This window comes from Boleophthalmus pectinirostris, unplaced genomic scaffold, assembly GCF_026225935.1.
Source record: "Boleophthalmus pectinirostris isolate CB_2022bp ecotype Guang Dong unplaced genomic scaffold, ASM2622593v1 HiC_scaffold_23, whole genome shotgun sequence".
Lineage (NCBI taxonomy): Eukaryota > Metazoa > Chordata > Actinopteri > Gobiiformes > Gobiidae > Boleophthalmus > Boleophthalmus pectinirostris.
Genome location: NW_026571207.1, coordinates 36,605,884 through 36,677,972, shown reverse-complemented (window position 1 = coordinate 36,677,972; position 72,089 = coordinate 36,605,884). Strand labels below are relative to the sequence as shown.

At 43.4% G+C, this 72,089-nt stretch overlaps 1 protein-coding gene across 2 annotated transcripts; it reads left to right on the top strand.

Annotated features, from left to right (window-relative positions):
• The first annotated feature begins 41,083 nt into the window (after window positions 1–41,083).
• Window positions 41,084–57,274, top strand: pcdh18b (protocadherin 18b). Of its 2 annotated transcripts, none has more exons than XM_055159652.1 (4): window positions 41,084–43,787; window positions 45,609–45,664; window positions 49,015–49,184; window positions 55,395–57,274. In XM_055159652.1, the coding sequence occupies exons 1-4, from the start codon at window positions 41,292–41,294 to the stop codon at window positions 56,297–56,299; spliced, it is 3,627 nt and encodes a 1,208-aa protein (XP_055015627.1). In that variant the 5' UTR covers window positions 41,084–41,291; the 3' UTR covers window positions 56,300–57,274. The 2 variants fall into 2 exon arrangements, with proteins under 2 accessions (XP_055015627.1, XP_055015626.1); XM_055159651.1 differs by having other exon boundaries at window positions 45,576–45,664.
• The last annotated feature ends 14,815 nt before the right edge of the window (window positions 57,275–72,089 follow it).

The window sequence follows — 72,089 nt, the reverse complement described above, 5'->3', positions numbered from 1 at the left end:
ATTGGTAACTCTGTCCCGTTTTTAAGCTCCAAAACAAATAACAAATGTATAAGAGAATTTATCACAAGAGAATCTATCAGTAAACCACTTCTGTTTTTGTCTGGAATAATACATTTACGGACATTAACTGGACTCGATTTTCAGGCAGACTCGTGAGGTCTGCCTGAAAATCCTGCAGAGATATTTCCCTGTTAATGCCGTTATCTCTAAATTTCGCTTAAACATAAATCATCTTTTCTCATTCTGTCACAGCGTTGAAGAAACGGTCACCCATATGTTTTGGGAATGCTCATACACTCAAATCTTTTGGAACGACATATTTTTATTAGTGAATAGAAAGCTGATACAAACCTACAATTTAATATAAAACATGTTCTCTTTGGTGTCTTTGAGAAAGATATTCCTGCCAAAAAAACATATGTGTTGAACTTAATCCTAATCCTATCAAAGTTTCATATTCATCGCTGTAAATTCTCTAGTCAGAAACCCACATTTTTTTGTGTTTCAGTCCCTCTTGTGCAGAAGCCAAGAGGAGTCACAACAAACGCAAACGCCGCAATAAATACAAATGCAACAACACAAACGCAAATGCCACAACACATTAAAAAGCCACAACACATTAAAAAGCCACAGGGACTCTATTTTCCGACGGACCGATCAAGCGGCAAGTGAAGAAGAAGAACTACAATGTGAAACGAATAATGATAAAACAATAAATTACTTTTACTTACGTTTCCAACTTCTCCGTTCCTTTACTTTTCAAGTTGCAGTTCTTCTTCTTCACTTGCCGCGGACAAAAAGTCCTGCAGTCACTTCCCTTGTGGCTTTTTGATGGGTTGTGTTTTTTTGATGTGTTGTGGCTTTTTAATGTGTTGTGACTTTTTGATGTGTTGTGGCATCTGCATTTGTGTTGTGACTTTTTGATGTGTTGTGGCATCTGCATTTGTGTTGTGGCGTTTGTATTTGTTGCGGCGTTTGCATTAAAATAGAGTCCCGTGGTCACTTTGGTTGTGGCTTTTTGGTGTGTTGTGGCTTTTTGATGTGTTGTGGCTTTTTGTTGTGTTGTCACATTTGTATTTGTATCCTCTTATATATATTCTCTAAATTATTGCACAAATATCAAAGCCTTGAAGAAAAAAACACTTTGTACAGAATTTGAAATATGAAATATGAATGTATTTATTTGCTTTCCTACATTTGTACATGTATATCTATATATTTTCACTGTGATGCATATATGTGTTATTAATGAAAATGTTGCGTGTATGGAGCCCCTTGAGCAAATGAACTCTTAAGCCTCCAGCAGTGTTTTTGTTTATACCATTGTATATTACATTGTATATTTGAAATAATAATAATTAAAAAAAAAAAAAGGTTCCTCACGTATCCATTCTGTGCATTCTAATTATTCACCACGATGAGTTTATAAGTACTTCTCACAGCTTTCAGAGATCAGACATAACAACTAGCATGCTAACACCCACTTCCTGATTATCAGACAATGCAGTCCTTTAGAATTAGGCTACGTTCAGACTGCAGGGCTTAATGCTCAATTCGGATTTTTTTGTGTGAAATCGGATGTTTTTGCGAGGTCGTTCACATTTCCAATTAAATGTGACTTGTATGTGTCTCCAGTGTGAACATTAAACGGCCCAAAAGTGTCCCACATGTGCACTGGAGACACGACGACGTCAACCACAGCGAGCGTCTCTGTGTTTATGGAAGTTTGAGCACCTGGAGATTTTAAAGTTCCTCTCGTACCGGAGCCAGAACATGAACAACTTACTTGTTTTAAGGAGGAGATGGAGAAGGAGAAGGACGAGGTATTTTGGCCGTGGAGTTTTGTGGAGCAGTGGCAGCAACGTTCATTGAAAAGAACGTGTGGATGCTTTGCTTCAGTGACATGGAGTTCATTAACAATGTTCGTATGACAAGAAGAACGTTTGTGTACATTAGTGTCTTGTTGATAACGTGTAGGTGGATGAATGCACTTTGGCCGTTCAGACTGAAGTCGCATGTCAAAGGATCAGATATGTATCTGTTTCAGGAGCACATATCCAAGTGTCCTGGGTCACATTTGAAAAAAAATTTGATCTGTGTCGTTCAGACTGTCATTAAAAGATCAGATACAGGAACATAGGGGCCAAAAAATTAGATTTTTGTCACTTCAGGCTGCAGTGTGAACGTAGCCTTAGATGCAGCCAGCAGATTTATTTTGACCTCAAGAACTACTTATATAATATGTCTGTACTGCAATTCTGCACAAATTCATTGGTAAAATGACTTTTTAAATGACTTTTAAGTTTAAATCCCAGGACAATTTGACTATCAGACAAGGAATTACAACTGCTCACTTTAGGTTGCCAGATCCTATGACTAAAACCAGCCTGTAGTACCTCTTTTTTTAGTATGTATATTACAAAATCCACCTTTAAAAGTCATCAACACTAACGGGCATTATTATCTGAACGCTTCAGCACTACGTCCTGTATTTTGTATGTTTATTCTCAACTTTTTTCCCACAAACTGGCACTTAACTGGTGTAAAATATGATAAATATTGACCCCAGGTTCTATCCACCAGACCAAGTTAGAATAGGAAAACATGAAAATGAAATCAGATGCACTTAACAATAATTATTCTGCTCCGTCCTGTTTACCGGCGATGCCTGCATCTCCGGAGCATGTGCATTGTGGAGCACCGAGGGTCAAAGGTCATCCGCAGCAGTTGTCTGGTGTGATCATCTGTCCGTGTGCCCCTCCCTCTCCTCACGGTCTAAAAGGTTTCATTAATTATTCACTTTATAATATTCTGAATGTGTTCGATCATAGAGGTTTGACTTATTGAATAATCACATCAGGCAAACGAGGACCAGCTCCGTGGACTAAAACCAGGTCTAAAAGGAGAACCTCGGTCTAAACCAGAACTAAACCAGGTTCGTCGGATTCTGAAACGGTTAGACATGGACACGGTCAGTCCCATCTGTTATGGTCTGGTCTGCCACAGGACAAACCAGAACCAAACCAAAGACTAAGACTCATCCATGCAACTTTAAAGTAGGACTTCCACACAACTGAACCAGGTCAAGACTAAACATGGGCCAAATCATGACAAAACCACAACTAACAAGTCTTAAACCAGGATCACGCCACATTTAAAACAGGTCCAAACGATGACTCGGTGTGGTCTACATGAGGACTACGGTTACAGGTCAAAAACCCAGATGTAAACCAGGTCTGAACCAGGACTATTTGACTCCTGGGTGCCCGTACAGTTTGAAGGTGCACATGAACTTGTTCTGGTTTGGTCCTGATTTGGTCCTGGTTTGGGTCTTGGTTTGGTCCTGACTTGGCTCTGGTTTGGTCCTGGTTTGATCCTGGTTTGGTCCTGGTTGGTCTGGGTTTTGTCGTGATTTGGTCCTGGTTTGGTGGCTTGGTCCTGGCTTGGTTCTGGTTTGGTCTGGTTTGGTCCTGGCTTGGTTCTGGCTTGGTTCTGGTTTGGTCCTGGTTTGGTCCTGGATTGGTTGGGTTTGGCCTTGGTTTGGTTCTGGTTTGGTCCTGGTTTGGTCCTGGCTTGGTTCTGGTTTGGTCCTGGTTTGGTTCTGACTTGGTTCTGATTTGTTCCTGGTTTGGTCCTGGTTTGATCCTGGGTCCTGGCTTGGGTCTGGTTTGGTCCTGTTTTGGTCTTGATTTGGTCCTGGTTGGGTCTGGTTTGGTTGGTTTGGTTTCCTGGTTGTCCTGGTTTTGGTCCTGGTTGGATCCTGGTTTGGTCCTGGTTGGTCCTGGTTGTTGGTCCTGGTTTGGCTTATTTGGTCCTGGTTTTTGGTCCTGGTTGGTCTGGTTTGGTCTGTTTGGTCTTGATTTGGTCCTTGGTCCTGGTTTGGTCCTGGTTGGTCCTGGTTGGTCCTTTGGTTGGTCCGGCTTAGTCCTGGTTTGGTCCTGGTTTGATCCTGGTTGGTTCCTGGTTTGACCTTGATTTGGTCCTGGTTTGGTCCTAGTTTGGTCCTGGTTGGGTCCTGGTTTAGTCCTGGTTTGGTCCTGGTTAGGTCCTAGTTTGGTCCTGGTTGGGTCCTGGTTTAGTCCTGGTTTGGTCCTGGTTGGGTCCTGGTTTGGTCCTGGTTTGGTCCTGGTTTGGTCCTGGTTGGGTCCTGGCTTGGACCTGGTTTCCTGGTTTGGTCCTGGCTTGGTCCTGGTTTGGGCTTTATTTGGTCCTGGTTTAGTCTTAATTTGGTCCTGGTTCGGTCTGTGTTTGGTACGTGTTTGGTCGTGATTTGGTCCTGGTTTGGTCTGGGTTTGGTTCTGATTTGGTCCTGGCTTGGTTCTGGTTTGATCCTGGTCTGAATTTTGACTTGTAGTTTGAGTCCTTGAGAAAAGCAGAAACTCACCAACTGTGTCAAAACGAGTTAAAAAAAACAAAAAAAACAAAAGTGTTGGTTGGTTCTGGAGGAGGGGGTGTGTTCTGTGGTTCTGTGGAGACGGGGGGAGCGGGTCCACCTGGGGGCAGTTCTCTGGTGGGACTAAAGAAAGAGATGTTGTGACTGATGACTGCTCCTTTCTCCGGCCCTGACACTTTGAGGAGGGGGCAGGGGCCTGTGCAGGCTTTGTTTGGGGCACACTCGGGGCTGTGACGGGCAGGGCCGCTCCTCTTCTGTCCCTCTCGGTGGTTTTGTTTGGGACACACTCTCCCAGATTAAAGTGAAAGGAGGAGGAGGTGGGAGGAGCACAGGCGCTGGCTCGTTTGCAGAGGTGGGGGACATTTGTTACTTAGTTAATTACTGGAGTAGCCTCATTTTTTTTCTCCAAGAGACCTTTTTCACATCAGCTGGAAGTGCCCCGCTGTAGGATTGAGGAAACTCTGGTTAATGTTTTTTTCTGTGGCAAAATATCTGTGGAAATGTATTTTCAACCAGCTTCATGAATCTGCCCCATCACCAAAACTTCAACCAACAAAAGCTCCACAAAGGATAAACATTCTTCTATTCTTCCATGAACAATTTATCCACAACTACCAAGGGACAACAACCCATGTATCATTCATTCATTCTTCATTATTTGTCTCCAAAACCAAATTTTTAATTTTATTATTATTATTATTTATTTTATTTTTTTTTTTTTTTGTTTTCGATTTTGTGTTTAAATGAATAATGGGAAAAACAGAATGGATAACAGTCTTCCATGACAAAACTACGATGCCAGACTGAACCGGGACTGAACCAGGTCTAAACCAGGTCTAAACTTGGTCTAAACCAGGTCTAAACTAGGACTCAACCAGGACTAAATCAGGACTAAACCAGTCTCAGTCCTGGTCTGGTCCAGGTCTGGTCCCAGTTTCAATCCCGCTCTGGTCCTGGTTTGGTCCCTACACTCAGTCCTGGTTCAGTCCTGGTCCAGTATCACAGTTTAAGTCACAGAAACCGGAAACGTCCATTATGTTGTTTTTTTTTGTTTTTTGTTTTTTCCATTATCCATTTAAACACAAAAAAACTGGAAAAAAGAATCATTATCTGTGTTTTCATGTGGCCTTTGGAGACATAATGACAAAAAAGTTGTTTTGTCGTTTTCTTAATTTTGGTTTTATTTTGAAAAACGAATGAATGAATGATGCATGAACAACAACAACGCACTAGTGAACTACAGAGCAAAACTAAGATTGAATAAAACATAACTTGTTTACTCAGATTGATTGTAGAATTAAAATTAAAAAATCTAAATCAGTCTAGTTAATGAATTACTTATTACTCACGTTATACGTGACCATAATGTTAGTTTTGCTCTGTAGTTCACTAATGCAGGTTGTGTGCCTTTAAAGCTTTCGTCTTTCTTACTGTAGCAGAGAGGGATTTGGTACCACCTCACCCAGCCTGGTACCACCTCACCCATCCTGGTACCACCTCACCCAGCCCCTGGTACCACCTCACCCAGCCTGGTACCACCTCACCCAGCCTGATACCACCTCACCCAGCCTGATACTCACCCAGCCTGGTACCACCTCACCCAGCCTGGTACCACCTCACCCAGCCTGATACTCACCCAGCCTGGTACCCGCCAGTCTAATGTCCCATTTCAAAAACAGATATTGCACCATATGTATTGCACTAATTGAATTTAAAATGTAATTGGCTCATTGTCTCCTTTCCCTCCAGAGACCAGCAGCTTTCGATTAAAGTGCCACTGTTCCTCAGGATTAAAAAGTGGTAAAAGGAAGGACAATATATATATATTTTTTTTTTAACCAACTGTGTGCAGTTTCTTTTGTCATATGTGCAAATCTGTTGAAAGTGCTGTGTGCGATCAAAGTGCAGTGTTTTAAAGTGTCCTAGTGAAGAGTGAAAGTGCTGAGTGTACTTATTGGTAACAAACCACCAGCTTGTTTGTTACAACCGCCCAGCGCCGAGAAAACAGACGCCCCACGATGCACCCACACTCTCCACAATTACTGGGCTTGACACTTTACAACAGTCATCTTTCTTAAACGTGGTCCACTCAGGGCCATGACAGCTTGGGTCGACAGTTTTTTGATTGGTGTTATTTAAATAAACTTCAAATAAATACTGGAAATAGAGGTTGAATTTTTTTTTTTTGTTTGACACTAAAATGAAATAATGACCAGCTTGTCAGGGGACTGAGATGAAGTTTGGGATGTACTCTGGACCAGCAGCTTTAGAGAAACATAAGTATGTATCTGATGGAAGTGTTCATATTGCTGTTATTGTGTGCCAGAGCCGGAGCCTGGCGTGTGGTGATGTGCAGAGGAGGAAACCTGAGCCCTGTGCCCTCACCACAGAGAGGAGCTTTAAATGCACTCGCCGTGTTCTTCATCAAACATTCAGGAGCCTGTGTTTCTGAGTGTTCTGTGGCTCTGCTGCTTTTAACGTCTGTGCTCATCTCTGCTCACATGCCCACCAGCCTGGTACCGCCTCACCCAGCCTGGTACCGCCTCACCCAGCCTGGTACCGCCTCACCCAGCCTGGTACCGCCTCACCCAGCCTGGTACCGCCTCACCCAGCCTGGTACCGCCTCACCCAGCCTGGTACCACCTCACCCAATCTGGTACTGCCTCACCCAGCCTGGTACCACCTCACTCAGCCTGGTACTACCTCACTCAGTCTGGTACCACCTCACCCAGCCTGGTACCACCTCACCCAGCCTGGTACCACCTCACCCAGCCTGGTACCACCTCACCCAATCTGGTACCACCTCATCCAGCCCCTGGTACCACCTCACCCAACCTGGTACCACCTCAACCAGCCCCTTGTACCACCTCAAACACCCTGGTACCACCTCACCCAGCCTGATACCACCTCACATAGCCCCTGGTACCACCTCACCCAGACTAAAACCACCTCACCCAGCCTGGTACCCAACCTGGTACTACCTCACCCAGTCTGGTACCACCTCATTCAGCCTGGTATCACCTCACCCAGTCTGGTACCCAACCTGGTACCACCTCACCCAGCCTGGTACCCAACCTGGTACTACCTCACCCAGTCTGGTACCACCTCACCCAGACTAAAACCACCTCACCCAGTCTGGTACCAGTCAGCCTGGCACTCCCCCAGGCTGGTACCACGTCACCTTAGCCTGGTACCGGTCAGTCTAATGTCCCTGTCAGTTATGCAATTATCATCTGAAAACAGAGAGACTGACGTGTCTCGTGTGAGTCTGATGTGACAGACTCACATCTTCATAAATTCTGAACAAGTGTTTTCTGGGTTCTACATCGTTATATCATTCTAGATTTGCCTAGGCACATTTTTCCGTGCAATCCAAATGAGTTTTTGGAGTAAAAAATCACTGTCATGGGCTCCAGAGCCTCCTGATGCCTCCCTGGAGTCCACACGGGCGTGCTGTGGGTCATGTGCTGTGGGTCACGTGCTGTGAGTCGTGTGCTGGAGTCTTAGCCTCCACTCGGGGTTTGCTTGGACAGATTTGGGTGGAGATCTTCGTCTGAGCTCTGGTTTGCTTGGACAGCCTTAGGTGGAGATAGAGCCGAGTCTCAGGAGGATCAGGGTGGATGAAAGAGTGGATGAGAGGGCTTAGACCCAGAGGAGGAGGAGGAGGTCGCAGCTTCCGGAGCAGAGCTGGAATGTGTTTGGACAGGCTGCAGCGGTCCACAGATGAGCCGTGAAATAGGAGCAGTCTGCAGCTCGGAGCAGAGGGAGCGCGAGAGGAGACACGCTAACATCTGTGAGCCTCTCACAGCCGCACACTTTACACACCTACACTGGAAACAGCAGGATGTGGACTTAGGCTCCAAAAAGAGCTCGTCAGCACTTACTGTTGTGCTCTCAGCCCTCACACTTTCTCATAATCACACTGTCAGAGGCAGAGACTTACATTTTACACACAGTTACACTTGCATACACTGAGTACATTTCAGAGTACTTCCAGCAGTACACATACTCCTACTTGAGTAAAACTTGCTTTTTCCCACTAAAAAGTCTAAAGTGACAAAAGCTCTATGTTGACAGTGTTGGGAAGGTGACTTTTAAAATGTATTCCCCTACAGATTACAGATTACATACCCCAAAATGTAGTTTGTAACAGAATCCATTAAATTACTTAAAGTGAGTAACGTAATCTGAATACTTTGGATTACTTGATTTGCTGTAGAGAAGCAAAGATGAGGAAATCTTCACTTAAGATGTTTTGTCTGTTAAAAGAAAATAAAAAGTCCAGACTTTACTGAACCAAATTAAAAATATTATTGATAGAAGACGAGGAGACACGTCCACACAGCAGGATTAAATCCTGCTTTAGTCCTGGTTTAGACCTGGTTTTAGTCCTGGTTTAGTCCTGGTTTAGTCCTAGTTTAGACCTGGTTTAGACCTGATTTTAGACCTGGTTTTATTGTCCGGCAATGAGTGGAATTACTAAAAAAAAAAAGGGATTATAGCCCAAAATGTGAAAACAGGAAAATATCGCTGTGTAATCCATTTATTTCAACCAAGTAACTGTAATCTAATTACCACTCACTGAAACAGTAACTGTAACTGAATACAGTTACTCATAATTTGTACTCTGATTACGTAACTCTGGTACATGTAATCTGTTACTCCCCAACACTGAACGTTTACAATATAAAATGATTTGAACATTTGTCTTGTAGCGTTCATTCAGATATGATTGAGTTTATCTCATTTTTGTGTTTATCCTTTGAAAATAACAGATTTTGTGCTTTATTTCATGTTTTGTCCATATATCAATCAGATGTTATGTCCGGATAGTTCCTCTTTAAGTTATATTACGTTCACACTGCAGCCTGAAGTGACCCAAATCTGATTTTATCGCCTCTGTGCTCCTGTAGCTGATCTTTTAATGACAGTCTGAACAAAATCAAATGTGACAAAATGGCCGCCCATTCAAGTCAATGGGTCGAGCTCAATGGCGCATGATCCCAGATTAGCCTTTAGCCCGGCGAGGTACTTCCGCTGGCTGTGGGCCGACTGAGCATGTGCAGTAGAGTCTTTTCTCCCGCGGGCACATGCGAATTCACGGAGCACAGGCTTGTGTATCACGTGATCGCTTTGACCAATCAGAGCGAGAGGAGCTAGAGTGGAGCAGAGCGTCGTCAAAACAAATGATTATAAAGTGTTTTTTAAGACAACTGAAGGATTTTGAGCTGAGAAAAAGTGTATGATCGAAAAATAGGTAAAAATCGCCACAAAATCCGACATTTTTGAAAGTTGTAGGTCTCTGTCAGACCAACACGAGCAGTTTGTGATCACATTGCCTCTATGAGAAAAATCTTGTCTCGGCCCATGGGATTTCTTCAGCTGAAGTTCCAGTCAGTGTCACTAAGTCCACTGGAGGCAGCTACAAGCAGCAACACACTATCCACTTATTTTACTAGATCCATGGACTCCACCCACACGTTCCTTTCTATGGATGTTGCTGCCACTGCCCCATAAAATGCCATGGCCAAAAACCTCATCATTCTCAATCTCCACCTTAAAACAAATAAACTGTACTGTATTTTTCAGACTATAAGGCACACGTACTTTTAATTTGCTCAAAAATGAACAGTGCCCCTTAAAATCCAATGCGCCTTATGTATTAATTCTGGTTGTGCTTACTGACTTCAAACCAATTTTATGTGGTACACAGCGTTCAAAATCTGTCAAAATGTTTTAGCACAACTTTGTCGAAGTATGGCGGCCGCCGTAATCAGGAGCCTTGCGGAGTAATTCATATTCACCAAGCCAGAGAGGCAACATCGGGCGAGTTACGCCAGGATCTGCCGATGGATCGTGGGCACCTGGGTTAAGGGATCAGTCTCAAGTGTCGTCCGAACTTTCACGAAGGCCCGAATCATCACTGAACAGCGAAGTAACAGCAACAAGACTGACTCAGATCATGACGAGAAGATCCAGACTTGAAGCTGAAATCGCCAAACTTTTAAACTCAGAGATTTAAGATGAAGAGTTTGATGGATTTGTGGAAGACGAATGAACTGAAAAAGTGAGTGTATTGTTGTGTAATTTATGTGTTACAACTGAACAATGTTGAGAGTTATTGTGAATGAGTTGAACGAATGAATAAAGTTTGACATTTTTGACTGTTTTGTTTCGCTTAATGCACCTTATAATCCGGTGCACCTTATGTATGAAAACAGAAGAGAGAAATAAACATTATTGATATTGGGCCTTATAATCCGGAAAATACGGCACATGTTTTGACTCCGCAGCTTTAAAATCTCCAGGTGCTCAATGCTGCGTCCATGTTCAGGCAGCTTCCATAAACACTGAGCACTCTCGCTGTGTGTGACGTCATCGTGTCCTCCAATGCTCATGCAGGACACTTTTGGTTCACACTGGAGTCACATACAAGTCACATTTAATAGGAAATGTGAACAACCTCGCAAAAACATCAGATTTCACCAAAAAATCTGAATTGAGCGTTAAACCCTGCAGTCTGAACGTAGCCTTCGTCTTACTTGAGTAATTTGTTTTCCCACTACTTTGTATACTTTCTGCTTGAGTCATATCATGTTGAAGTAACGTTACTGTTACTTTGGGCTACTCTGCCGCCTCTGCATTGTTCGTTCTCTCTCTGGTTGAAGTAAGTTACTGGTAGTACTGTGCTAGTACTGCCACGATACGATCATTTCAAACTTGATTTCAACATTAAGGAACAGAACCCAGACTCAAAACCGATTCTGACAGCACAATGATAATAAAAACATTATTATCATATTACCATGCTGTCTTATATCTGTATGTTTGAGTAATTTAGTGATCTTTATTGGGCCCTATTTGAACCCTCCTTAGCGGGATGCATGTTGATGAGAGCGCTCAGAAGGGGTAGTAACTCAGTGAACTTTAGGAAACATATAACATACATTGTGATAGATATTTTTCGTGCTTTTGGAGGAAAAATGAGCCAAAAGGCAAAGCTCTCGATTCACCTGTGGTCATGAGGTTTGGGTAATGACCGAAAAGATGAGATCACGGACACAGGCGGCCAAAATGAGGTTCCTCCGCAGAGTGGATCAGTCACAGGAGCTCTGAGTAGAGAGGAGCTGAGTTGGCTCGGGCATCTGTTCTGATGCTTCCTCGGCGCCTCCCTCAGGAGGTGTTCCTGGCATGTCCCAAATTGAGGAGGCACAGGGGAAGACTCAGGACATGCTGGAGAGACTGTTTCTCTGGGCTGGCCTGGGAACGCCTCGGGGTCCCCCTGGAAGAGCAGGAGGAAGTGTGCGTGGAGAGGGAAGTCTGGGCCTCCCTGCTTAAAGGTTGTCTGGAGGATTTTTATTTATTTTTTGTTTCAAATTGTCAATGAAAGTTTAAAATACCATTACAGGGATGCAGAAGCCTTGTAATTATGATGACAAAAAAAAAAAAAAAAAAAAAAAAAAAAAGAAAATCTATCAACTGTGGACGTAGTGAGGCCAGATAAACATCAGCCAATAGAAAACAAGGTTCCCTCATTTTCTATTGGCTGTTAGGTTGTCAGTCAAACTCCCTACGTTTCTAGTGTAACTGACTCATCGACATACTGGGATTATGTGGTTTATGCAGCGGTTCTTAGAGGCTTTTTTAAACCGTAGCTTCCTCGCATTTCACACAAAGTTTGTCGCGATGGCGGACGAGAATCCACGACCAGTTCACCGCAAAAGAAAGTCGGTTTATGAGGTCGCTGAAAGAAGAAGAGAAGGGGAAAAGGAGCGAAGCCAAACTGAGGTGATTCCTGGAGATTCCTTACAGCAATGGCGCGACTGAAACAGACGAAGGGTCTAAAAAATGAAGGGTCACTTCAACAGTATTTCTGGCTGTAAACAAGCGTGATTTCTAGAGTAAAGAGGCGGGAGGAGATGTTTCTACTGAGGGGCTGTGGAGGAGGAAGGTGGTGTCGCGCATGCACAACATTTGAAAAAGGACTGTCGCTGTATTTCTCTTCCTTTAAAAAATCCTCTATACAAACTTCAAACTGTTGCCTCCTGCTAAAGTGGAAGAAAATGGATGGATGGGTTACAGATATGACACTGCACACACACTGTTAACATTCTCAACACAATAAAGGAAACGTGCTGATCTCCACACATGATGTTTTAGCAGTGAATACACATGAAAGTCAAACCCCTCTTTAATGTTGGTCATGGTGTTGTTAAAAGCAACTGTAATAGTATAAATGCAACAGACACACACTGTGGAACATTCCCTGCAAATTCCCTGCAAAGTAATAACAGATCTCCATGGAGACGAGCCAATGATGGAGACAATTACCAGAAAAGTGAGAGTACAGCGAGTTCTTCGTCTATTACACAGATGAGATTTTTGGTGGAACTGGAGCAGTGCAGATATAATACCTTGCCCGAAGACACAACACCAGTTCAGAGTTACTCACTAACACCCACCCCAAAAGAAAAACAAGGATAAGTGAACTTCAGTAATGACTTGTATGACACCTGATACTTTTGTTTCCATTCAAACCTATTTAGAGTGTAATGCCCTCCCAGCCTCCTCTCACCTTCTTTCTCCTCTTCACATTCCCTCCTCTTCCTCCTCCTCTCCTCTTCTCCTCCTTCCTCCCCGTGTCCCTCTATCTCCTACTCCTCTACCCCTCTCCCTCCTCCTCCTCTTCCTCAGTCCAAATATGAGCTCGAGTTTCCACACAAACAGAACAAATGAACACCACGTGCAACGGGCTGAAGAATGCCCCCCTCCTCCTCTGCGTCCCTCTCCATCGGACCCTCAGTCCAGCTGCATACGATCAACTGCAGTCATGAAAACACTCCACTCTCACAGTTTTTGGGACACACAACTTTGTGTACCTTATAAAAGACTGTATACAGGCTACAACAGTACAACGCGACAGCAGTATGCACGCTTTATTTCCTCATGATTTCTTTTATTCAGTGGTGATAGAAGTCAGAGGTGAGAACAAGTCATTGTTCTCAAGTAAATCTACATCCACACAACAACGCTCCTGGATTTTTGTTTTTGCAGGTTGAGAAAAAAATTGCATCCACACATGTGTCAGATGGATAAGTATTCATGTCCACACGACAACGGAGCACTGAGTGAAAACAATGTAATACATCGGCCACACCTGCATGTGGCGCTCTCACCACAAACCTTCTTTGATGGCCATTCTACTTCTACACGGTAGTGGGTTGAATAGAATCTAATGTATGTATTTGTGTATGCATCTCTGTATGCGTGTGTCATCAGTGTTGGGAAGGTGACTTTTAAAATGTATCCCCTTACAGATTACAGATTACATACTCCAAAATGTAGTTTGTAATGTAATCCATTAAATTACTTAAAGTGACTAATGTAATCTGAATACTTTGGATTACTTGATTTGCTGTAGAGAAGCAAAGACGAGGAAATCTTCACATAAGATGTTTTGTCTGTTAAAAGAAAATAAAAAGTCCAGACTTTACTCAACTAAATTAAAAAATATTATTGATAGAAGAGGAGACACATCTGCGCAGCATGGTTTAGTCCTGGTTTAGTCATGTTAAATCCTGTTTTAATCCTGTTTAGTCCAGTTTAGTCCTGGTTTAAACCTGTTTTAGTCCTGTTTTAATCCTAGTTTAGTCCTGGATTTAGTCCTGGTTTTAATCCTGGTTTTAGACCTAGTTTAGACCTAGTTTAGTTTCCGGCAATGAGTGGAATTACCAAAAAAAAAGTTACTCATAATTTGTACTCTGATTACGTAACTCCAGTACATGTAATCTGTTACTCCAACACTGTGTATCATGTATGTGTGTTGTACTACATAGAAGATTAAGAGGTTTTGATGCAACAGTGCAAATAAACTTAAGACACGTCTGCAGTATAACCTCAGCTCCACTGTCCACCATGGTTGTTGTTGGTTGTTACTGGTTGTTGTGCGGAGTTCTCTTCTCATCATTTTCCAAACGCTGCAGTTTATTGTCCACACAACAACACAACACAGGCATTCTCAGTTTTCACCACTCTGAAACCACTTTTCAAAAAACACACTTTTCACCCAGAACACCGGCTCCGTGTGGACGAAAGGCCAAAACAAATAAAACCTTCACAGTTTCGACCAAAAGCCATTGTCGTGAGGACACCACATAAGTCTCAAGTCTTTGACCTCAAGTCTGAGTCAAGTCCCAAGTCAAATACAGGCAAGTCTAAGTCAAGTCTCAAGTCACTGGCCCATAAGTCCAAGTCAAGTCCAAGTCTTCTGCTTTGAGCTGAGTCATTGAATCACCAAAAAAATACCAAATATAGCTCAGATTTTTGCTATTTATATGACTTTAAGACTAAATTGTACTTAAAAATGCATGGTATATTAATATGAGTATTTATATAAGAGTTGTAGAAATGCAAGTTGTTTTTTTTTTCCTTTTCAAATGTCTTGACAAGATCTTAATGTGAATCATCACAGTCAGAATGTTCTGTTGTTTATGTTATAGTTTATCTGAAGAACTGTTCATAGTCTGTTGTTCTCTCTTCTATTGTTTTTACTAGAACTTGACTTTTAACAGGAAATGTCGGTTCCTGGTCTCTTATATATGTTTTTTTCTTCTTCATTACACATTTTTTGGCTGGTGCAACTTATACTCCGGAGCAACTTATAGTCCCAAAAATATGGTAATAATAAAGTGTTACTCAAACGTGTGAATGAAACAACTCAGCACAACTTCAGGTCTGTTTTTGATGAGAGATCTTCAAAACAGTAAAAGGTAACACGGTGATCTAAGTATGTTAAGTGTTAGTAGTTAATACTCCATAAAAGTGTAATACCCCGTGTGATTATGAAGAAAAATATTCATACTTGATAGTACTTTATACTATTGGCTTATATCTGGTGTAAAAGTGAAAAAAATGCATAGCACACTCAGATGGCCAATGTCCAAAAGCAAAAAGGCCTTCATCAGATTATTTCTGTAGCTTTGGACCACAGTATACAGGCCTAAAACAAAGCAAAAAAACGTAAAATCAGTCTGGAACACTGGCCCCAAATTCCCTTAGGTGCAGCAGGTCTAAAAGTGGAGGGAAGAGTGGAGGGAAGAGGCCCACATCTGCCCACAGCAGCAGGTCGGGGGGAGGACGGGGCTTTAAATCTCCAGCCTAATGAAAGACCCTCCCTCAAAGCTGTCACCCACCGAGAGTGCACGTGCTCCAGCCACACAGGAGGCCTTTGTCCCCCCCTCTGGAGCTTTTGTCCTGGGGCTTTTGGAGAGTGGAGGGAGCGGGGTGAGGACCGGTCAGGCTCTCAGGTCTGTGGGACACTGGGGATGCGTCATGGAGCTAACCTGGTTAACTGCACCGACTTTTATGGCTCTCCTGAAGACAATGAGGTTAACAAGAGCGCGGTAGCTCACTGTGCCGACTGCGTGGGCCGTTAAAGACACATTCTCTGTTGTAAATGTTTTAATAGCTTACGAAAGGACTGGGAAAGGTCAAAATCTGGTCCTTCTACACAGTAGCGGTAGCTGGAGAGGTCCATTTACAGTCTTTAAGGTGCTGGACCTGATTTTCACTCAAAAACATGAAAAACTGTTTGTATTTTTCCAAAGTTATTCCTCACTCACCTTATGCATTCTGAACATGCTAATTATTCACCATTTGTAAGTGCTTTTCACAACTGTCAGAGGCCAGAGCAGAGTTTTACCACAACAATAACACTAACAACAACTAGCATGCTAATACACACTTAATTTGATGCAGACAGACAGAACACAGCAGACTTATTTTGACCACAAGAGCTTCTTCTACAGTCCATCTGTACTGAGGCAAGGCAGGTTTTATATTCTCATCTGTGATTCTCTTTTATGTTCCAGCCTGTTGCATGACATGGAAACAATCAATAATATTGAACCTTATTACTGATTTACTGATCATTTGTATTGATTACATCTTAACCTAATTTCTGCAATAGAATCTGACAAGATCAGAAAGATAAATGACAGTGTTCCAGAGGGAAATGTATCTTAGAGGCTGCAGAGCTACAGTATGTGCTGCTGCTGTAAGGTTTGTGCTTTCAAACTCTGGAGAATCCATCTTCTCCAGACCTGACTGATCTGCTCAGGTCGACACTACTGTAAATGTCCAAATCCACTGAGAGTCCCTCCTCCTGAAGGATATTCATGGAAGTCCATCCATCTTCTGCTTTATCTGGGTCTGGGGCGCAGAGGCACCAGTTTGATTAGGGACTTAGCGAGCGGAGAGACATACTCCCTCCAGCATGTCCCGGGTCTTCAACAGGGGGTCCTCCAGGTGGGACTCCCCACTAACCTGAAGAGGGCACCAGCTTTTTCTGGTGGAGAACTATGGCCCCAGATTACGAGGTGCTGCCTTTCAACAGAACCATGGGCTCCAGTGGAATGCCTTCTCCATATCTACAAAGCTCCTGTGGACTTTGGCAAACTCCCATAAGCACTTGAGCTCCTGATGGACAGTATAGAACTGGTCCAGTGTTCTGTGACCAGGACCAAAACCACACTGGTCCTCCTCAATCTGAGGAGGATCAGTCGGAGTGTCTCTAGTCCTGGGAATAGACGTCACCAGGGAGGATGAGCAGTGTGATGCCTGATGGAGCTCAGCCTCCACACATTCAGTGGGAGTCAGTCTACACTTAGAGAAGTCAACAATTATCACTTGTAATGCTCTTTACAGCCCTGTCAAAGCCCCTCAAAAACAAACAAACAAACAAACAAACAAACAAAAAAACCAAAACACTGTAGTCAATATTAATTTACATTGTACTGGGTGGTGGAAAGTTACCAATGTAGCCACAGCTGCCCTGGGGCAGACTGACAGAACCAAGGTTGTCAATCTGTGCCATCGTCTCTCTAACCACCACCAATCATTCACACACACCATTTTCATACAAGGTAATGTGGGTGAAATGTCTTGCCTAAAACACAAGGACAGAACTCAGTCTGACTGGGAATGGATCTTCCAACCTTTGGGTTGAGGGACACTGAGCCTCTGTCGCTGCTATAACTCAGAGTTCATGAATGACGTGTTGTTGTCCAGGTGAACAGAGCTGCTCACTGCAGTATAAAGTGTGTGATACAAAGTACCTGCACTGAACAGTCTGTGGGCCTGTGTCTATTGTTGAAGTTGGTTCAGTCCTGGAGGAGCAGATCACAGACTGCCTTTGAACTGGCCCTCAGCGCTCTCTGAAAGCACTCTGAATGCTCTCTGAAAGCTCGGAGAATAGACTCTGAATGGTGCCTGAAAAGACTGAGAATGGAGGGTGTGTCTGGGCTAACACACCAGCAGGTAGAGTTACACTGAGGCGCGCTGTGTCAAACCTGGGCGTAGAACCCGCAGCCTTTGTGCAGGTGAAAAACAAGGATCGGGTGTCAGCACAGCATATGCCAGACGTGTGTCCATCAGAGAGACCTGTTCTGGCCTTCTTCCGGGGCTGTTTGGGGCTGTCTCTGGGCCTCTTTCTAGGGCTGTTTCAGGGGCTGTTTGGGGTTGTTCTGGGGCAGTTTGGGGCCGTTTCACAGGCTGTTTTGGGGCTGTTTCACGAGCTGTTTCAGAGGCTGTTTCAGAAGCTGTTTCAGAGGCTGTTTCTGAAGCTGTTTGGGGCTGTTTCTGGGGCAGTTTGGGGCTGTTTCAGGGGCTGTTTCTGGGGCAGTTTGAGGCTGTTCTGGGGCTGTTTGGGGCTGTTTCTGGGGCTGTTGCTGGGGCAGTTTGAGGCTGTTTCACGAGCTGTTTCAGCAGCTGTTTCTGAGGCTGTTCTGGGGCTGTTTCAGGGGCTGTTTCTGGGGCAGTTTGAGGCTGTTTCTGGGGCAGTTTGGGGCTGTTTCATGAGCTGTTTCAGGGGCTGTTTCTGGGGCTGTTTGGGGCTGTTTCTGAAGCTGTTTGGGGCAGTTTTGGGGGCAGTTTCAACGGCTGTTTCTGGGGCAGTTTGAGTCTGTTCTGGGGCTATTTCTGGGGCTCTTTGGGGCTGTTTCACGGGCTGTTTCTGAGGCAGTTTGGGGCTGTTTCTGAGGCTGTTCTGCGGCTGTTTCTGGGTCTGTTTCTGGGACTGTTTGGGGCTGTTTCTGGGGCAGTTTGTGGGTGTTTGTGGGGCTGTTTGGGGCGGTTTCTCAGGCTCTTCTGGGACTGTTTCTAGGGTTATTTGGGGCTGTGGGCTCCTCCTCCACAGCTCCACACTCTATAGTCCAGTCTGTACACACACCTGCATCTCTATGGGCTTTGACTGTGACAATACACAGTCAACAACAGCATGTCCACATCAATGACTTGAGTTCAGAGTTTAAAAATAACACTCGGATTTTTATAGCGCTGCTCACATTGTTTTATTCATTCAGTCCAAACTCACTGCTTCTGCTGATGCACTGAGACTAAGGAAATGTTTTAAGAAAGTGGAAAATGTGTCTTGCCCATGGAAACAATGTCAGCATTCACTAGTCAGTAGGGTTGGCAGGTAAATGTTCACACTACTGAGCCTGACCCTTTATGCTGATATGATATGATTATGATTGGCTAAGTTCTTGGTCATTTCTCAAGCAAAAATATGTAAATGAAGTAAAACAAAATAAATCACCATGATCTACTACTACTACTACTACTACTACTACTTATCTATTAGTCGTAGTAGTAGTATGGAAATTAGAATTTGTTCCCAGACTTTCCACCCTCAAGGGAAAATCCTCTAAGAATGTGAGTTAAGTGCTTTGCTGGCAAGAGCAGGGCTTGACCTACACAAATATATCTCCTCCAAAAAACAAAAACAAAAAAAAAGCTAGACCTGCCAACTAAATAAAAGATCCAATTCACTTTTTTATATATAGCTCATTTTATAAACATGACAGTTTCCAAAGTGCTGCAAAAACAAGTTCATACAATAAAAGACAGTAAATCATAAATAAAAGCAATAAATAAAAACTGCTAAAAATTTTATAAAATTACAAATAAATAAATAAACAGAAGACACAGAGAAGCACACAACTCACGTGGTGTTAAAAGCCAGAGAGTAAAAGTTGGTATGTGAAGCGACTTTTCTGATGAAGGGGTCAGCTGCCTACTTGTCTCCATGGAGATATAATGCCTTTGACTGGAATATTCCACAGTATCAAACTAAGTGTATCCATGTTGCATTTGCTTTATCATGGGTGTTTTTATTTGTCAAAAAAAAAAACCTTGATAAACGTACATTTTTACAGTGAAAGGGATCGCCTCTCCATAGACCTGACTTGTAACTTGGCCTTGACCTGCCTATCTCCATGGGAAAAGATGTTTAAGGAGTTTTAGGCTACATTTACATGTAGCTGGGTATTTTGAGAAACGAATATTTCCCTCCCTCCTTTTTCCAAAATAACATCGTGCACACAGCATCGTTTTCAAAAAAGTTTCCGTTTACATCAACCCGGATAAATACGCCATCGAGCCCCGTCAGAACTACGCAGATATCATTTTTCACGGTCATCTCACCCTCGATGTGAGGACGCAGCAAGTCGGAAAGTAACAGCAGTGATGACCGTGACATTCTAAAATTCTCTCGCCACTCTTCCGGGACAACCACTTCGTTTTCAAAATTATCCCACCAGACAGCAATTCGCCCAGGTCGGACCCAAAACCGGCAACGCTTGGCAGCGACGGCAACTGGGTCCTCGAGTAGGAGGGAAAAGTGACAAAATCGCTGATCTCCTAGCTCTGATTCGTCTCTGCTCATCGATATGATCCATCAGCTGTGTATGTAAACACAAACACACGCAAAGTGTCTGAATAAGAAGAAATGCGACTGCTGCTCTGAATGCTTCCGTCATCATTGTCATAACAACAGGTAAACGTCGGTTGCACTTTCAGCGCGTCAGCTCCTAATGCCTAAAACTCTGTTTATCTCAGTTTACACGCAAACGTGAAACCGGAGTTTTCCAAAATCTGCACTCTAGCTGGAGTTTTTAGAAAGATTCGTTTTCAGAGGCGAATTCGCCGTTTGTGTGTAAAGGATGTGTACAAACGAAGGGAACTGTCTCCATTTTTAAAAATACCCGTGTATGTGTAAATGGGGCCTTAAGCTTTGTTATATATTTTTGTTATATAATGTTTTCGATCATGCATGTTGGAGTATTTTAGTGATCTCTCCCGGGTCCCTTTCAAACCCTCCTTATAGTTAGCTGTAAGATTCTGTGCAAGGCTCCGCCCACAAGCTACATCACCCATGCTCCCACATGACAATTCTCCATAAATATAGAAAAAAAACAAAAACAAAAACAAAACATGATACAAAGTAATGCATTACAACTTCACAAACCTGATGCAATGTGTAATAGTTAGGGGGATGCACACTGATTGTGATAGTGCTCTGAATGAGGAGTGACTTAGTGTAGAGAGCAAAGGGAGGGGAGCCTCAGAGTGTAAAAATTCTAAAACACTTTAATAGATTGTTTTTGTGAATAACATATTTTCACGGTGATCTAAATATGTTTTGTGCATGTGTAAAGACTTGTCCCTTTAAGTCCCTGTAAGTCACTTTCTCATCTTGTAGTGAAAGTGCTGATGACTCAGCGGTAAGACCGCTAACTGAGACGGGTTTAGAATAAAGGGATAGAACCGTCAACCGCAGTCAGAGCAGTGCAGGCTAACCACAAAACGTTGGCAATTAGTCCCTCATGAATGTTTCAGCCTGAGCGTGTGTGAAGGCTCTGGTGTGTGTATGGGACACGTGGGACATGTGACACTTTGAACATCACACAGACAGGGACGTTTGACACATGGCAGAAAGTTAAGAGTAAACACATGAGATGGACTGTGTCACAACAGTGCACCACTCTGAGACATAACACCACAAAAAAGGAATCATCATGTAAACACTGGGACTGAAGTACGGAGCATACTTTTGGATTTATGTGACTTCTGTGACACGACATATTTAGATCATCACGTGACCTTTTATTGTTTTGAAAATCCTACATTAGCTGAAAACAAGATATTAAAATGTGTTTCAGTTTCATTTTAATGCTTTCAGTTCTCCTTCCATTCGCTCTCCATGCTAAGTCACCCCACCTTCAGAGTGCATATTTATATTATTGATGAGGGAACAACATTATAACTAGGGGTGTGCAAAAATATCTTAATATTGATATATTGTATCGGTTAATTGTGATGATACAGTATCGATATCGTGGGCTGCTGTATCGATATATCTCCAAATGTATGTTTTGTGTATTTTACTAAATAATTTTGTTACAGCACTACAGTTTTATTGCTTGTGTAGAGAAAGGAAACATGTTTATGCAGCGCATTTGACATATTCACACTTTTTTATGAGTAAAATGGACTTTTTTTCATATGAACTTTGCACAAGACGTGGTTTAACAAAGACTTTTAGTATCACAGCCATGATTTAACCATTAATTTTTATTGAATGGTATCGAATCGTTTTGAAACATATCGTATCGAATTGAAAGTGCACTGTATCGAGATATGTATCGCATTGTGACCTATGTATGAGGTATGTATCGTATCGGCAACTTCTCAATGATACCCAGCCCTAATCATAACATGGTAGAAAGCTCCAAAAAGTCAGTTTTTCATAATACCCCCTCTTTAACAGATGACAAAATCAGACAGCAGCACAGTCTGTAAAGATGTACAGATATAAATACTTGTTGCAGAAACAAAACAGAACTCACCAGCCCTCAACCTCAGAAAATAGACTCCAGTGTCCAAGATAATGTCAACAGTTGTTTTGAGAATATGCATAATTATTATATTTAGTGAGTTTACTCTATGTAGTTTGTGATAAAAACATATCTGATTAAATTATACTCTTTATAATTTGTCATATAGGTCCGGTCAAGTGGTAACGGAGGGAAACAGGGGCAGATTTTTGACATTCAAATGTCTCTTATTCAGAAACTAGAGGGACTATTGAAATAAGTAAAGTATCAGAATGTAGGAAAGAGTTACACTCCAACAGGGTCAAGTTAAACCTGTGATATTCTTTCAAGTTGTTGACAAAAAATTAAAAAAAAACTCATGTTGGTAACGGAGGGAATGAAATATGCAGCACTTTTTGGGCAATAAATCCAAACAGTGATAACTCTTGGTTCTCACTTCCATATCCTTAACAAACTGGTTTGAATATTTGCTTCATATAGTTTTCTACCATATGGTACAAGATTAGGTTGAAAAACCTCTTACTTTTTGACTCATGAGATTTTTTATTGAAGAAAGGTCATGGTAACGGAGGGAAAAGTAACGGAGGGAAAATTGTACAAACAAGTAGAAGGTGCAGGATTTTACATCATTTGTCGCTTTTTTCTTCTGAATACTTTAATATTACTTCAAAATGAAAGGAAACTATTTCTATAAAATATGTCAGTCCTTCCAAGCAAATTTTTATCATTTTAAATACTTTTTTTTTTAAAAGCATGTACCTTCATCAACAGTTCAAAGATGGAATAACACAAGATATGATGAAATACATCCATTTATTGACATGATTTTCAGGTCTTTGAAATTTGGCAAATAATTTTTGTTCCATGTTTCATACATGGTCTGTTTAAAACATATGGAACTTTAGAACCAAAAATGGTACAGAAAAAAGGTCAACAGTTTCATAAACTAGAGTACATATGTATCTGTTCAATACATTTTTATATCAGATGCATTAACTTGAATTTTTGGCCTTGATGTTTACTTCTGCTTGACCGGGCTCATAAAAGCCTTAAAAGTGTAAATCTGCATGTGTGAGGCAAATTCTCCAGTGCATTCAATCACAATGCAGAGCTATCCTGCAAAATGGACTTTTCAGAACTTTGAACCATGTTCCAGTCATCACTGATCCTCTGAAGTCGTATTTGGAGTGATTCGTGCACGTTTGAATCTTTTATTTCAAGTCGCCCCCGACAAACCCTGTTTTTACCTCCACCGCTCCACGTTCACTGTGACGTACGCAATTCCTTCTCCAATTTAATTTTCTTAAACTGTGATACATGTAGGATTCGGGGAGCGCTGTGTCGTCTTTTTGGTACAAATGAGAAAAATGCTCTGCTCTAGTGTAATGTGCAGAATGGTCCACGGAGGTCAGAGATTATAACTATAGCTCAGACATAAATACACCATGTCTTCTTTAAACTTCAACCAAAATATGTTTCAGCACATTTCTGATGGGCTGTAAAACTATGATCTGATGTTTTATAACATGATAATCTCAAATACAACATTCATGTTGGTGAGTGTGGCCCACCCCTCACCCTCACAGCATGACACGTCTGCCTTTGGTTAGTTAAAGCTGCTCTTCAGATGGAAAAGACCACCAGAAGACCCCCCCTCAGAGCCTTCACAGTCACTAGTGTGAGTGATGAGCGTGAGGGGCCCCTGTGCAGAGAGCAGGCCTGCCCCCCCGCTGGACCCGCTGTGTGGAAGGGCCCCGCCAGAGGGTGAGCTGACGAGGAAATGAAAAGTGATTATACTGATGCGTCCCCAAAGCGTACACAGACACTGGGGGAACGTGTCTTGCCCAAACTGAGTAAATGCTCAACAAAGTGGTTTCCCTTCACTGGAAAAAGCTTCTCAGATTCTCACAGAAGAAGCGTGGCATTCAGCTGCACTCGGTAATGTGTGTGCAGTGTCTGGAGGTGTGCTCTTCACTCAGGTCCGGTGACAGATGATGGTCCCTGGGCTGGAGGTTTGTGTTTTATTGTTTGGCTCTTCTTCAGGAGCTCTTCACAGACAAAGGCTGGAGCGTTTGGGGGGTGCAGTCTGAGCAGTGTCTGGCGGCGGTGGTGGTGGTGGTGCCTCCTTAGTTAGATCTGCTCCTCTGACAAACATCCAATTATCCCCTGTCACAGCTGCACCCGCCCGCTCCTGTCGGTGGAGATCAGAGATGAACCTGTTTGATGCAGAGACAGAGTGAGGAGGCAGCACTAAAGTTCTACAGCTAAACAACAACACAGGACTCATTGTGGAGCGCTCTCATCTCCAACAAACAATCCAGATGAAGACTCAATATTTGTACGTTCACAAACAAGAATCCATCGTGCGCTGCGGTAGATTTGGAGTTGAGATTGCAGCGATTGCCAGAATAAAGCAATATGACGTTAAAGACGAGGCATTTCACTTTCATGGGGTTTGAACTGTAACAGAACATGTTTAGATCACCACGTTCCCTTTTAGTGTTTTAAAAATGCTATATTCACCAAAAAACAACAAATTAATATGGTTTAGAAGTTTCACTTTAATTTTGACGCAGTTCCAGCTAATTACACATGGGTCCGGTCAAGCAGTAATGGAGGGAAACGGGCAGATTTTTGACATTCAAATGTCTCTTATTCAGAAACTAGAGGGACTATTGAAATAAGTAAAGTATCAGAATGTAGGAAAGAGTTACACTCCAACAGGGTCAAGTTAAACCTGTGATATTCTTTCAAGTTGTTCACAAAAAAATAAAAAAACTCATGTTGGTAACAGAGGGAATGAAATATGCAGCACTTTTTGGACAATAAATCCAAACAGTGATAACTCTTGGTTCTCACTTACATATCCTTAACAAACTGGTTTGAATATTTGCTTCATATAGTTTTTCTACCATATGGTACAAGATTAGGTTGAAAAACCTCTTACTTTTTGAGTCATGAGATTTTTTATGAAGAAAGGTCATGGTAACGGAGGGAAAAGTAACGGAGGGAAAAGTCACAAATAATTTTTGTTCCATGTTTCATACATGGTCTGTTTAAAACGTATGGAACTTTAGAACCAAAAATGGTACAGAAAAAAGGTCAACAGTTTCATAAACTAGAGTACATATGTATCTGTTCAATACATTTTTATATCAGATGCATTAACTTGAATTTTTGGCCTTGTTGTTTACTTCTGCTTGACTGGGCCCACTACTGAAACTACAGCACATTGCATCAGGTTTGTGAAGTTGTAGTGTATTATTTTGTATCATGTTTTTTATATTTATGATAAATGATCATACAGGATCCTGGATGACGTAGGCTCGTGGGCGGAGCATTGCACAGAATCTTACAGTTAAAGGCTGAAGTATAGTTCGCCGTCAGCTCATCGCGCACTGCCGCCGTCGCCTTGTCGCTGTCGTTTTTGATTTATGAATATGTGTTGAGGTCTAAGTAATTCACGCTAGGACTTAAAATGGTGTTCTTGTATAGAAAATCAAGTGGGAAATGTATATAGAGCCGGTGTAGAGAGGACCAATCACAGCCCTTATTGTCTCCTTTGCTTTCCCCTGCTGTCTGCGTTGGTTCAACACGTAGTTAGAACATTTCGGAGGTGCACGTCGGTCATGGGGATTCAAGGCGACGCAGACTCTCTGTGTCCTGACTCAGACAATTTAACGCATGTCCATAAATTGGGCTTGACCATGAGTACGGTGAGCATAGGGCCCGGGAGAGATCACTTGATTACTCAGACATGCATGGATGATCTAAAACAGGGGTGTCCAAACTTTTTTCATCAAGGGCCACATATCTAAACACAGACGAAGCAGAGGGCTGATCGAGGGCCGTGGACTGGTGCTCAAGACTGTAAATAACTGAAATATGTGCATGTTTAACACGTTAGAATGACCTTTAATTCATGATCCTGAGGAGAAGATCCTCAAAACCACACACTAAATATTACCTTTATCAAGGTAAAACTTGCAGTAAAAAGTTAATTTTTAATTGAGGCAAGGTCATTTGGGCCAATTCACCTAGAAGCCTGAGGGCCAAGGAAAATTTGTCTGAGGGCCACATTGGCTCACAGGCCAAAACCTCTTCAGGCATGTGGTTGATGAGAGAACAATGTTATAACATGGTAGAAATCTTACAAAATCTATTTAGCATCGTACCCCATTTTTAAAGAACCACTCGCAATCACACCACCAACCTGTGGGTCAGGGGATCAGACCAGTCCACCAATGATGTTTATGTCGAGGGCGGGATTCAAACCGCCAACCTTTGGATCAGAGACAAACACTCTACCCACTGCCACCCCCCGGTAAAACATTAAAGGTGTCTGTCTTCATTGAGACAAGAATACACACTGTTCCACTTTATGATGTCATGTTGTAAGGAAGTGCTCCACTGTGTTTTTAAACTCCATACACTTTCACTAGAATCATTTAGATGATTTTTGCTCTGGAATTCTCTACAGAACAAATGGTAAAACCTGGGTTCCTCCTTCCAGTGGAGGCCCCTGGGAGGACCCAGGACACACTGGAGGGACTATGTCTCTCGACTGGCCTGGGAACGCCTCAGGATCTCCCCGGAGGAACTGGAGGACGTGTCTGGGGTGAAGGAAGTCTGGGAGTCCCTGCTTAGACTGTTGCCCCCATGACCCGGAAGAAAATGGATGGATGGACAAATGGTAAAACAAGCTGTTCACTTGCACTCAAAACTGCCGCTTCATGACATCACAAGGTGGAACAGAACATTTTGTGCTTTGGAGATGTAGATACAGCTCCAGTTCCTTATTTATTAGTATTTATTTAACAACATTCTAACATGACTTAAAGCTCATTTAAGTGGCCCGGCTGTAATGCGTGACTGTGATTTTGTAGTTTTTAGGTAGTTCTTCTGCAGGGCTGGGCTCACAGATGAGCCGGGTGAAAGGGTGAGCTAATAACAGCATGCTAATGTGTTTGAGCTAACAGCATGCTAATGTGTGTGTGCTAGCAGCATGCTAATGGGAGGCTGGCAGATGCTCGCGTGCCTTCACAAAGAGCTGCCCCTCCCCATCCTCGGACTCAGATTTCTCCATCCACAATCAGAGGCACTATTTTAGGAGGCTGTGACATGTGATCTATTCATGAACCAACAATATCCATCTGTATTACTGGATGTGCTCTTAATCAATCCACACACTGCAAAAACAGAACAGAAAGTCGGCTTCAAGTGGAACGCTTTTCTCAAGTCTTTTCTAAAGTGTCTGATGCTGATCTACCCCTCGTCTTCATGCCCACTTCCACATGTGCACTTTGTTCTTCAATTTAATTTTCTTGATTGGTGATAGACGTAGGATGTGCTCATTTTGGTACAAATGAAAAAAGTCTCTCCTTGCCAGTGGGATCCAGAGGTATCCATCAGAGGTGCCGACAACTTCATGGCTCTTTGTTGTGATGACATTTAACCAAACAAAAGTCACATGTTTTCTCATTAACTCAAGCAAAGTTAGTTTGTAGTTGGGTGAGACCAAAACAACTCATTTCCTGATGTGATTAGCCTGATTTGCTTTGTCATCAGTGTGGACCCCTCACTCGTGCACCCGCCATCACTTTTGCAGTGTGGGACTTTTGACGGACCCCTCCCCCGGTGTATCCTCAGGTCTCAGGAGGACGTCTGCAGCCCGAGGGGGGGTCCCGGTGAGGGGGTCTGGAGCCCGAGGAGTAGAAGGGGGAGTCTGGGGGGGGGGATGGTCCGGTCCTGTCCACCCCCTGTCCACCTGCCGGCTGCCTTTGTCGCTCACATCTCCTGCTTCATTACAATGACAAAGTTTGGCGAGCCCCCTGGCCGCGCACCCTCGGCCCTTTCAGTGATTTTAGGGTCCCCGAGGGGAGAGCCCAGGGACCACCCCCCACCGCGCCTCCTGTCTCTTGGCTGCAGTCCGGAGCTCACTGACCATCTGAGCACACCACATGCACTCAGCAAATGAGAAATGACAGGCTCCAATCACAGCACACAGCGACACAGGCATCTACTTTTCACGAACATCAGTGAAGATACACAGATGGACCAGATGTGGCTTAAAGTCTTGTGAGCTTTAAACCATGTCAGAATGTTGTTACTTCCTCAAAAACAGACCTGGAGTTGTGTTTTCATTCACGTGTTTGATTAATTCTTTACTATAGGGCCCGGTCAAGCAGAAGTAAACAACAAGGCCAAAAATTCAAGTTAATGCATCTGATATAAAAATGTATTGAACAGATACATATGTACTCTAGTTTATGAAACTGTTGACCTTTTTTCTGGACCATTTTTTGGTTCTAAAGTTCCATATGTTTTAAACAGACCATGTATGAAACATGGAACAAAAATTATTTCCCAAATTTCAAAGACCTGCAAATCATGTCAATAAATGGATGTATTTCATCATATCTTGTGTTATTCCATCTTTGAACTGTTGTTGAAGGTACAGGATTTTTCCCCAAAAAAAACCTAATTTAAAATGATAAAAATTTGCTTGGAAGGACTGACATATTTTATAGAAATAGTTTCCTTTCATTTTGAAGTAATATTAAAGTATTCAGAAGAAAAAAGTTGACAAATGATGTAAAATCCTGCACCTTCGACTTGTTTGCACAATTTTCCCTCCGTTACTTTTCCCTCCGTTACCATGACCTTTCTTCATAAAAAAATATCATGAGTCAAAAAGTAAGAGGTTTTTCAACCTAATCTTGTACCATATGGTAGAAAACTATATGAAGCAAATATTCAAACCAGTTTGTTAAGGATATGGTAAGTGAGAACCAAGAGTTATCACTGTTTGGATTTATTGCCCAAAAAGTACTGAATATTTCATTCCCTCCGTTACTGACATGAGTTTTTAAATTTTTTGTCAACAACTTGAAAGAATATCACAGGTTTAACTTGACCCTGTTGGAGTGTAACTCTTTCCTACATTCTGATACTTTACTTATTTCAATAGTCCCTCTAGTTTCTGAATTAAGAGACATTTGAATGTCAAAAAAAATCTGCCCCTGTTTCCCTCCGTTACTGCTTGACCGGACCCTATTTTTCAGTCTGCATCTCCAAAACTCTAAATGCTCTGTTCAGTTCACATGATTCTACTGATGATACATGGAGTGTAAAAACAGAGAGGAGCACTTCTTGTATTACCACATGACATCACAAGGTGGAACAGAGTGAAAAGAGAGAAAAACACAGCCTAAATGTGCAGGGTTTGTGTGTTAAACGTGTGCAAATGAAGCAAAATACAAATCCAGGTCTGTTTGTGATGAGGATTTTAATGTCCATATTTTGACTTTGAATAAATAAATAGATGTGTTTTTACAGTGTAGTAACCGTAACAGTGCTGACAGGCCCGGCCCTGTCGCTCGTCTCTTATCTCGGTCCCTTTAATTCCGCTGCTACAACTTGAGTCCCTGTAAGACTCTTCTGCTCTTAGCTCCAGCGCGGCTCCAGTGGATTAGAACCAGACGTGTCAGCTAATCCAGGGAGCAGTGACAGCGGCCCGGCCCCGCCACCAGCCCCTCCTGCTGGGCTGTGGGCTCCGGCCGGGAGACCGTGGACAGTGCTGCTGCAGGGGGGCAGTTAGGCTCCTCTTCGACCCGGTTGCTGTCACTGAGAGGGGGGTTGGCGGGTTAGCATGCAGAGAGGAGCTGGCAGCATATGTGACAGTCCTTTCAGCCACTAATGAGTTAAACAAGCTACAACTGTACGGCAGATGTGGAGCGTTAGAGGAGACGGGGCTGACAGAGGGCCGGCATGGAGAGGGGGAACAGAGCCAAACGCAGCCCGGGCGTGAGTAGCCGGAGCTGGGGTGATGACGGCTCTCTGGGGCCTTTAGTGTGGTGGGCTGAGAATGTGTTTGAAGTCAGGCTTTTTCAAATCCGACTTAGAATTCTCAGATTTCAATTGCAGTTATTTTTGTGTAGCCAAATGTCACAGCAGCAGTTGTCTCAGGGCTGCACAAGATGATTGATTAGACAAACAGAGCACAGGCAGAAACTCAAACATGGCAGTCACCAGTGTAACCCTGAATAAAGACGCTGCATCTATTGAATTTATGTCCCTGTCGTATATGAAGGCCGTGTATTTCCTTTCCTCTTTGGTACTTTCTGAAACACAAGAACAGAGCTATCAAACAGAAACACACAGCACATGAAAAAACATCCATCCATTTTCTTCCACTTATCTGGGGCCAGGTCATGGAGGCAGCAGTCTAAGCAGGGACTCCCAGACTTCCTTCACCCCAGACATGTTCTCCAGCTCCTCCAGGGAGACCTGGAGTCATTCCCAGGCCAGTCCAGAGACATAGTCCCTTCCCGGGGCCTCCTCTCGGTGGGACATGCCCGGAACACTTCCCAAGGGAGGCGCAAAGGAGGCATCCGGAACAGATGCCCAAGCCACCTCAACTGGCTCGTCTCGACATGAAGAAGCAGTGACTCTACTCCGAGCTCCTCCCGTGTGACTGAGCTCCTCACCCTGTCTCTAAGGGAACACACCCAGTCACCCTGCGGAGGAAACTCATTTCGAGCACTTGTATTTCGTCCTTTCAGTCATTACCCAGAGCTCATGACCATAGGTGAGAGTAGGAACGAAGACTGAAAGGTAAATTGAGAGCTTTGCCTTTCGGCTCTTCACCATAACGGTCCGATACAGCGACCGCATCACTGTCGACGCTGCACCGATCCATCTGTCAATCTCACGCTCCATCCTCCCCTCAGTCATGAACAAGACCCCGAGATACTTGAACTCCTCCACTTGAGGCAAGGACTCCACACCCACCCAGAGAGGACAAGCCACCTTTTTCCGGTCGAGAATCATGGCCTCGGACTTGGAAGTCTTAATCCTCATCCCAGCTGCTTCACACTCGGCTGCAAACCTCCCCAGTGCACATTGTAGGTCCTGGCCTGATGAAACCAACAGGACAACATCATCTGCAAACAGCAGAGATGAAATCCTGTGGTCCCCAAACCGGACCCCCTCCGGCCCCTGACTGCGCCTAGAAATTCTGTCCATAAACACAATGAACAGAACCGGTGACAAAGGGCAGCCCTGGCAACATCCAACATGTCCAACATGCACCAGGAACAGGTCTGACCTAGTGCCACATGAAAAACCTGCTGTGTATATTACTAACAAGCCGAGGCCATCAATGTAATCTCATCTCTCTAACACACAGATATGGGAGGAGGTTGGAAGGGCATCTGGCACACAGGGATATATACAACAACTCATCTGTAAACTCGACAGGCTGGGTCTCAGCACCTCCCTCTGCAACTGGCTGCTACACTTCCTCAGCCGGAGACCACAAGCAGAACGTGCTGGCAACAACACCTCAAGCACCATCACTTTGAGCATGGGTCTCCCCAAGGCTGCGTGCTCAGTCCTCTGCTCTTCACCCTGCTCACATATGACGGCACAACAACCTACAGCACCGAACACATTGTGAAGTTCACGGGTGACGCAACTCTGCTGGGTCTCATCACCAAGGCGACGAGACTCACTACAGGAAAGAGGTCGACCTTCTGACCACGTGGTGCAGAGACAATAACCTCCAGCTGAACGTCAACGAGACTAAGAAGATTGATGTCGACTTCCAAAGAGGCCACACCCGTCTCACCTACATATACACCACCCACCTCGCCTACATATACACCACCCACCTCGCCTACATATACACCACCCACCTCACCTACATATACACCACCCACCTCACCTACATATACACCACCCACCTCACCTACATATACACCACCCTCATCACCTACATATACACCACCCACCTCACCTACATATACACCACCACCTCACCTACATATACACCACCCACCTCACCCGCATATACACCACCCACCTCACCTACATATACACCACCCACCTCACCTACATATACACCACCCTCCTCACCTACATATACACCACCCACCTCACCTACATATACACCACCCACCTCACCTACATATACACCACCCACCTCACCTACATATACACCACCCACCTCACCTACATATACACCACCCACCTCACCTACATATACACCACCCACCTCACCTACATATACACCACCACCTCACCTACATATACACCACCCTCATCACCTACATATACACCACCCACCTCACCTACATATACACCACCACCTCACCTACATATACACCACCCTCATCACCTACATATACACCACCCACCTCACCTACATATACACCACCACCTCACCTACATATACACCACCCACCTCACCCGCATATACACCACCCCCTCACCCGCATATAGACCACCCGCCTCACCCGCATATACACCACCCCCCTCACCCGCATATAGACCACCCGCCTCACCCGCAAAGCCATCAAAACTGTGAGTGATGCAAGGAGGTACAGGAGCCTCCATTCCTGCACCACCAGACTCACTAACAGCTTCACCCTCCAGGCTGTTAGGATGCTGAACTGTCTCCCCTCACTGACCACCAGGCTGCCAGGAAACCAGGAGCCTGCATCTCCCTAAAGAAGAACACTTTATTTAAACACCTGGGAGTGAGAAACACAATTTTGATTCTTCATATATTCCGTATGAAGAATTGACAATACACATTTTTGAATTAGAAATAGAATTTTGAATTTGAATATGAGGATGGGAGGGCATCCCACACGTATGAAAGTAGAAGGCTGTAAGGACATCTGACATACAGGGTTATAGGAGGATGGATGGGATGTGTGAGGATGGGAAAGAGCATCTGACACAGGGATATGCACAAGTGTGGGAGGGCATCTGACGCACATGAATCCAGCTGTAACCCCTCCCTAAACCTGTCCTCTGTCTCCCTGCTTTCAGTATGGCGATGTGGCACGTATGCAGATTGGTCTGACGCGTGGCCCCTGGAGCAGCGCCAGGGCCCATGTGGCTCCGGGGCCCGTGTCCATGTGTTTGCTCTGGGCAGATGGCGGCGGCGAGCGGAGCCTCTTCCCACGGCTCGCTCTGGAATGTCTAATGACCACGAAGGCCCTCACATGAGACAGTGCACGCGGGGCCCATCAGCACGCGGGGCCCGTCAGCACTGAGCAGGCAGAGAGAGCGGGCTGTGTGCAGGTTTAACGCTTTAGTTTTACACAAATCAACCACGAAGCCACAACTGGATGGAAACTGAATTTAAGCGTGGAAATGAGCTCACGCAACAGAGAATACACAGGAGATATAATGTCCCCTGGAGAGTACTAAATATGAAGTGTCCACCGCTACAAAAACTGTAGTTTATACCTCTACAAACATGTTTTGAAATGCATGGGATTCTTGGATTAGTTCAGCAGTTCGGATGTCAGTCTCCACTCAAATTGTAATGCACCTGAACATACACGTCTAAAATTCAAATATCATAAATGTGGGATTAAAAAAAAACATAAACATAGACTTTTCCTCAAATGAAAATAGTGAAAATTCTGAAATTGAACTGACTAATATTTCCATATGTCGTGTTCATATTGGAGACTTGTGTTAGTATTTGGTCAGCTGCTGTCCTCTCTCCTCCCCCTCTCTCCTCTCTCCTCTCTCCTCCCCCTGATCCCTGAGTCATATTTGCGTGGGGCCCCTGACAGACGCTCCACATCCCTCCACTGCAGCTGAGGGACATTCCAGAGCCGGAGACGGTCTGCTGGGGACAGACTGCTGGAGTATGGGGGAGCGGGCTGCTGGGGGTTGGGGGCCGGGGGCTGGGCGGTGATTAGGGCTGAATGATGAATCTATTTTGGATACAGATTTGCATAGTGAAAATGAGCAGACCACAGCAGCGCTTTGATTAATATGACGTCCTCTGCAGAGAACCAAATGCCCCTGTATCCAGAAGAAACTCCTACACACTTACACTCATTGACATTCATTCTGTCCACACGAGAAATACCTCCTCTGCAGCCACGGCGGCCCTGAGGCAGACTGCAGGGAGCAACACTGCCGATCTGCACCAGAAAGATGGAGACAGGAGTACACAGAGACAGAAGTACACAGAGACAGAAGTACACAGAGACAGAAGTACACAGAGACAGGAGTACACAGAGAGAATACACAGAGACAGGAGTACACAGAGACAGAAGTACACAGAGACAAAAGTACACAGAGACAGAAGTACACAGAGACAGGAGTACACAGAGACAAAAGTACACAGAGACAGGAGTACACAGAGACAGAAGTACACAGAGACAGGAGTACACAGAGACAGTACAGAGACAAGAGTACACAGAGACAGAAGTACACAGAGACAGGAGTACACAGAGACAGAAGTACACAGAGACAGAAGTACACAGAGACAGGAGTACACAGAGACAGGAGTACACAGAGACAAAAGTACACAGAGACAGGAGTACACAGAGACAGAAGTACACAGAGACAAGAGTACACAGAGACAGGAGTACACAGAGACAGAAGTACACAGAGACAGGAGTACACAGAGACAGGAGTACACAGAGACAGGAGTACACAGAGACAAAAGTACACAGAGACAGGAGTACACAGAGACAGGAGTACACAGAGACAGGAGTACACAGAGACAGAAGTACACAGAGACAAAAGTACACAGAGATAGAAGTACACAGAGATAGAAGTACACAGAGACAGGAGAGATGAGAGTACACAGAGACAGAAGTACACAGAGACAAAAGTACACAGAGATAGAAGTACACAGAGATAGAAGTACACAGAGACAGGAGTACACAGAGACAGAAGTACACAAATACAGGACAGACAAGAGTACACAGAGACAAGAGTACATAAAGACAGGAGTACACAGAGACAGGAGTACACAGAATCAGGAAACACGGGAGTACACAGAGTCAGGAGTACACGGAGTACACGGGGACAGTCAGAGTCATCAGTGTTTAAGTGCTTTAATGGTCAGCGGAGCAGGACTGACCCAGATCTGAGCAGATCTGTGACTCTGACTATTTTAAGAAGTGAAAACACAGCACCTGTTGACTCTGAGGCGAGAGTCTCATATGCAGCTGTCTGATGCACCGTTCTGTATGTCTGGATGTGCAGGACATGTCTTCACAAAACATAACATGAGTGGAGTATGAATTTGAATGATCCGATAACAATCATTTGATCTTAATCTTTTCAGTGTTAAAACATGCCTGTAAAGCTGAGCGTGCACTGTGAGATATTTGTGATCATTTCACTCTTTCATTTCAAACTGTACGACCAAATTTAAAAGGATTTAAAATTTCACAGCTCATGATTCATGTTCTCACACTATACGAACGACTTCAACAGGATTTCAAACAGGTTTGATAATCTTGCGACATGCGTTTGTCGATCGAGAGCAGGTCATGAGGTATTAATCGGTTCTCGTTACACTATGTTTACTACACACAATACGACACATGATTAAACCGATTAAAATAGATGCACAAGTCAAAAATCGGCTCAAAAAGGGCCTAAAATCGCACAGTGTCCTCCCGGCTTAAGTGTCTTTTTGGTGACGGAACAATGTTATAACAGAAGAAAGCAAAAAAAAAAAGGCAGGACGCCAAAAAAGAGTCAGGTTTGTGGAGATGCAAGCCCTCTCACTGTAAGGACGGTTGTTTTTCTGTGTCTTTCTGTGGAATAAACACAACCAACATAAAATAAAAAGTTAAACAATGTGGCTTTAAACACATTAAACACAGGAATCTCACAGTGAAACATGATACTTTTACACATGTTTCTGTTCTGTTTTGCATCTTTTGAAGTGTTTCTAACTCTGGACAACATCCGTGTTCATTTGGAGCAGTGGGTAAACCGTGCCCACGAGCCCAGAGCTTCCTACATCTGTGGACTTTTCAAAGGTCTAATTACAGCTCTGCTCTGACAGTGTACCACAAGAGTCAAACTGAGCCTGCATCATGAGTCACAGAAAAGGCCTGAAAAGACTAGCATGCAAATGGTTACATGGGGAACAACAGCGCGGCATTATTTGCCTGCTCGTGTTTCATAAAGCTCTGTTTTGAAAAGCGTCTCTTTCAGTTGTTATTGCCGCTGTGTGCTTTGAAATTCTAGAAGCGCTCGTCACAGGTGGGTGGTACTCGCATACATTTACTCACTTATTTCTACTTGAGTCACGTTTTGAAGTGACTCAATTAGGCTATGTTCACTAGGGCTGTGCAAAAATATCAAAATATCGATGTATTTATTTATTTATTTATTTATTTATTTCATAATGCATAAAAAGACATCAACAGTTTCACAACATCAAACACACAAGAAATGAAAGAAAAGGAGCAGAAAGAAGAGAAATCTTATGTTCTCTGCCCCCCTTTTCTTTCCAAGATAATACATTAACACCGATGGTCACTAAACATTCCATATCAGTTCAGGGACAATTACTGATCAATTGCAAACAGTAAATCTTCATTATTATACACAACTCAGTTTTCTTTTTCATACAGACACACTGCATTCAATTTTATATGTTTTTTAAATGTCATCATTATACTTGATTCTTTTTATATCTTTGTCAAGACTCTTCCATAAGTGAACTCCTTTCACAGCGACGCTTCACTCCATAACCTTGGTTCTGAATCTGGATTTTTTAAACATGTAGGTTCCTTTTAAATTGTAGTGGCTTGTTCTTATCTCAAACACTCTTTGAATATTTACAGGTGATACATTGCACTTTGCTTTATACATGACTTTGAGGATACTTAAGTCAACAATATCCTGCATAACCAACACTTTAAGTTGAACAAATATCGGGTTGGATGGTTCTCTACAATGACTGTTGGTGATAATTCTCAAGGCCCTTTTTTGTCAAATAAATAAAGGTTGTAGGAGTTTTACATGTTGAACCCCAAATTTCCACACAGTCCATCAGATCTGGTACAATTATAGAGTGATATAAAGTTAATAATGCTGTACTGTACTATTTAGTGAGAAGTTTACTTTATGCAGAACAGCAATGGCTTTGGATAGTTTGCCTTTTGTGTCATTTATATGAGACAAACTCCAGTTTAGACCTTCATCAATCATAACTCCTAAAAATGTGGTTTCATTTACTCTTTGAATCTGTATCCATCTATTTCTAATGTTATGTTGTCTTTTTTCTTTTTATCATTAAATAAAATAAAACATTCAGAATCAATCAATTTAAATCAAACCGCATATATATATATCGTATTGTTTAATGTGCTGATACATTATCAATATTGTGGGCTGCTGTATCGATATATCGTCAAGAGTATTTTAGGTATATTTTCACTAAATGAGTTTGTGTAAGAGCTACAGTTGTGTTGACGTTTTCACTGTTTTGAGTAGAATGGATGTTTTTCACATTCACTTTTCACAAACTTAGTGGACTTTTAGTATTAGAGCCATCATTTAGCCTTTTTTACACTGTACCGTATTGAATCAATGTGAAATATATTGTATCGAATCATATTGAATGGAAAGCTCACTGTATAGAAAAGTGTATCGTATCGTGGCCTATGTATCGAGATATGTATCGTATCGGCAAATTCTTAACAATACCCAGTCCTAACTTTCAGACTGCAGCCTGAAATGACCCAAATCAGATTTTTTGGTCCCTATGTTCCTGTATCTGATCTTTTAATGACAGTCTGAACCACACAGATCTGATTTTTTCAAATGTGACCCAGGACACTTGGATATGTGCTCCTAAAACCGATACATATCTGATCTTTTGACTTCAGTCTGAACGGCCAAGGCACTCTCATCCGACCGACATGTTATCAACAAGACACAAATGTACACAAACGTTCTTCTCATCATACGAAAATTGTTAATGAACTCCGTGTCAGTGAAGTGAAGCACATCTCCACTCACCACTCTTGGCTCCGTCTCAACATCCACACGTTCCTTTCGACAGACGTTGCTGCTGCTGCCCCACAAAACACCACGACCAAAAACCTCGTCCTTCTCCTTCTCAATCTCCTCCTTAAAACAAGTAAGTTGTTCATGTTCTGGCTCCGGTACGAGAGGAACTTTAAAATCTCCAGGTGCTCAATGCTGCGTCCATGTTTGGACAACTTCTGTAAACACAGAGACGCTCACTGCGGTTGACGTCGTCGTGTCTCCAGTGTCACATGTGGGACACTTTTGGGCTGTTTAATGTTCACACTGGAGTCACATACAAGTCACATTTAATTGGAAATGTGAACGACCTTGCAAAAACATCAAATTTCACAAAAAAAATCTAAATTGAGCATTAAGCCCTGCAGTCTGAACATAGCCTACTTCACTGCAAGTCTAAAGTGAAACACTTTATGTGACAATGAAATGATTTGAACATTTGTGTTTCTTGCAGTGCTCCTTCAGATATGATTTAGTTTGCCTCATTTTTGTGACTTATTTCATGTTTTGTCCTTCACATTACATCAGATGTTACGTCCCGACAGTTCCTCTTTATTCTCATTGTGTAACTTTTCTGGTGGAGGGTCCCTCAAACGCTTTTCTCCATGGAGATGTGATTGCTTTGTCTAGAATGTTTCACAGTACGGCATTAAACCTTTCTATCATCATGGACACCAGACCAGGTTACAGGTCAGAGCAGGTTTTCTCTGTATTTTCGAGCTGTAAAACCACCTGTAATTGAATAAATGTAAAGTGGAGCTGTTTAACTCCTCCAGCCCGATTTAAGATGGGAACATGCTTTACATAACCACTCATGACTTTCCAACCATAAAAGATAGAAAATGACTTTTTTTTCTTGAAAAGCTGACAGTCGCGGCTTTCCGAGCATATTTCCAAGGAAAACGAGTGTCCAACAGAAACTTTGTTTTTTGCCAAACACATGTGCTCGAAGTGCAGATATTTCTCAGATAAATGCCAAATTACGTTTCTTGGTCTTTTGCTATTTTTATTTGAAAGGTTTATTTCAGTCCAAATGTACAAATCCAAAAGTAAATGCAGAGAGTGATGTGGCTCTGTGTCCTGGACCTGACACCAGCTGTTTCCATGACCAGTCAAGTCAGGGGCCCATTGCACTTTTTTAGTTTTTTGTTTTGAGGTAATAAGGATTTTTTTAGTTTACTTACACACTTGATATTTTACACTTTTGTAGCTAACACCCATTTTTATGTCCAAAAAGTTGCTGATATATGTTTGCTGTGTGTTTTGTAAGAAAGAGTTTTTTTTTTTTTTCATCTACAACTACAGCAGCAGATTGTGAAATAACAGGTTGTACTGGAAAAAGGATGTATAGGACTTCAATAATGGGTAAAAGAGGGAGATTTAATAACAAAATTAAGAAAAAATAAATAAATCCACCGAGGACAAATGTACTAAAATTGCCCTGTGGAACCTCCCAGACCAGGAGTGTCCAACTTTTTCCATCAAGAGCCACAGATCTAAACACAGATGAAGCAGAGGTCTGATTGAGGGCTGTAGACTGCTGTTCAATACAGAGAATAACTGAAATATTTGCAGGTTTAACATGTTACAATGATTCATCAGTCTTTATTCATGCAAGATCCTTAAAACCAAACACTAAATATTAAATATTTGCTTTATCAAGGTAGATTTTCAAAAAACTTGCAGTAAAAAAATATTTTTAATTGATGCAAGGTCATTTGGGCCAATTCACCTGGAAGTCTGAGGGCCAAGAAAAATAACACATCCATAGAAACAAGACCAAAAAGTGACACAGTCCACCTTAAAGTTTGTCTTACTTGAGTGGGAAGTTCCCTGTCGTACCTGAGTCATTTCTTGGACTACGACTTTGTACTTCTATTGTCAGTGTTGGGGAGTAATAGATTACATGTACCAGAGTTACGTAATCAGAGTACAAATTATGAGTAACTGTATTCAGTTACAGTTACTGTTTAAGTGAATGGTAAATGGATTACAGTTACTTTGTTGAAATAAATGGATTACACTGTGGTATTTTTCAGTTTTCACATTTTGGGCTATATCCCTTTTTTTTTTTTTTTTATCTCGGTAATTCCACTCATTGCCGGACACTAAATCAGACTAAATCTTAAACCAGGTCTAAACCAGGACTAAAACCAGGACTAAAACCAGGACTAAACCAGGTCTAAAACCAGGTCTAAAACCAAGTCTAAAACCAGGACTAAAACCAGGACTAAAACCAGGACTAAAACCAAGTCTAAAACCAGGACTAAAACCAGGACTAAAACCAGGACTAAAACCAGGTCTAAAACCAGGACTAAACCAGGTCTAAAACAGGATTTAGCAGGACTAAACCATGCTCCTCTTCTATCAATAATATGTTTAATTTGTTTAAGTAAAGTCTGGACTTTTTATTTTCTTTTATCAGACAAAACATCTTATGTGAAGATTTCCTGGTCTTTGTTTCTCTACAGTAAATCAAGTAATCCAAAGTATTCAGATTACGTTACTCATATTAAGTAATTTAATGGATTCCATTCCAAACTACATTTTGGGGTATGTGATCTGTAACCTTCCCAACACTGCTATTTGAGCAATATTACTGTGAAGTAACGTTACTCTTGTACTTCCTTGTGCCACACAGAAAAATCAACATGTGGACTCGTGTCTTTGTGAAGCCGTTCTCCGGTTAGACTTTTCTCTTTTGTTTAGTCGTTTTGTCAGCGGGGGCTGGCAACATCGCTGTTCCACTTGGCGATGATCAAACTATAGGATTGAAACTTTTTACGCGCGGCACAAAGGAGACACGACGTCGGCACACGCTGCGGATTCAAAGCCGTAACAATGCGCGTCTGCCTCGGGTCAAACCTCGGACCCAAATCACTCCATTGTTGCGCCACGCTTTGAGCCGGAGCCGCTCGGGGTGTCGCTCCCTGCGTGCGCCTTCTGCCCCCCGCTCCCGGCGCGTTCTGGAGAGGAGGAGGAGGAGGAGGAGGTGTTTTTTTTTTTTTGTAAAGGGAGAAGGGGAGAGAGGGAGGGGGGGTGCTGGAGAGACCCCTTCCCCCTCGGATCTCTCTCTCTCTCTCTCTCTCTCCCTCTCTCTCCGCGCGCGACAAAGAGCTGGAGAAAGCAGCGCCTTTTCTTCCTCCAGACGCACTCTCGCTCAGCGCACGAGCAGGCGGCAGCGTACGCGGAGAGGAGCAACCGTCTGCCGCTCAAGACTGGACCTTTTAGTTAGATTATTTATTTATTTCATATTTATTTGGTAGTGAGTGCTTTTTGTTTGTTTGTTGCTGGGTTTGAAAGGAGACGCGGAGTGGAGTAACGTGACGATGCCAGACTTGTGAGAAGATCGGACCGTCTGGGAGCCGCGAAGAGAAGAGAAGAAGATGGGCGCAACACCGAAGCAACCCAGAGGAGATATGTTTTTGTGCAAACTGCTGCTCCTCGCGGCGGTTGTGTGCGGAGTGGCGCACGGGAAGACTTTGAAATATAAAGTTTACGAGGAGCAGAGGGTGGGCACCGTGATCGCGCGCTTAAAGGAGGATGTTGCTGGGGTCTTGGCTAAACTGCCCGGTTCGCTGAGCTTTCGTTTCCGTGCCATGCAAAGAGGGAGCACGCAGTTTCTGTCGGTGAGAGAGGAGGACGGGGAGATCAGCATCGGTGCCAAAATCGACCGCGAAAAGCTGTGCGAGAAAAACCTCAACTGCACCATCGAGTTCGACGTGGTGACGCTGCCCACGGAGTACCTGCAGCTGTTCCACGTGGAGGTGGAGGTGCTGGACATTAACGACAACTCCCCGCACTTCTCCCGCGCCATCGTGCCCATCGAGATCTCCGAGAGCGCGTCGGTGGGCACGCGCGTGCCGCTGGACGGCGCCGTGGACGCGGACGTGGGGGACAACGCGCTGCACACCTACTCCCTGGCGCCCAACAACTTCTTCAAGATCGAGGTGCGGACGCGGACGGACGGCGCCAAGTACGCGGAGCTGGTGGTGATGAGGGAGCTGGACCGGGAGTCGCAGCCCGGGTACCAGCTGCTCCTCACGGCCTCGGACAACGGCGTGCCCCCCAAGTCCGGATCGACTCTGCTCAAAATCAGCATCTCCGACTCCAACGATAACAGTCCCGCTTTCGAGGAGCAGGCTTACGTCGTGAACTTGCTGGAGAACTCCCCCCTCGGGACGCTAATCATTGACCTCAACGCTACGGACCCAGACGAGGGCACGAACGGGAAGATCGTCTACTCGTTCAGCAGTCACGTGTCCCCGAAGATCCTGGAGACGTTTAAAATCAACCCCGAGACAGGACACATCACTCTGATCAAAAAGGTGGACTATGAAACCGCTTCGTCCTATGAGCTGGACGTGCAGGCGCAGGACATGGGACCCAACTCCATCCCGGGGTTGTGCAAAATTGTGGTGAAAGTCGCGGACGTGAACGACAACAAACCGGAGATCAACATAAACCTGATGACCCCGGGGAAGGAGGAGGTGGCGTACATCTCGGAGGGCGCTCCCGTGGACACGTTCATCGCGCTGGTCCGGGTGGATGACAGTGACGCGGGGCTGAACGGGGAAGTGGTGTGCAGGCTCCACGGGCACGGACACTTCAGGCTCCAGAAGACCTACGAGAAGAACTATATGATCCTCACCAACGTGTCTTTGGACCGAGAGAAGAGGTCCGAGTACAGCCTGACGGTGATCGCGGAGGACAGGGGCTCCCCCAGTCTGTCCACCATCAAACACTTCACTGTGCAGGTGCTGGACGAGAACGATAACCCCCCGCACTTTGAGAAGAACAGATACGAGGTGTTCAAGTCAGAGAACAACTCTCCAGGAGCCTACCTCATGACTGTGGTGGCCTCAGACCCAGACTTAGGGACAAACGGACAGGTGACCTACAGTGTTATCGATGTGCTCATCCAGGGAAGTCCCATCTCCACCTACGTCACCATTGACCCCTCCAATGGAGCCATCTACGCTCTGAGGAGCTTTGACCATGAGGACGTGAGCCGTATCGCCTTCACCGTGCAGGCCAAGGACGGAGGGAACCCCCCTCTGTCCACCAACACCACCGTGCTCCTCACTGTTCTGGACGAGAACGATAACGCCCCGGTCATCCTGTCCCCTGCCCTCAGGAACCACACGGCCGAGCTGGCAGTGTGGAGATACGCCTCGCCGGGTCAGCTCGTCACCGCCATGAAGGTGAGCGACCGGGACGCGGGCGCCAACGGAGAGCTCAGCTGCTCCATCGTGTCCGGCAACGAGGAGGGGCTGTTCGTCATGGACCCCCGTCGCTGTGAGCTCCGCACCAACGCCAGCCTGGAGCAGGTCACCCGGGACGTGGTGGAGATCCGGGTGGAGGTCCAGGACAGGGGCACGGCCAGGCTCACCACAGGGGCGCTGCTTAGGCTGGGGCTGCAGGAGACCATGGCGGTGCTGTCCCCGCTCTACCCCACGGGCTCCGGGCAGACCTCTATGGACCTGTCCCTCATCATCATCATCTCTCTGGTGGCCGTGTGCGCTCTGCTGCTCGTGGTCATGATCATGTTCGCCACAGCCCGGTGCAGCCGCGAGAAGAAGGACCCCCGCCACAACTACAACTGCCGCATGGCTGAGAGCAGCTACCAGAACCACCCCAAGAAACCGGCCCGGCAGATCCACAAGACGGACATCACCCTGGTGCCCACGGTCAACGGCACCCTGCCCGTCAGAGCCCACCCACGCTCCCCCTCCGCCTCGCCCATACCCGACCGCGGCACCCTGGGGAGCCGCCAGAGCCATCACAGCCGACAGTCCCTCAACAGCCTGGTCACCATCTCCTCCAACCACGTGCCGGAGAACTTCGCTCTGGAGTTGGCCCACGCCACGCCCCCGGTGGAGGTAAGAAAACATTTAAGATGGATTATTCTGAGCTTGAACACTGCACGCAGAAGATCTGAACAGGAACAAAACACTGTGATGAGTCTCTAGATCATAACGTGTTGACAGTGACGTGTTTTGTTTACTACAACACAACATAGACTGGCAGCACGAGAACTCAGGCTGCATGTTCACAGTTGAAGGGAAGCCATTTTGAGAAATCCAAATTTGGTCAATTCCAAACTCACTTGTTTTGTTTTGCTTCCCAAAAATCCTCCAAACAGTCACATGCACTGATTTATAAAATACACAATTACACACAAGACGACCAGCTCCTACACACAACTACACACAACTACACACAAGACGACCAGCTCCTACACACAACTACACACAACTACACTACACACAACTACACACAACTACACACAACTACACACAAGACGACCAGCTCCTACACACAACTACACACAACTACACACAACTACACACAAAGACGACCAGCTCCTACACACAACTACACACAAGACGACCAGCTCCTACACACAACTACACACGAAACAACTCAACGACTAAACCAGGTTTCAACCAGGTCTAAACCAGGTCTAAACCAAGACTCAACCAGGATTCTACCAGGTCTAATCCAGGACTAAACCAGGTCTAAACCAGGTCTAAACCAGGTCTAAACCAGGACTAAACCAAGACTAAACCAGGTCTAAACCAGGACTAAATCAGGACTCTACCAGGTCTAAACCAGGTCTAAACCAGGTCTAAAGAAGGACTAAACCAGGACTAAACCAGGACTCAACCAGGACTCTACCAGGTCTAATCCAGGACTAAACCAGGTCTAAACCAGGTCTAAACCAGGTCTAAACCAGGACTAAACCAGGTCTAAACCAGGTCTAAACCAGGACTAAACCAGGTCTAAACCAGGACTAAACCAGGACTAAATCAGGACTCTACCAGGTCTAAACCAGGTCTAAACCAGGTCTAAAGAAGGACTAAACCAGGACTCTACCAGGTCTAAACCAGGTCTAAACCAGGACTAAATCAGGACTCTACCAGGTCTAAACCAGGTCTAAAGAAGGACTAAACCAGGACTAAACCAGGACTCTACCAGGTCTAAACCAGGTCTAAACCAGGTCTAAACCAGGACTAAACCAGGACTCAACCAGGACTCAACCAGGACTAAACCAGGTCTAAACCAAGACTCAACCAGGACTCTACCAGGTCTAAACCAGGACTAAACCAGGTCTAAACCAGGACTAAACCAGGTCTAAACCAGGACTAAATCAGGTCTAAAGAAGGACTAAACCAGGACTAAACCAGGACTCTACCAGGTCTAAACCAGGTCTAAACCAGGACCACCACAAGATTTAGTCACATGCACTGATTTAAAATACCAGGACTTAGGCCTGTCAGAGTAATTCCTACACTGACTCATCAAAAGCTCAAACATATATTTTGGGGTTTAATGTTTATCACTTGTACAGTTTATTTGTTTACTTGAATACATTTAAGTAGTTTCATTATCTTTTGCAATATTTCTCTGTGGCAAAATGTGTTATTGTGGCAGAAGTAGCAGCACCGATGAAGCAGAGTTGGCAGTATTGTAGTATTTGTAGTATTTGTGTGCATGTTTTTTGTGTGTTTTGAGTTGCCGTTTGCTGTGTCATGCTCACACCACCCTCCCCCCATTGTCGTGTGCAGTGTGCAGTGTGCAGTGTGCCGTGTGCTCCATTCATCCCCTCCTCATTTTCTCCCTTTATTTTTTGTCCCTGTGTTTGTGTGTCTGTTTCTGGACTGTAGCAAGTCTCACAGCTTCTGTCCATGCTCCATCAGGGCCAGTACCAGCCCCGGCCGAGTTTCCGCGGCAACAAGTACACGCGCAGCTACAGGTAAGAACGCACACGAGACGACCGGCAACTACACACAACTACACAAAACTACACACAACTACTACACACGACTACACACGACTACACACGACTACACAACTACACACGACTACACACGACTACACACAACTACACAAAACTACACACGACTACACACAACTACACGCGACTACACACAACTACACACGACTACACACAACTACACAAAACTACACACAACTACACACAACTACACACGACTACACACGACTACACACGACTACACAAAACTACACACGACTACACAAAACTACACACAACTACACACAACTACACACGACTACACACAACTACACACAACTACACACGACTACACACGACTACACAAAACTACACACGACTACACACGACTACACACAACTACACACGACTACACACGACTACACACGACTACACACGACTACACACGACTACACACACGACTACAACACAACTACACACGACTACACACGACTACACAAAACTACACACGACTACACAAAACTACACACGACTACACACAACTACACACTACACACGACTACACAAAACTACACACACGACTACACAAAACTACACACACGACTACACACGACTACACACGACTACACACAAAACTACACACGACTACACACGACTACACACAACTACACACAACTACACACGACTACACAAAACTACACACAACTACACAAAACTACACACGACTACACACGACTACACACACAACTACACACAAAACTACACAAAACTACACACACGACTACACACACGACTACACACAACTACACAAAACTACACAAAACTACACACGACTACACACGACTACACACGACTACACACGACTACACACGACTACACAAAACTACACACGACTACACACGACTACACACGACTACACAAAACTACACACGAGACGATCAGCTCCTACACACAACTACACACAAAAGACCAGCGCCTACACACAACTACACAGAACTACGCACAACTACACACAACTACACACAAGACGATCAGCTCCTGCACACGACGACCAGCTCCTACACACAACTACACACAACTACACACAACTACACACAACTACACACGAGATGACCAGCTCCTACATAAATCGAACAGCTCCCACACAAAACTACACACAAGACTAAACCAGGACTAAACAAGATCTAAACCAGGACTAAACCAGGTCTAAACCAGGTCTAAATCAGAACTAAACCAGGACTAAACCAGTACTCAACCAGGACAAATCCAGGTCTAGACCAGGACTAAACCAGGACTAAACTAGGGCTAAATCAGGATTAAACCAGGACTAAACCAGAACAAAACCAGGACTAGACCAGGACTAAACCAGGACTAAACCAGGACTAGACCAGGACTAAACCAGGACTAAACCAGAACAAAACCAGGACTACCACAATATTTTACCAGTTCTAAACCACAAGACCAAATCAGTTCCAAATTAGGAGGATTACCACAAAACTAAATCCGTTCTAAATCAGGCCTATCACACGACTAAACCAGGTCAAACCAGGTCCAAACCAGGTCTAAACCAGGTCTAAAGTAGGTCAGAACCAGGTCTAAACCAGTCCTAGCCTCTAATAGCCCCAGTGACCTGCGGCCCACACTTTGAGAAGCAGGAGAGCAGAGTAAACAGTGAGAGTTGCACGCGCTCCTTCACACATTTGCATAATCGTATGTAAAACCCTCTGTGCTCCGTGTCTGCTGCTCTGCTCTGATAAGATGAACAGGGCCGCAGCTCCAGACTCCGGGCCCCGGGTACTAAACAGGCTGATGGGGCCCCGCTGCTAAACCAGGACTAACACAAGACGAGGATAAGACTAAACCAGGTCTAAACCAGGTCTAAACCACGACTAAAGCAGGACTAAACCAGGTCTAAACCAGGTCTAGGTCTAAACCAGGTCTAAACCAGGTCTAAACCACGACTAAAGCAGGACTAAACCAGGTAAACCAGGTCTAAACCAGGTCTAAACCACGACTAAAGCAGGACTAAACCAGGTCTAAACCAGGTCTAAACCACGACTAAAGCAGGACTAAACCATGACTAAAGCAGGACTAAACCAGGTCTAAACCAGGTCTAAACCACGACTAAAGCAGGACTAAACCAGGTCTAAACCAGGTCTAAACCAGGACTAAACCAGGACTAAACCAGGTCTAAACCAGGTCTAAACAAGGACTAAACCAGGTCTAAACCAGGACTAAACCTGGACTAAAACAGGACTCAACCACAACTAAAGCAGGACTAAACCAGGTCTATACCAGGTCTAACCAGGTCTAAACCAGGTCTAAACCAGGTCTAAACCAGGACTAAACCATGTCTAAACCAGGACTAAAGCAGGACTAAAGCAGGTCTAAACCAGGTCTAAACCAGGACTAAAGCAGGACTAAAGCAGGTCTAAACCAGGTCTAAACCAGGACTACTACGAGACTAAACCAGGTCTATGCCAGGACTAAACCAGGTCTAAACCAGGTCTAAACCAGGACTAAACCATGTCTAAACCAGGACTAAAGCAGGACTAAAGCAGGTCTAAACCAGGTCTAAACCAGGACTAAAGCAGGACTAAAGCAGGTCTAAACCAGGACTACTACGAGACTAAACCAGGTCTATGCCAGGACTAAACCAGGTCTGAACCAGGTCTAAACCAGGTCTAAATCAGGACTAAAGCAGGACTAAACCAGGACTAAAGCAGGACTAAAGCAGGTCTAAACCAGGTCTAAACCAGGTCTAAACCAGGACTACTAAACCAGGACTAAAAGCAGGTCTAAACCAGGTCTAAACCAGGACTAAAGCAGGACTAAAGCAGTCTAAAGCAGGTCTAAACCAGGACTACTACGAGACTAAACCAGGTCTATGCCAGGACAAAACCAGGTCTGAACCAGGTCTAAACCAGACTAAACCAGGTCTAAACCAGGACTAAAGCAGGACTAAAGCAGGTCTAAACCAGGTCTAAACCAGGACTAAAGCAGGACTAAAGGTCTAAACCAGGACTACTACGAGACTAAACCAGGTCTATGCCAGGACTAAACCAGGTCTGAACCAGGTCTAAACCAGGTCTAAATCAGGACTAAAGCAGGACTAAACCAGGACAAAACCAGGACTAAAGCAGGACTAAAGGAGGACTAAACCAGGGTAAACTCTCATGTTGCCTGATGAAAAATGCACATAACAGTCTTCGTGAGGGGCCCCTTGCTGCACAGGGCCCTGGGTAAACCTCACCCCCCCACCAGCCCGCCCCCCGTGAAGCCCCGTGTGTGTGCTAACGTGTGTGTGCTAACGTGTGTGTGTGTGTGTGTGTGTGTGTGTGTGTGTGCAGGTACGCCCTGAACGAGATGGACAAGTTCAGCCTGAAGGACAGCGGGCGCGGGGACAGCGAGGCCGGGGACAGTGACTACGAGCCGGGCCGAGAGTCGCCCATGGAGAGGCTGCTCGGGGAGGGCTTCACCGAGGCCTACGGGCACGACGGACCCCACAGGCCACATGCAGGTACGGACCCCCCCGCCCCCCCCGCCCCCGCCGCTCCACAGAGCTCACCTGGTACATGGTCTGGTGGCGCCACCTGCTTGTCTCTCAGGAGATAACTTTAATACCATAAGTACATGGACACAAGCAGGTGGTCTACACTACACAATACCAGTACTACTACTACTACTACTACTACTACTACTACTACTACACTACTACTACTACTACTACTACTACTACTACTACACTACTACTACTACTACTACTACTACTACTACTACTACTACTACTACTACTACTACTACTACTACTACTACTACTACTACTACTACTACTACTACTACTACTACTACTACTACTACTACTACTACTACTACTACTACTACTACTACTACTACTACTACTACTACTACTACTACTACTACTACTACTACTACTACTACTACTACTACTACTACTACTACTACTACTACTACTACTACTACTACTACTACTACTACTACTACTACTACTACTACTACTACACTACTACTACTACTACTACTACTACACTACTACTACACTACTACTACTACTACACTACTACTACTACTACTACTACTACTACTACTACTACTACTACTACTACTACTACTACTACTACTACTACTACTACTACACTACTACTACTACTACTACTACTACTACTACTACTACTATACTACACTACACACTACTACTACTACTACTACTACTACTACTGATACCCTACACAATACTACTACTAATACATTACAGTCACATAACAGTCTTCATGAAGGGCCCCTACTACTACTACTACTACTACTACTACTACTACTAAACTAAATCTATGTCTCCTAATTAGCAAGTAAAAGTAAAAAAAAGACCCATATTATTCTTATTCTTATGTTATAATGTTGATTCTTCATCACAAACATAGTTAGAGTTGTGTTTTGTTTCACTCACACTCAGTTCCACTTTGGGATGTCGTGTGGTAAGTAAGTAAGCCTTTATTTATCGAGCACCTTTCACAGATTAAAAAAAAAAAAAAAAAATAAAATCACAAACAGCTTTACAGTACAATGAACAACATAAACAAGAACTGAGGAATTACACAGTCAGCTAGAAGCTTGTCTAAAGCCTGTTTACATGAAAATGCTTGCAGGTAAAAACGACAACATATTTTATCAGAAGTGCTTTTCATGATGGCGTTTTTGGGGCTTAAAAAAGCAAAAATCTGAAAACAGCTTCCAAATTGGAAAAGTTGAATACGCTCCGCCGTAGTGTTTCCATCTACACTGCCCAAGACGTAAAACTCTGCTCAGATCTGCTCACGTCGCGTACGGTTACACCCTTATCATCAGAAGGCCCCCTAGTCAGAAAGCCCACTAGTCAGAAGGCCTGTAGTCAGAAGGCCCTGTAGTCAGAAGGTCCACTAGTCAGAAAATCATTCCCTCTTCTATTGGTTTGTCAGCAACATTTCTCTTGAACAATTGAATGTATATTTGATGAAAGCGACAGGGAATAATCCCTGGATATCAGGGAAGAATTAGTAAACTTTTGGATGTTTACCAATAAAAATGGCTGCAACATTAACATTTTTAGAGATACTGACAGGAAAACACATAATCATGCATAACAGCATTAGCTAAGGCCAGTGTTACTTAATTTGTTGGTTTACAAACCCACCAATGCTACATTAAAAGAAAAAGATTTAAAATAAAGGTTGTAGAGCTCAAATTACTGAACATTTTGCAAGTTGTTGCCTGAAAATCAGACAATTATTAACCCTGTTACACTTAAGACACCCATTTCCACCCAAATCATTATTTCCTCATTTTTGCTGTATTTTAAGAGTTTAATATATTTATGACTTTTAATATTTACTTTTTAAAATATTTAAAACTTGAAAAACGATTTCATTTGTAACATTTTGTAACACGACCTGAACATGGATTTTCTGACTAGAGGCTCTTCTGATGATAAGGCTGACCCCATCTCGTACACGTTTACGTCACATATATCACCTCCTCGAGTCACCACAGAGCCTCCTGGCACGCACCCAGTCGAACTCCACACACTTTTGCGTCACCGTATGCACGCAGATTTCCTTCCGAAAACGCTCGTCTAAAAGTGGAATAAAAAGTTAAGTCATCATATAAACGTAGACTAAAAAGCCGTGTCTTGAGCTGCTTTTTAAAAGAGTATACGAAAGGCTTGGGGTAGGGCATTCCATAATCTGGGGGCCACAGCCTGAAAGCGTACGTCCCCCTGAGTTTTAAACCGGGTCTACTGGAGCCCTGTCCATTTAAAGCTCGGTAAGTTAAAGCCAAGATTCTAAAATCAACACGGAACTTACAAGGAAGCCAGTGCACTGAAGATGAAATTGGCGTGACGTGTGTTCACCTGTAGCTCCTGTTAAAAACGTTTCAGCCGCGTTTTGTAAGTGTAGAAGAACTAAAACAAGTAAAAAGAGAATTACAAAAATCTAAACAAGATGAAATAAAAGAGTAAACAATCATTTCAGGATCAGCATTTCATTAAAATGGTTTCAGTTTAGTGATGTTCCGTAGCTGATAAAAACACTTTTTAACCGTTTAGGTGCAGTGACCATCCAAAGACACTGATTTGTCCAACAGCACTCCAAGATTTCTGATGTTGGATTTGACTGAGTGGCTCAGTTGGTAATACAGGAAACTCCTTGTGTCGTTCGTTCATTCGTTTTTCAAAATAAAACCAAAAATAAGAAAATGAAAAAAAAAAACAGTTTTCTTCATTATTTGTCTCCAAAACCAAAATGAAAAAAACAGATAATGATTCGTTTTTTCAGTTTTTGATTTTGTGTTTAAATGAAAAAAGGAGCAAACGGATAACAGCCGTTTCCCGTTTACATGACTTCTGTGACTGCGATGTTGGACTTTTTCACTGCATACGGACTGAACCAGGACTGATCCAGGCCCAGGACCAGACCAGGACCAGACCGGGACCAGACCAAGACCAGGCCGGGACTAGAGTGGACCCCGAGCTTTGAGCGCTGGCCCTGCCGTGGGCTCTGAGCCTCCGTTCTGGTCCCGGTCTAGTCCCGGTCTCAGTCTCAGTCTGGTCCCCGTCTGGTCTCGGTCTCTCGGTCTGGTCCTGATCTGGTCCTGGACCTGGATCAGTCCTGGTTCAGTCCGTATGTGGTGCAGAAGTCCGACATCACAGTCACGGAAGTCACGGGAAAACGGGAAAACATTTTTTCCATTTTTCATTTAAACACAAATTCGAAAACTGAAAAAAAAAAAAAAATAAAATCATTATCCGTTTTTTCATTTTGGTTTTGGAGACAAATAATGAAGAAAACTGTTGTTTTTTTCATTTTCTTATTTTTGGTTTTATACTGAAAAAACAAATCAACGAATGACACACAGATTCAGGAAGTGCTCCACACACTTTCACTAACATCATTTGGATCATTTCAACCCTGGAGTTGCCCATTTCTACTAAACTGAAGGTAAAAGGAGCCGTTCATTTCAAAACGACAACTTGATGGAACAGAACGGTTTGAGGTTTGGAAATGTAGACAGACGAATAATAAAGATTTAATCAAACACGTGAATGAAACAAAACACAACTGCAGAGCGTTATTGTGCGTAATCGTACCATGATGTCACCAAACTACTGCCCACCTCCTCCTCCTCCTCCTCGCCTGCTCAAATAGAGACGCAGAAACATGGCTGACACATTCACAGTGTACCCTGAGCCTCTCCCTGGTGTAGTGAGGGCCCGCGCTTTGTCTCCGGGCAGACTGATGTGTGTGTGTGTGTGTGTGTGTGTGCGTGTGTGGAGTCTGGCTGCTTCATATTCTGATCAGGGATTGGCTGTGAAACCCTCCACAGCTCCAGACCGTGCAGGTGTCCAGCTGAAGAGTCTGTGGCATCTCTCGTCACCGCGGCGCGCTCCAATTACAGCCCCGGTGTTGGCGTCGGCGCAGGGCTCGTTAGGCACTTTGCGCTCTCTACCTTTTTAGCTGTCACTCCGCAAACTCCGCTCTGATGAAAAGGAGCCGCTTAATTGCCATGTGCCGAGCGGTTGCCGGGGCGACGGGACTCCAGATTGCGCGGTTGATTAAAGCCTGGAGAGCGTAATTACATCTGGTGCTCACCTTTCTGCCGCTGCCTCTGCCTCCCACCAGCGCTTAGCCACAGCCCGTCATTACGCGCCAGATCAGGGACGGGGGGAGCGGGGGGAGGGGCCGGCGACGCGTCACCTGTCTCCGTCCAAGGTGGCGCTCAAACCCGCAGACCATTTGTTTAAAGGGCTCACATTACACTAGTGTCTGAGACAGTTTGATAATAACACATCTGGAGTTGCAGAAAACACCACTTTGTGATGTCATGTGGTAATACAGAAAGTGCTCCATTGTGTTTTTAAACTCCATACACCTTCACTAGAATCATTTGGAGCATTTCAATCCTGGAATTGCTGATCTTGAATAAAATGTAAAAGGTAGATTTTGACTTGAGAACTACCACTGCATGACATCACAAGGTGGAACAGAGCATTTTCTATGGAGTAAGAAAGCTTTCAGAAATATTTGTGTGCATAGGAGAGAAATCTGTGCATATTTGTCTGTAGTTGAGCATAAAATAAATATTCGTAAACTCTCCAATGAGTCCAGTCGTACATAAAAAGTATAGTGTGTATTTTATCCATCAGAATACAATTGAAAAGTTGCGACATCGAGAATTACAATCACAAAATGAAAATTGGTTTAGTCCTGATTTAGTCCTGGTTTAGTCCTGGTTTAGTCTTGGTTCAGTCCTGGTTCAGTCCTGGTTTAGTCCTGGTTTAGTCTTGGTTTAGTGTTGGTTTAGTCCTGGTTTAGTCCTGGTTTAGTCTTGGTTTAATTCTGGTTTAGTCCTGGTTTAGTGTTGGTTTAATCCTGGTTTAGTCTTGGTTTAGTCCTGGTTCAGTCTTGGTTTAGTCCTGGTTCAGTCCTGATTTAGTCCTCGTTTAGTCCTGGTTTAGTCCTGGTTTAGTGTTGGTTTAGTCCTAGTTCAGTCTTGGTTTTGTCCTGGTTTAGTCCCGGTTTAGTCCTGGTTTAGTCCTGATTTAGTCCTCGTTTAGTCCTGGTTTAGTCCGAAAGCATCGCAAAAGTCCGACATCTCTATCGATATTTCTTGTGCTCAGTAAATAATGTCTGTGAAGTATTGAGGTTATTCATATTTGTACTGAAGAAAGTGTAATCTTAACTTTTCAGTTCGTACTCTGGTGGATAAAATACACACAACGAATTTTATGTACGACTGGACTCATTCAAGAGTTTACAAATATTTATTTTTTGCTCAACTACAGCTGGATTTCCCCAATATGCATGAATTTCTCTCCTGTGCACACGCATATTTCTGAAAGCTTTCTTACTCCATCATTTTGGGCTTTAGAGATGTAAAGAGACTAAAGAGATAATTGGTCATGCAGAAACGTGTCTACAGAGGCAAGCAGGTAGTGGACCCCCGACCAGAAAAGTGCTTAGTGGCCCTTTAAGATCTAGTTTAGTTTTGGGGTTTAGTCTCACTTTTTGATGCGCAGTGGAACCAGGGCAGTTTAACTCTGATCTGATGAGCCAGATAAGGCCCGTGTTCAGAGCGCGTCCCAGTTCTGCGCACAGAGAAGGAGGAACCTGCCGGGGCCCCGCAGAGCCCCGCAGAGCCCCACAGAGCAGCCTCCCTCTGAGCAGATAAGACAGCACATCAAACCAGGGTCGCTTCACTCCTGTGGCTCTGGACCGGCGCGCTTTGATGATGTCACAGTCCTGTCAGATTTGATTCAAACTTCACAAATGTTCCACGGGGGATTGTGGTGCGACGGAGCCGAGGCAGCGGCAGGAGCGCGTCACAAACAGAGCTGACACGGCCCGTACACCACAAATCCTCCGACTTAAATCTTTTATTTTGGTGCTTTTATCCGTGTGCCCCCGCGCTGCCTTCATCTGCTCTCACATGTATTATAAATGCTCCTTTCATGATAATGAGCTCCTAATGAAGTCCCAGCACAGGCCAAGTGCAGCCGCTCTAATGAACGCTTTAAGATGGCATATTTGATTTGACTAATTTATTCTTCTGAGACTTTCTATTTGAAGATTTAATATTGAAAAGAGCAACTTGAAAGAGAAAGAAATGTGAGCTTTTAGAGCAGCAGCTTGTGCTTCATTATTTCTCACTGTGTGTGTGTGTGTGTGTGTCTCCACAGGCATGAGGCTGTGCACAGAGGAGTGCAGGGTCCTGGGACACTCGGACCAGTGCTGGATGCCCCCCCTGGCCTCCCCCGCCTCCTCCTCCTCTGACTACAGGAGTAACTTGTACATCCCCGGAGAGGAGGCTCGCCAGCCCACAGACCTGCCCCAGGACTCGGCCCCTGTGCCCTGCACCGACAGCGGACCCCGAAACCAAAGCTTCTCCACCTTCGGTAAAGATGTGAGTGGGGAGGAGGGCGAGGAGGGAGGCGAGGGCAACGCGGTGGCTCTTCGGGACGAGGACGTGTGCGGTACTTCCTCTCTGCTCTCGGAGATGAGCAGTGTGTTCCAGAGACTGCTGCCCCAGGGCCTGGACGCCTACGTCCAGGTGAACGAGGCCCAGCGGGGCACCAGTCTGAGCGGGGTGGGGGTGCCTCTGACCGGGTCCCTGGACCGCAGGAGGGGGCACCTCCCGGGCAAAGCCAGTCCCTCCGTGCACCAGCAGGGGGTGGCGGCCTGGGCCGCCAACACACACTTCCAGAACCCCAGTATGGGCCACACCCAGCCCGGGGCCTACCACACCCTCAAACCCAGCACCAAGCTGGGCTCCCAGCCCAAACACTGCCCCCCGAACAACGCCGGCTCCAAGGCCCACAGCACGCCCCTGCTCACGGCTCTGAGCCCCGCTCTGCAGCCCGCCCCCACCCCCTCTGTGGTGCCCATCCCCGTGCCCCTGCCCGGACCCCCCGCCAAGTGGCTGCCGGCCATGGAGGAGATCCCCGAGAACTACGAGGAGGACGACTTTGACTCAGTGCTGGGCCACCTGCAGGGCAAACGCAGCGACAGCAGACACGAGCTGGTGGACGCCAGCGAGCTGGTGGCCGAGATCAACAAACTCTTACAGGACGTGCGCCAGAGCTAGCCCCACCCAGGAGCCACTGGCCCCGCCCCCAGCAGAACTAGCCCCGCCCATATCCACACTTCTAAATGCTCCTCTACGTTAGTGAGAGGATGAGACTGAGTACAGATGTCGAGCGTGTCCGCCTCATGGGTTTTCAATTAAAACTTTAAAGAATAAAGGTTAATATGTTTATGAAATGATATTTAGTGCTGTGTCAGAGCTGATGCTGCATTCAGGTGCCCCCGTACTCCCCAGCGTTCTTATTGTGTTAGATAATCATTTATTATTTGATGTATAATCTTTATTTGCAGACGTGATTGTTTTGAATGTTATTTATAAGTTATTTATAATTCTTTTGTTCATATCTATTTTATTAAATAGCATAGACAATGACTCTGAATGTGTTTTTAAACTTAACCAAACCACTTAGAGACATGTCCTCCCCTTTAGTATGACCCCAGTCAGTCCTGGTGCCCCCTGCTGGACACACTGTGACTGTTCTACTTTGAGGAGGGCACATGAATGCAGCAGACTCTTTTAAAGCACTGTGAGTAACACTAACAGCACAGACTCCATGTTGGAATGAAGATGTTTGAAGTAAATCCATGAGAGAGGGCGGGGCCTCGCGGAGAAAGACTCAAATGTGACCTGCAATTGTCGATAAAGTTGCATTTCTGATGTAATGTGTTTTGTGAATGCTACTATCCAAAAACTGTTTGTAATTGTTGTTTTGTACACAATGTACACTCTGTGACTGTATTTATCTTTGTATTTTAAAAATACATTTGTAAACGTATATTTATAAAAGTGTATATAGAGTCTATTTTTCTATGGAGCATGTGGCTCAGGTGGATGAACTTTGAGAGCAGACGACATTGGCTGTGCTGTTTTGTATTGTCATTCTTTTGTATCTGTCTATGATATCCTGCAGTAATCTGAGTATACACATGTGTCTGTGGTACAGTGTGCGCCGCACACCGAGCACTAATAAAACATCACAACGTCATCAAGCCTTTCAGTCTATTTCACTGCACTGAGGAGGGCGCGGGGACCGAGAGCGAGTCATGTCATGTACTGTGTAATAGTACTTTTACTCGAGTAATATCATGTACAGTGTCACAGTACTATTACCCGAGTAATATCATGTACAGTGTAATAGTACTCTTACTCGAGTAGTATCATGTACAGTGTAATAGTACTCTTACTCGAGTAGTATCATGTACAGTGTAATAGTACTCTTACTCCAGTAGTATCATGTACAGTGTAATAGTACTCTTACTCCAGTAGTATCATGTAGTACAGTGTAATAGTACTCTTACTCCAGTAGTATCATGTACAGTGTAATAGTACTCTTACTCGAGTAGTATCATGTACAGTGTAATAGTACTCTTACTCCAGTAGTATCATGTACAGTGTAATAGTACTCTTACTCAGTAGTATCATGTACAGTGTAAATAGTACTCTTACTCCAGTAGTATCATGTACAGTGTAATAGTACTCTTACTCCAGTAGTATCATGTACAGTGTAATAGTACTCTTACTCCAGTAGTATCATGTACAGTGTAATAGTACTCTTACTCCAGTAGTATCATGTACAGTGTAATAGTACTCTTACTCCAGTAGTATCATGTACAGTGTAATAGTACTCTTACTGAGTAGTATCATGTACAGTGTAATAGTACTCTTACCTGAGTAGTATCATGTACAGTGTAACAGTACTCTTACTCCAGTAGTATCATGTACAGTGTAATAGTACTCTTACTCCAGTAGTATCATGTACAGTGTAATAGTACTCTTACTCGAGTAGTATCATGTACAGTGTAATAGTACTCTTACTCTGAGTAGTATCATGTACAGTGTAATAGTACTCTTACCTGAGTAGTATCATGTACAGTGTAATAGTACTCTTACTGAGTAGTATCATGTACAGTGTAATAGTACTCTTACTCGAGTAGTATCATGTACAGTGTAATAGTACTCTTACCTGAGTAGTATCATGTACAGTGTAATAGTACTCTTACTCTGAGTAGTATCATGTACAGTGTAATAGTACTCTTACTGAGTAGTATCATGTACAGTGTAATAGTACTCTTACTCGAGTAGTATCATGTACAGTGTAATAGTACTCTTACCCAAGTAGTATCATGTACAGTGTCACAGTACTATTACCTGAGTAATATCATGTACAGTGTAATAGTACTCTTACTCGAGTAGTATCATGTACAGTGTAATAGTACTCTTACCTGAGTAGTATCATGTACAGTGTAATAGTACTCTTACTCCAGTAGTATCATGTACAGTGTAATAGTACTCTTACTCGAGTAGTATCATGTACAGTGTAATAGTACTCTTACTCCAGTAGTATCATGTACAGTGTAATAGTACTCTTACTCGAGTAGTATCATGTACAGTGTAATAGTACTCTTACTCGAGTAGTATCATGTACAGTGTAATAGTACTCTTACTCGAGTAGTATCATGTACAGTGTAATAGTACTCTTACAAGGTAAAAATGCAAAATCTAGTCAAGTTAAGATGATTTGAATTAAAGTTTTATCATGATTTGAGTAAATTTCACTTGACAAGTCAAATGATCTGTCAGTGGAACAAGACTTTTTGTATTTAAAACATGAAAATACAACTGTCTACACTTAAAAAGAAGAAGAAAAAAACAACAACTTGTTGCACTTTAAATAAGAAACGACACTGAATGTTGTTTTAATTAAGAAAAAGACACTCATTCCATTGGCAGATCATTTGACTTGTCAAGTGGAATTGACTCAAATAAAGTCAAATGTTCTTAATTTAAGTCATTTTTGTTTAGATATTGTTTTTTTCCCAGTGTACTTGAGTAATATGATGTATGGTGTAACAGTACTCTTACATATATAATATATTGTACAGTGTAATAGTAATCTTACATGAGTAATATGTTATAGTTTAAGTAAGAGTACTATTACACTGTACTGTACTATATATATATATATATATATATATATATATATATATATATATATATATATATATATATATATATATATATATATATATATATATACAGTGTCACAGTACTCTTATTTAAATATCTGTCCTTCCTCTTCCACTGTGAGTCTAAAGTCACAAAAGTTTTACGTGACAATCTGAACTGATTTGAACATTTGTGTTTCTTGCAGCTCTTTCACATTTGATTTAGTTTGTCTCATTTTTGTGTCTGTCCTTTCAAAATATCAGATTTTGTGACTTATTTCATGTTTTCTTCTTCAGATAACTCACTTAATAATAATAATTCACTTCAAATTACAAATCGGGCAATATAGACAGCTACTTTTTATAGTTACTCTTACTTGAGTAGTATTTTTCAGTATTTAAGCAGGACTTTTACAGTTTACATGTACCACAAATACATATAAAGAATACATAGTGTGTTCTGTTTGAAATACAAGTCGGATGAGGAATATAGAAACAGACAAAGAAATGTATTTTACACTTGTAATACTCGACTAATACTCTTGTGAAAGTATTCAGAGTAGAGTACTGACTGAACAGTAGTGCAGTGTATCTTCTCCCATCACTCCTGTTGAGTCAGACTTGTGATGGGACTTGGTTTGGTCCAGTTATAGTCCAGGTTTAGTTCTGGGTAGTTAGTCTCATCTTATTATTATTATTTTTTTCTTTTTTTTTAATTGTCTTATATTGCAACAAAGTTGTCTCTTGTGAGCCTCCTGTATCACCACATGACATCACAAGGTGGAACAGTGTTTTCAGTTTAAGAGAAGAACTCAGCCTAAATGTGCAGGTTTGTGTGTTAAACGTGTGAATGAAACAAAACACAAGTCCAGGTGTGTTTGTGATGAGGAAACGACATGAGAACACAGAGAAAATGAGAAAATACACAACACGGGCCCTTTAACACACACTTTGACCCTTGTATAGATATTTTGAAATGCATGTTTGTGAAGGTGGCTCAAGAACTCAGACACTTTACTTGGGCAGAACACAACTCTCTCAAACACTCTCTTTTCTTTCCTGTTCACTCTCATCCTCGTCTCTTCTTCTATCTTTCTTTCTTTCTTTCTTTCTTTCTTTCTCTTGTTAAATGTATCTCTCTGCAGCAGCCCAGAGCTCACAGAGTGGAGCGAGGGTGACATCTGCAGGTGGAAAGTGTCACTGCACCTTTTCACACGCGCTAGTGTTAAAGTAGGCAAACAGTGACCCCTGCAGGACACACACGGACCTACACTATAACTACATCATCTTCACTGTGTTGTTAATATATTCCCGTTTTTCTAACCTGTATTTTTGCTGTAAATGACATACAATAGTCTAGTTAAAATGCCAGTAAACATTTAAATGAAGGATTATATTTGAGTACGTCGTCATCAGTGTTGGGGAGTAACAGATTACATGTACCAGAGTTATGCAATCAGAGTACAAATTATGAGTAACTGTATTCGGTTAGTTAGTGTTTGAATGTTTGAATGAGTGGTAATTGGATTACAGTTACTTTGTTGAAATAAATGGATTACATGGATTTTAATTGGATTTTTTTTTTTTTTTTCGGTAATTCCACTCATTGCCGGACACTAAACCAGGTCTAAACCAGGACTAAAACCTGGTCTAAACCAGGACTAAAACCAGGTCTAAACCAAGTCTAAACCAGGATTAAACCAGGACTAAACCAGGACTAAATCAAGACTAAAACCAGGTCTAAAACAGGTCTAAAAACAGAATTTAACAGGACTAAACTAGGACTAAACCAGGATTAAACCAGGACTAAAACCTGCTGTGTGGACGTGTCTCCTCATCTTCTATCAATAATATTTTTAATATGGTTCTGATCTTTTTATTTTCTTTTATCAGACAAAACATCTTATGTGAAGATTTCCTCGTCTTTGCTTCTCTACAGCAAATCAAGTAATCCAAAGTATTCAGATTACATTACTCACTTTAAGTAATTTAATGGATTCTGTTACAAACTACATTTTGGTGTATGTAATCTGTAATCTGTAGGGGATTACATTTTAAAAGTCAACACTGTGTCATGAAGCAGAAGTTTTTTACCTTTTGTTCAGTAGAGATCGGCAGTTCCATATTTGAAAAGCACATCATGGAGGTTGAAGTTAAAGGTGCTCTGTGTGCTGGGCGCTGTGCACTTGCTCTAGCACTGAACTTATCTCTCTTGCATTTATTTAATGACAGGCTCGCCTCTGCACAGATCTGACCTGTGACCTGTTTGTCTCAATGAAGATACATTATGTCATCAGTAGGAAACATTCCACTTTTAAAGGCACTACACCAGATGAATTAATAATTATCGAGTCGAGTCGATATCTGGTAACAGTTTTGATCGGTGCACCCTACTCACTGGCATGCTAACACGCACCTCCGAGCTGCTTGTACAATCAGTGTTGGGAGTAACGTGTTATAAAAGTAACAATTACTGTAATGCATTACTTTTTGCTGTAAAGCAGCAACGTAAGGCATTACAGGAAAAAAATAGTAATATTTTACTTGGTACAAATGTGAGTACAATGTTTTTTTAACCTGGATTGAAGTGGTGGGTTTTTCTTCATACAAATTCAGTAAAATCACCGTAATATCAGCAGCAGTGAAACGCCGGAGATGAGCCACATAGACCGTCAGGTGACCGCAAGTGAAAGGACTCCTCGCTCCACGGGGCGAAGAGCAGCCGATGCTCAATCACACCTTGCAGACACCCTGCTCCACGGGCTTCACTTAGGGGCGGAACTAGATTCCAAGTTCTAGTCCAAGATTAGTCCTGGTTTGGTCCTGGTTGAGTCCTGTTTAGTACCTGTTTAAACCTGGTTTAGACCTGGTTCTGTCCTGGTTCAGTTCTGGTTTAGTCCTGGTTTAGACCTAGTTTAGTCCTGGTTTAGTTTTGGTTTAGTCCTCCTGGTTCTGTCCTCAGTTCAGTCGTGGTTCAGTCCTGGTTTAGTCCTGGTTTAGTCTTTTTTTTAGTCCTGGTTTAGTCTTTTTTTTAGTCCTGTTTAGTCCTGGTTTAGTCTTTTTTTTAGTCCTGGTTTAGTCCTGGTTTAGTCTTTTTTTAGTCCTGGTTTAGTTCTGGTTCAGTCTTTTTTTTAGTCCTGGTTTAGTCCTGGTTTAGTCTTTTTTTAGTCCTGGTTTAGTCTTTTTTTTAGTCTTGGTTTAGTTCTGGTTCAGTCCATATACGGTGCAGAAGTTCAGCATCTTCAGTTATTTTGGTGAGAGTAACTTAAAGTGCTGCAATAGTAATGTAATGTTTTACATTTTAAATACAGTAATATAATAATAATGTAACTAATGACGTTGAAATGACAGTAATAATTCATAAATAACACATTTCAGTTTTAAAGTCACTTGTCCAACAGTGTGTACAATATACACATACACACAAGATAATCCTCATAACTTTTTTTTTTTTTTTTCATCACATCACACATCACATCCCCTAAAATGAATGTTTTTTTGCTTTTGGGTGACGTCAGTTGCTCTCCTGGCGTACCTGAAGCACCACCATTACCTCTTACTGTACTGAACCACTCTGAGCCAAACACCAAAGCAAAAGCCCTCTGGCCCTGCACAGCTCAGAGAAGCCCGCGTGTGTGTGTGTGCTGTGTGTGTGCTGTGTGTGTGTGTGTTTGAGGGGGGCGGTCGCTCACAGATCGCCCCGTCACTGAACAATAGCTGTGAGTGGGAGTGTGGACACATGATTACAGTGTCTGTGTGGAGCCTGTGTGCTTAAAGACGTTCTTGTCAGGATTTTCACATTGTTTTGAGGGAAGTAGCTCGGAGTTTTACACTGTAATCCCACATCAAACCCTGGACGCTGCTGCTGCTGCTGCTGCTGCTGCTGCCTGTGCCGGGGCTGGAGCCTCTGGGCGGTGTGGTGGGGTGGGGTGGTTGTGCGGTTTAGGTGGAGGAGGGATGGTGGATGTTTGTGTGTCCGCTCTAAGCCGCTGTAATCTGTCTGTACAATAGTAAACACCTGACTGACTCTGCTGGGGCTGCTTGTGTGATTGGCTGGAGTTGGCAGGGCGGATGTGGTTGGGTGGAGGTTTTTTATGATTGTGTGGAGTTGGCAGGGTGGATGTGGATGGGTGGAGTTGGCAGGGTGGGTGTGGTTGTGTGGAGTTGGCAGGGTGGGTGTGGTTGTGTGGAGTTGGCAGGGTGGATGTGGATGGGTGGAGGTTCTGTATGATTGTGTGGAGTTGGCAGGGTGGATGTGGTTGGGTGGAGGTTTTTTATGGTTGTGCAGAGTTGGCAGGGTGGATGTGGTTGGGCGGAATTGGCAGGGTGGGTGTGGTTGTGTGGAGCTGGCAGGGTGGATGTGGTTGCGTGGAGGTTTTTTATGGTTGTGCAGAGTTGGCAGGGTGGATGTGGTTGCGTGGAGGTTTTTATGGTTGTGTGGAGTTGGCAGGGTGGATGTGGTTGGGCGGAGTTGGCAGGGTGGATGTGGTTGGGTGGAGGATTTGTATGGTTGTGTGGAGTTGGCAGGGTGGATGTGGTTGGGCGGAATTGGCAGGGTGGGTGTGGTTGTGTGGAGCTGGCAGGGTGGATGTGGTTGGGTGGAGGATTTGTATGGTTGTGTGGAATTGGCAGGGTGGGTGTGGTTGTGTGGAGCTGGCAGGGTGGATGTGGTTGTGTGGAGGTTTTTTATGGTTGTGCAGAGTTGGCAGGGTGGATGTGGTTGTGTGGAGGTTTTTTATGGTTGTGTGGAGTTGGCAGGGTGGGGGTGGGTGTGGTTGTGTGGAGCTGGCAGGGTGGATGTGGTTGTGTGGAGCTGGCAGGGTGGATGTGGTTGGGTGGAGGATTTGTATGGTTGTGTGGAGTTGGCAGGGTGGATGTGGTTGTGTGGAGCTGGCAGGGTGGGTGTGGTTGTGTGGAGCTGGCAGGGTGGATGTGGTTGCGTGGAGGTTTTTTATGGTTGTGCAGAGTTGGCAGGGTGAATGTGGTTGGGTGGAGGATTTGTATGGTTGTGTGGAGTTGGCAGGGTGGATGTGGTTGTGTGGAGTTGGCAGGGTGGGTGTGGTTGTGTGGAGTTGGCAGGGTGGATGTGGTTGTGTGGAGTTGGCAGGGTGGATGTGGTTGTGTGGAGGTTTTTTATGGTTGTGCAGAGTTGGCAGGGTGGATGTGGATGGGTGGAGGTTCTGTATGGTTGTGTGGTAGTGGATGATTGTGTGTCTGCTCTATCTCAGTGTATCTCAGTGTGTAACATGGTAAACGAAGGTTTTCACCTCCACCTGTCCCCACCCACTGTGACGTTTGCTCTTCAGTCTCCAAGTTTATTTTCTTAATCTTTGATACTCGTACTTGGAACAATTTCACAGCACTTTATTGTGATGATGTTTACGGTGACTATAGCTCAGACTGCACACCACACTTTTCTAACACAATACACTTTTCTAACACCAAAGTCAGTGCACTTGTTTTTCTGAAGTTGTTTTAGTGACATATTGTGATTTCAAATATCCAAATTATATCAGATTATAACTAAAGAATAAACACAAGCACAATGTTTGTGTTTTAACTAAACCGTGTTGTTGACCTAATTGAAACTGAAATTGAATTGAAAGATATAATTCTGGTCTTTGTATGGAAGGAAAAAAAAAAGGAGGCACATTGTTTTTGTTTTTGTTTTTTTATTAATTAATTAATTTGTTTGTTTGTTTGTTTTAATTTGTATTTATTTTTTGCACCAACAACTCAAATAAAATATTGTCTTTTTTTTTTTCCTTGCAGTGACAAGAATTTCTTTTTTTTTTTTTACTGTCGACATGGCTGGGGAAAAAAAAGAAAAAAATTGTATTTCAAAGCAGAAGTGTTTTCCCAGTATATTAGTTTCAATGGCAAAATGTCCAAGACTCACCTGCCCAAATGCCATGTTTTTGTGTGTGTGTGTGTGTGTGTGTGTGTGTGTGTGTGTGTGTGTGTGTGTGTGTGTGTGTGTGTGTGTGTGTGTTTGTGTGCACTTGCTGCTCAGGGCTTCCAAATTTTTTGGGCTCAGTGGAATGGCGAAGTTTGTTTTTATTGTTTCAATTTAGTTTGTTTTCACTTGCTGTTTTGATCTGTTTTCTGTGGAGTTTTTATTCCATGTTTTTAAGCCTTACATCAGCTCTGACCTTTAACACCCAATGCACATGACACTTTTGGACCAATAAGCATCCTAGAACAATTAACACACCTGGAGCAGGACGGCAAGACACACTCAGGAGGCAGCGGTGCTGGTGGCGGTGTGCTGACGAGTACTGTGGGGACGAGGGTCGATCACAGCAACTAATGCCGGGCGTACACTGAGATATTTCTGTTCGTGTCAATCAACCCCAGCTTAAACTGTACGACCAAATCACACGGTTTAAAAGTTCACATCTCACCAATCATGTTCTCATGATGTTATACAAACTGATGCTCAGATGTGACCTGCCTGTGCACACTGTACGATCACATAACGACCGGAGTCATTGTTCCAGAAGTAGAAAACCACGAAGAAGAAAACCACGGACGCTCTGCTCTTCTGTGTCCGCACATGCTCAGTCTGACAGATTCTGGTAAATCAGCTCATGGAACGACTTCAACAGAGCGAAACCCTCATGAGAGGCGACTGGATTTCACACAAGTTTGATATTCTTGAGACCTACGAATGCCGACCAGGAGCTGGTTGTGAGATATTAATCGTTTTTCTTTGCTCCATGTTTACTACACGAAACATGACACATGATGAAGCCAAAACTCGTCCAGATCCCCAAAAGAGTCGCAAAAACCGCACAGTGTATGCCCGGCTTAAAGAATGGTGGAGTGAGGAGTGATGCGAGATATTGGTGCCGTCCTCAGACATATAAACTTATGAAACAGCGGTCTGATGTGTCCGTGGGTTTTGCTGTCGGTTAGGGTTACGAACTGCCCTGGCCCACCTAGTCTTTTAACCTGTTTTTAAACTGTTTCATTTATAATCTTTTTATTATTATTATTATTATTATTATTATTAGGGAGGGACTGACTATGTCTCTCGGCTGGCCTGGGAACACCTCAGGTTCCCCCTGGAAGAGCTGGAGGAGTGTCTGGGATGAAGGAAGTCTGGGAGTCCCTGCTTAGACTGCTGCCCCCATGACCCGGCCCCGGATAAGCAGAAGAAAATGGATGGATGGATTATTACTATTATTATTATTATTTGCATTTCATTTTTTAACCTTGTAATAAATTATTTTTCTACTTTTTCTTCTCTGTTTTCTTTATTAATGCTGCAGTGGCTCTTCGCTTTGATTTTAAATTTACAGATATTTTAACAGAATTCAGGTTTTAATCTACATTTTTAATAATAACAACCAACTACGTGACAAATGGACCCTGGAGTGACTACAGATTTCAGGCCCCGTGTGATAAAAAGCTGCTCACACACACACACACACACACACACATACGCACACACCCACACACACACACACACACACACACACACACACACACACACATAACATGAGGAAACAGAGTGAGTGTGACTCAGTCCTGTGACAAAGGCAGACCTCTAGAGGAGCTGGGTCAGACGTGCTCAGTGAATATTCAATAATCATAAAGGAGACTTATAACAAACAAGGGACCAGGGCCATAAACCAGCACAGGACCAGAGCCGCCTGTGTCCATGTGCAGTCGACTTAAAGCAAGTGAAAGCAATACAAAGAAAAAAAGAAATATATATACAACTAGAAAAGCAGTCAGAGAGCGCAGACCTCCGCCAAGGACTACCCCCATTTTTTATATAAATTGCGATAAAATCAGTCTTCTGGATCAGATCCGGATCAGCCTTTGGAATATGAAAGAGGATCCCATTGTCCATCCCTGAGTCAAATTTCATGAGGTTTGGTCAATAATTAACCGAGATATTGAGAAACAAAATTTTTGGCCCCATTTACCACAATGTTAACTAAAATTTCAAAGTGATCCAGAATCCAGGATTTCTTCCGGATCAGCCCCAAAATGAAATCAGTTCTTCCTTTTCACATTTCCAACAAATCCTGAAAATTTCATCAAAATCGGTCCATAACTTTTTGAGTTATGTTGCTAACAGACAAACAAACAAACAGACAAACGCCGGCAAAAACATAACCTCCTTGGCGGAGGTAAAAAAAAAATCAAAATAAATCAAATCAATCAAACAATAAATACATACAAATATAAAATAATGCCAGAGATCCAGAACACACACTTGCAATACTTGACAAGCATGTGAGTCTGGTCAATGATAAATCCATCTGGAGGCTGCCGTGATGCTGCAGGAGGTGGAGAAGACACACCTTTGTCCTGAGGGTTATTACTCTCCTCAAACTGCCCTGATCCTGTGTCTGATGACTCCACCTTTTACATTATTACACACTGACTCTTGTGAGCTTTAAGCCACGTTAGAACGCTGTTACCTGACCTGTCCCACCTTGTGATGTCATGTAGTGACCTGTACCTCTCCTTAAAGGTTTGCAACAGGGAGCTATTCTTGGCCCCACGTTGTTCAATATCTATAACAATATCACGCAAGCCACTGGCCAATCTCATATGCATTTATACTCACATGACACTATCCTTTATGTATGTAATTCTTGTCTTAGCACTGGCTTCTCCCAGCTCCACAATAGTTTTACATCACTCCAGCGTGCCTTTTCTGACCTCCATTTAACACTGAACACAAAAAAAAACAGACTAAATGTATGATCTTTAATAGAAACCTCCCACAGACAAAGAGCTCACATAAAATGATGACCTTGGACGGCTCAGGGATCCAAATTGTTGATCATTCCAAGTATCTGTGCGTGTGGCTTGATTCTTCAATTTAGTTTCAAAAGTGCATTAACAGTCTGCTTAGTAAAGTCAAACTAAGAATAAGCTTCTTATATCGACATAAAACCAGTTTCAAGAGCTTTAGGTCAAAACTACAGTCGTCCTGATCATTGACTAAGGAGACTTTACAGATCCACATCAAATACACTGCTCCATAAACTCCATGTGATTTATCATGCAGCCGTCCACTTTGTCACAGTGTTGGGGAGGAACAGATTACATGTACTGGAGTTACATAATTAGCGTACAAATTATTATTCGGGTTACAGTATACTATTATATATATGAGTATGGTAATTGGATATATATATTTTTTTTCTTTTCTCAGTAATTCCACTCATTGCCTGACACTAAACCAGGTCTAAACCAGGACTAAAACAGGATTTAACAGGACTAGGCCAGAACTAAAACCAGGTCTAAACCAGGACTAAACCAGGACTAAACCAGGAGTAAACCAGGACTAAACCAGGAGTTTAAACCAGGACTAAACTAGGTCTAAACCAGAACTAAACCAGATTTAAACCAGGTCTAAACTAGGTCTAAAACCAGAACTAAACCAGATTTAAATCAGGTCTAAACTAGGTCTAAACCAGGAATAAACCAGGACTAACTAAATCATGCTGTGTGTCCTCTTCTTCTATCAATAATATTTTTTAATTTGGTTCAGTAAAGTCTGGGCTTTTTATTTTCTTTTAGCAGATAAAACATCTTAAGTGAAGATTTCCTCATCTTTGCTTCTGTACAGCAAATCAAGTAATCCAAAGTATTCAGATTACATTACTCACTTTAAGTAATTTAATGGAATACAAACTACATTTTGGGATATGTAATCTGTAATCTGTAGGGGAATACATTTTAAAAGTCACCTTCTCAACACTGGCTTTGTAACAGGTGTTACATTCACCACCATCATTACACACTTTACTCTCTGGTGAAGTGTCGCTCTCTCCACACCTGCACACAAACACACTGCTTATTGTCCATTTACAAATGTTTAATTGTTAAAGCTCCGTCCTACCTCAGCTCGCTCCTGCACATCCACAGCTCCAACAGATACAGAATCCTGGACGTTCCTGAAGCCCGCACAGCTTTTGGCCGGTCTATATTTCACTTTTCTGCAGCAAGTGACGGGAACCACCTTCAATAGACTCTATAACTTAGTTTGTTTTTACCTCTGTCGACTTTTACAAACTCCATCCAGAGTATATTGCAGGATAATTGCACATGTTTTTAACACTTTTATATCTTTAATCTGCAAATGTTTTACTGTCTTATATTTCTACTTACTTTTTCATGTTATAGTTGCTGTGTGAGTGTTTAGTGTTTGTGCTTTTGTTTTATATTGCCTCTTGGCCAGGTGGTCAGTGTAAATGAGAAGGTGTTCTCAACTGACTTACCTGGTCAAATATTGAATAAGGGCCCGGTCAAGCAGAAGTAAACATCAAGGCCAAAAATCCAAGTTAATGCATCTGATAAAAATGTATTGAACAGATACATATGTACTCTAGTTTATGAAACTGTTGACCTTTTTTCTGTACCATTTTTGGTTCTAAAGTTCCATATGTTTTAAACAGACCATGTATGAAACATGGAACAAACATTATTTCCCAAATTTCAAAGACCTGCAAATCATGTCAATAAATGGATGTATTTCATCATATCTTGTGTTATTCCATCTTTGAACTGTTGATGAAGGGACAGGATTTAAAAAAAAATAAAAAAAAGTATTTAAAATGATAAAAATTTGCTTGGAAGGACTGACATATTTTATAGAAATAGTTTCCTTTCATTTTGAAGTAATATTAAAGTATTCAGAAGAAAAAAGTATGTAAAATCCTGCACCTTCTACTTGTTTGCACAACTTTTCCCTCCGTTACCATGACCTTTCTTCATAAAAAATCTCATGAGTCAAAAAGTAAGAGGTTTTTCAACCTAATCTTGTACCATATGGTAGAAAACTATATGAAGCAAATATTCTAACCAGTTTGTTAAGGATATGGAAGTGAGAACCAAGAGTTATCACTGTTTGGATTTATTGCCCCAAAAGTGCTGCATATTTCATTCCCTCCGTTACCGACATGAGTTTTTAAATTTTTTTGTCAACAACTTGAAAGAATATCACAGGTTTAACTTGACCCTGTTGGAGTGTAACTCTTTCCTACATTCTGATACTTTACTTATTTCAATAGTTCCCTCTAGTTTCTGAATAAGAGACATTTGAATGTCAAAAATCTGCCCCTGTTTCCCTCCGTTACCACTTGACCAGACCCATAAATAAAATAAAAAAATAAATAGTTGTACTTTGGAAGTGACCTTTTACCTTTAGTTCTGTAGATTGGCAGTAGGGCTGAAATGATCCATATTACTCTAGCAAGGGAGTTTAAAAACACAGTGAAGCACTTCCTGTATTAGCGTATGACATAGCAAAGCGGAAAAGACAGTTTTCTGTTTGAGAGAATTAAGAACCAGCCTAAATCTGCAGGGTTTGTGTGTTGAAACAAAGCTCCAGGTCTGTTTTTGATGAGGAAACTACATTATAACATGGATCCGAAAGTAGCATTATATGAGCTCTTTAGACTAAACTAAAATAATAAAACACTCAAGATTCAGTTTCATGAGTCAGTCTGAAAGAGTAAAGTGCTTAGCTCTCGTGGACACTCACACAGACATGGTTTTGGAGTGATTTACTGTGTTATAGAAACAGCTGAAAGTGTGAATTCTAAGTAAATAAATGGTAGTTTGGAGTGACCTCAGCCTGCTGGATTATTTCCCATGTGTGGGCGGAATAACAATACAAAAATACATAAACGACTGCAGGTGATTTTGCAAACCAAATGATGAAAAAAGTGCAATAAAAATAAAGTGATTATAAGACGAGAATGACAGAGAGAGAGAGATGTGAGGCTCTGCAGAGGCACACTGCACACGGACGCAACGCCTGCAGGGACGCACACACACACCCCGACACACACACACACACCCCTATACACACACACACACACACACTGACGCACACACACACCCCTATACACACACACACACGCATATACACACACACACACACACACACAGACACACACACGCATATACACACAGACACACACACACACACACACACACACACACACACACACACACACCTATACACACACACACACACACCATATACACACACACACACACACCCGACACACACACACACACACACATATACACACACACACATACTGACACACACACACTGACGCACACACACACCCCGACACACACACACGTATATACACACACACACACCCAACACACACACACACCCCTATACACACACACGCATATACACACACACACACACACACACCCGACACACACACACGCATATACACACACACACGCATATACACACACACACATACAGACGCACCCCCCCACACACACACAGACACACACACGCATATACACACACACATACAGACGCGCACACACTGACGCACAAACACACATATACACGCATACACACACATATACACACGCACGCACACATTCATATATACACACACACACACACACACACTGATGCACACACACGCATATACACACACATATATACACGCACACACACATTCATATATACACACACACACACACTGATGCACACACACGCATGTACACACACACACATACACACACACATACACACATATATATACACACACACATACATACACACACACACACATATACAGACGTGCACACACTGACGCACAAACACACATATACACGCATACACACACATATACACACGCACGCACACATTCATATATACACACACGCACGCACACATTCATATATACACACACACGCACGCACACATTCATATATATGCGCACACACGCATATACACACACATATACACATGCACGCACACATTCATATATACACACACACACACACACACACACACACTGATGCACACACACGCATATACACACACACAT

Excerpts from the sequence above, each read along its gene's own strand:
- pcdh18b (XM_055159651.1), top strand. The coding sequence starts at position 41,292 with ATGGGCGCAACACCGAAGCAACCCAGAGGAGATATGTTTTTGTGCAAA. Across the intron at positions 43,788-45,575 it reads ACGCCACGCCCCCGGTGGAG|CAAGTCTCACAGCTTCTGTC; the intron begins GTAAGAAAACAT and ends TCTGGACTGTAG. Across the intron at positions 45,665-49,014 it reads AAGTACACGCGCAGCTACAG|GTACGCCCTGAACGAGATGG; the intron begins GTAAGAACGCAC and ends GTGTGTGTGCAG.